We start from the raw sequence: 72,089 nt of genomic DNA, 5'->3' as shown, positions 1-72,089 counted from the left end.
TTTTTGTTTATTTTATTAGTTTAGTTTAATTTATGTTTAAAAGTTTATTTTTAATTAATGATGCTAGTTTTACGTTATTTATAATTATTTTATGTTTTTATAGGAGTGGGATCAAAAATAATTTCAATTGGTGAAGAAAGGTGCATAATTAACTGTTGCTTTATTTGCATATGTTTTGCGTTTTCAAGTATATCTCCCACTACAGAAGTTTAAATGACATAATTTTTGAATCATTAGAAAGCTAAGAGGCAGGGATACAACTTTTATGTTTACCACTTTGCCTAATTCTGACCGAAAAGTGGTCAAAATCTTTGTCAAAGTGAAGGCACTGCACCAGAAGAACAAAAAGGGGGCATTTTTGTAAATTTCGTGAAACTTTGATTGACTTTAGCATAAATATCTCATTTCTTCAAGCACCCTCTCCTCACTTCCAATAGCTTCTTCTTCTTCTTCCTATCCTTTTCCCTCACTAAACATTTTCCCCCTTCCATGGAAAGGAAACCTTAAAGCCTCCATAACTTTCTCGAATGAACTCCGATTCTCATGCTTTTGTTCCCTTTTTCATAGGGTTTTTCATACTCTTTCACTTTTACACCTCAAGAACCCTCAAAAGATCTTCCTCTGTACTTTCTCTCACTAGTTGAACATTTTGAGAGAGCGAGAGATAGACTTTCCTTGATAGCTTGAAGAACTTTTGAAAAGAATTCCCCTACAAAGCCACTAAGGTGAGTAATGAATTAGATTTGATTTTTGAGTTGTTGATGATGGCCAATAACTAGGTTTGTGGGCTGATTTATTGTTGAAGGTTATTTAATCATGTCTAGTGTGAACAATGACTACTTAAATGATAATTGGAAGCTAGTTAGGAATAACTAGTAAAACTTGATTTAGGAAACAACTTTTGGAATAGTATTTATGTAAATTGAGTTGGTTTGATGCTATTGTGTGTGATAGGTTCCAACGAGACTCCACATCTCCATTCGAAGCATTAGACGCAGTTAGAGTCGATCAAAGCATCAACATAGACACTATGAGTGAACTTGCATTAAAATGTTTTGGGATAAATGCATACGTGTTTAATTGAATCACCTGAAATGTTTTATTGAACTTTTCTTTAAAACGTGCATGGGAACAAGCCCTTAATGAAATGTTTTTATGTGGTAAACTATGTGATATAATGAAACCATGTGTTCCTATATTATGTGGATATGTGTGTTATGCTTTGAGTGATAATGTTGTATAATAGCTATAACCATGCACGTGCGGTGTGGGAGTGGACATGCCGATAATGATGTGGGCGGGAGTGCACATGATGATATTGAAATGTGCGTGTCGGGAGTGCACATGATGATATTGAAATGTGCGTGTAGGGAGTGCACATAATGATATTGCCTTGTGCGTGTAAGGAGTGCACATGAGCTGAGTAAGGTGGCGGTGGTGTACATGTATATATATGCTATAAACAAGTTATAAAAATAAAAAATGTGATTGTACTATATGCTATAGAATGCTTTTCCGCTGCAGCGAGAAACCCTCTACTTTGCTTGTCTTGATTGGATATTTGCTATAGTTTTCACTATTTTCAACTCCATTGTGGATTATAAATCCTTCATCTTAAGGGATTAAATAATCAAATATTGAATTAAGGGTTTTACAAGAAATTAAACTAAATTGCATTGTTTTTAAAATAAATGCATCGTGTTTTCAAAATCTTTCCGTATCGTTTGCTTGTTCCCTTCCTATGTTTACTCACTGAGTTTATACTCATTATTTTCAACTTCATGTTTTAGTTTTCAGGTTCGAAGGTAGTTGGATTCCTAGGCCGAGGTGCTTCCTCTTATCTATTTTTCGATAGGTCGCGTTGACACTAAATGTTAGCACCCACGCCTAGAGTCACTTCGCTGTCGGTCAAGGTCCTTGTATATGCACATAAATGTTTAATGTGAATTGTTAAGATACATTTGACAAACTATCTATGTATATTTTAATTTATGATGCCAGTGCGAGTATTTACTTGGGTTCTACAAATTGTTTCCAAAAAAATTAGCATATAAACACTATGAAGTATAGATCTTAAAGAAATATGAATTATATAGATGGACTAATGTACAGATTCATATAGGAAAACTTGCTTGGGCCTAATGGGCTGTGCCTATTGGGTCTTTCCGCCGGTCATGGCTCAGGATTGGGCTATGACAAACTTAGTATCAGAGCTCTAGGTTTAGTTGAATCTTAAGGATTTCTGTTGTGACACCTAGTACCCTCGTATTGTTAAACCTCAACCTCCATAGACCCGTAACTAGAAGTTGATGCGATAACATGAACCAAGGGTAATTTCGTCACTTCTCATGGTGAGCTCTTGAAAGTAATTTTCTAATGTTATTAAGGTCGAAGTAAGCTTGAGGAATAAATGAATGATGGTAAAATAAATGAAGAAGATAGAAACACTGATAATTTTTATAGTAGAGGCAAATTGGTCATTTTGCATCTCGGGTTTAAATTTTAACGTTTTCATGAAACTGAGTATTTTTAGACTCTTATGGACTTCATCTCAGTGTCAAAAGAGTAAAAATGTTTCACAAAGGATGGGAGGAAGACAAAGTGACCTTGTTAAGGGCATTTTGGTAATTTACATGAGGAATTGGATAAACTTTAGATATAAATATATAATTTCTAGCAACTTCCAGCAGCTTCTTCTTCCTTCCATCTCTTCCCTCCATTTCATGTTTTCTTCATCCACCATGGGAAGAAAACCTTGATTCCTCCATAGCCTTCTCATAGAAAGCCCAAATTTCAAGTTTTTGCCCACTCCTTCATAGGGTTTTTTCATGCTCTTCCACTTTTACATGTCAACAGCCTTCAAAAGTCTTTCTTTTGTACATTCACTCACTAGCTGGATGTGTAGAGAGAGAGAGTGTGTGATTTTCTTTATTTTCTTGAAGAATTTTGAAAGAGGATTCAACTACAAAGACCATCAAGGTGAGTATGAGTTAGGGTTAATCTCTTTAGTTGTTGATAATGTCTAGTAATTAGGTTTGTGAGTGTTTTATTGTTGAGGGTGTTTATTCAATTTTAGTGTACTAGAGTAGTGCAAATAATAGCCATTTAATAGTAGTTGGAAGCTAGTTAGGGATGACTAGTAGAACTTGATTTAGGAAATAGCTTTTGGAATGGTATTAATGCCAAGTTGGGTTGATGGCGATGTTGTTCTGTGTGATAGGTTCCAACGTAACCCCACACCTCCATTCGAAACATTAGTCGAAGTTAGAGCCGACCAAAACATCAACAAAGATTGGTGAGTGAACTTGCATTTCAAAATGTTTTGGGAAATGCCTACATGTTTAAATAAATCTTTTGAAAGTTTCATTTGTTTTTACTTTAAAAATAATTTTGGGGAACAAGCCCTTGATGAAATGTTTCTATCTTATGAAATGTGCAATATGAATAGTTCATGCGTTATCACACTATATTGATATGTATATTATGCTTTAGATGCCATTTTTGTGTGATAATGATGACTCAGCTATGTGCGGTGTGGGAGTGCACATGAGCTAATGATGACCCAGCTATGTGCGGTGTGGGAGTGAACATGAGCTGATGATGACTCGGCTATGTGCGGAGTGGGAGTGCACATGAGCTGACGATTACCCAGCTATGTGTGAGTAGGGAGTGCACATGATGATGATATTGCATTGTGCGTGTAGGGAGTGCACATGATCTGAGTGTGGCGGGATGGTATGCATGATGATGTATGTATATATATATATATATATATATATGTTATAGAAAGTTTATGAAAATATTTGTGATTGTGTTATATGTTGGCATTGTTAATTGCTCCCAAATTGCTTTTCATTTCAGCAAGAAAATGGCTTTTTAATGTAACAAGACCCCTTCAACTAAATTGCCCTATTTCTCGCTGCAGCGAGATTCATTTTCGCTACAACGAAAAACTCTCGCATAGGCAGCCTTAATCCATGCTCTAAATTTTGCTACAGCGAGAATGGATTCTCGCTGCAGCAAAAATGAATCTCGCTGTAGCGAGGAACTTTCGGGTGGTTCCAAAATTCTAGTGCAGTGCTTTCACTTTGACAAAGATTTGGACCACTTTTCGAATAGAACTAGGTAAAGTGGTAAACATAAAAGTTGTAGCCCAGCCTCTTAGATTTCTAATGACCTAAAAATAATGTCAATTGGACTTCTGTAGTGGGAGATATTCTTGAAAAACCAAAATATATGCAAACTAAAAATGCCTTATCGCTGCAGCAAAAAAACCCTCTGTTTGCTTGTCTTGCTTTGGTCATTGCTGAAATTTTTCATTCTATTCAACTTCATGATTTATCATGGATCTTGTAACATTAAGGGATTAAACATTCAAAGTTTGAAATGAGGGGTTTTAACCAAAAATTAGACTAAATTGCATGGTTTTATCGTAAGTGCATCACGTTTTCTAAAACATTCCTTATCGTTGCTTGTTCCCTTCTTATGTTCACTCACTGAGTTTATACTTACTCTTTAAAATTGCATGTTTTCAGATCCGTAGCTAGTTGGGATCGGGATTAAGGAGACCACTCGTATTCCCCCTTTGGTGGGTATATGGCATTCGGTAGCCGTGCCCTCACCCAAGTCACTCCGGTGGTCGTTAAGAATTTTGCATGTGGATTTACACTCGATGTAAATCGCTAAGATTTAGGCTACAAACAATAGATGTATATATGATATGATGATGCCATTATGAGATGGCAATGAATGATAGTATTTTGGATTAGTACAAATATAAATATTTGTTTGCCTTGTTTATTATTGAAATACGTATAGTTGAGAATAAAGATTTGTGGTTAGAAACGATGGTGGGAATGATGAAATAGAATTTCATAAATAGGCTTGCTTGGGCTTAGTGGGCTGTGCCCATTAGGCCCTTGAGCCGATCATGGCCTGGAAATTGGGCTGTGACAAAGGTGGTATCAGAGCAAAGGGTTGTAACCCGATCCCTGAAAACTCTTGTTTGTGAACAGTGGGCAAAGCATGACTCTCAGCCCAAGGGCTATAGAGGAAAAGGCTACCTCTATCAGAGAGTGTGGATCTGCCTTATGAGTGCTTTGATAGGTACCCTTTGTTTCCACCGTCGAATGAGGAAAGGGCTGCCCAGAGAGGTGGAGCCGCCCCTAGTGACAAAGGTGGTTTTAGAGCCCTAGGTTTAGCTGAGTCCTAGGATTTTCTATGTCTGTCAGTGGAGTTGTTAGAGCTAGTGTAGAGTCTTGTTCTTGGTTTGTGGGTGCGCAACACGAATCAAGGTGAGGAGGCCACATGAACTCTTTTTCATCTAGAAGCCTACCTTTGTCTTAGTGCTAAAAGGTTAAGAATTAATGCATGTTTGTGTACAGGTTTGAAGTGGCCCTGTGACAACATGATCAGCAGCGGGAAAAAACGAGAAAGGTCCCCTAATGCTGAAGCGGCATCTGTGAGACCCTGTCAAGCTCGATTAAAAGACGGTATTGTACCGAGTGGTACAACTAAGTTAAATCGAGCCTTGAACTAGTTCAAATAAAAATTCTAAGAGGAATTTGAAAATTTTAAAACCAACAGAATGGCTTAGAATAGTGATTTGGAGTTCAAGGTCCAGTTTGGAGTCCATCAGAAAATTGACCAATTAGGGACAAAACGGTCATTTTACCATTTGATGATTAAATGGAGATTTTTAGCCAAGATTTGATCACATTTGACCAAGAATAATTATATGAAATATAATTATGATTATTGGAGTATAAAATGATGTTTAGTAGTGAAAAATTGTGATTCTCGGTATTTATGGAGCAGAAGGGCAAAATGGTAATTTTGCCACTAATGGACTAAACGAAATTTTTTTAAACAATTTTTGCCCCATTTGGTTAATATTGATCAATATTAGTGTTATTTTAGGTTGAAAAGTAGAAATAATGAGATTCCGATACATTTCAGAGTATAAGGGCAAAATCGTAATTTTTTTGTCTCGGGGGCAAATCAGTAAAATTTTCAGCCCAGCACTTGTCAAGACCAAGGGATTTTAATTGTGGTAGGATTGGATAAATACCAGAATATTTGTGGTGGAAAATTAAGAAGAAAAAGTCAAAAAGTTAAAAATTTAGCCAATAAGCATGTGACACATGGCATGCTTGATTATTTTATTATTTTCTATAGAAATCAGCCCATTAAATCCCCAATTCCCTCACCATATTCGGCCTAGACATCCAGAAACCAGAAAAAAGGAAGAACAAAAGGAAAAACAAGAAAACCTAGGTGGAAATTCAAAGAAAAAGTGAAGAAATCAAGGAAACAAGCTAGGTAAGTTAAAATTTCTTTAATTCTCCTTGATACCTAGCTTACCCATGCTTTTGTTCTTGATTTCCATGGTTAAATATTGAGTTATCATGATGAATTCAATTCTGAAAAATGGGTATGGAAGAGGAATTGTTGTTGGAATAATTTGATTTTAGACTATGTTAGTGTTTAGAGATAGTTAAGCATGGTTATGAACAAAAACACAAAAGAAATATTCAATTTCTCTAGGGTTCCTTGTTGGCTGAACCATGAGGGCTGAATATCAATGGGGGATTGTTTTTATTTCAAGGAAAATGGCATGGAAAATGATGAAGTAAGGTGAAACGGTTTTGTAGAAAAAGATTCGATGCTAGTACACCAAATGACCAAATTTTTTCTATAAGGAATTGTGAGGGTTCTAATGCTGAATTTGGCTTTATTTAAATGTATGTGGTAAATTAAGGTATTAGAGGAGAAATGAATTAATTTGGAGGTGATTTGGACACAATCGTCGATTAATCGGGTGATCGGTCGAATTTAATCGATACCGTGATTAAGCGGTAATAGGACATATTTTTGCATTTACATATCAAGCATTAGTAGTTTAAATTAATTTATATCAATTTAGGGACAATATAGTAAATTCCTCGACTTTGTTATTTGTCAAGGTGGTGAGACGTCCGGAAAAGGCAAAGGAATTACGCTTGAGGACTATTAGTCAGAGTTCACCCAGAATCCGAATTTTCGACACCTGTGAGTGGACTGCCTATCAAAATTGTTTTGGGAATATGACTGTTTTGAACAAAGTGTTTGAATGATTTTATGAAATTTTTCATGAAAATGAATGCCTTGGGAACAAGCTTTTGAGAAAAGGTTTATGTTATGAAATGTGGTTATTATGGATTTCTATGTGGCTGCATTATGTTGATATACATATATGCTTGAATATAATGTTGTGTAATTATGTTGACTCGGCTATGTGCGAGTAGGGAGTGTGCATAAGCCGAGGATGACCCGGTTATGTGCGAGTAGGGAGTGCGCATAATCCGGTGATGACCCAGCCATGTGCGAGTAGGGAGTGCGCATGAGCTGGTGATGATGATGATGATGAGCTGGTGATGATGATGATGGGTATATACGTATATATATATATATACATATGTAAATATGTGTGATATAGCAAATTGATGGACAATGATTTATGGTTGTAATGTACGTAAAATTTGACACATTATACTTTGAGAATTTTCATGAATGTTAGGTTGATTTTATTAGTTTAGCAGGATGGCTTTTGTTGAGTGAGGAAAAATGTTTCTCTTGTTGCTTTGTTTTCACTGCATCGAAATTCATGCTCGCTGTAGCGAAAAAACTCTGGGGTTTGGAGGGGTTTTAAATAGGAATGAACTAAATTTCATTGTTTGAAACAAGTGCATCATGATTTTAAATTTTTCCTAATTGTTGCTTGTTCCCTTCCTTGTTCACTCACTGGGTTTATACTCACCATTTTCAAATTCATGTTTTCAGATCACGAGGTAGCCGATAATTAGGACGAGGTGTCCTTGTAGATCTGTGTACATCTTCTGGTAGGTGTCTCGGCATTCGGTAGCTGTATATCCATCCAAGTCACTCCGTTGGAGGTCGAGTATTATTTTGTTATGTATAGATGAACTTAAATGTAAATTTTAAAAGAGTAATGCCAATACGAGTTGGCAATGTATATAACTATTTTGACTCAAAGTCATGAAATAGTACTTAGTGATAATAAATAGAATCATAAGTAAAATAAATAATAGGCTTGCTTGGGTTTAGTGGATTACGTCCATTGGACCCATGCGCCGGTCATGACCCAGAATTTGGGTCGTGACAGCATCGATGGACTCCACTGCTCAGAGTCGTTATGCACTAAAGGTTGAAAGCGTGGCTAGTAATTCACTCTGACTTTCTGATGAACGGATTCCACCGGGAGTGGAAATAATGTTTCGTAAAGGGAAAGGTCTCGAAAGTAATGAAAGCCTTGCAAATAAGGATAGCCCTAGTATTCAGGGATGCATGAACAAATTACTAGAGGAATGGTATAAGAAAAAGACGGAAGAAGCAATTGCAAAAGGAGATATTCGTCCTAGGAAGGTATCTGTTGTCCAACACTTTCCTCCTGGATGTGGAATAGGTGCTGTACCTATGAGTAGGGAGGAATTTGAAAGGCAACAACAAGCTTGGAAGAATAGGAAACAAGAGGATCTTGAAGATGACCCGGAAGAGGATCCGTCAATGTGCTCGGATCAAGGCGACGATGATCCTAATGATGCTTAATATTTTTGTTGAATTTTATATTACTTTAAGTCTAGGCAGACGTGATGTAAATGAAGTAGTAATAGTTATCTATACAAAGGACTTAAGAGCTTGGCTTTTATTTTCGTATGACTCGAACGGATTATGAAGTAGCTGTTTAAATGACCTGGTGCATATGGGAATCTTTTGGTATGACAGAGGTGGACTAGCAATATAATTATTGAGGAAGGATATTCACCTTAGGGGTGTGGCTAGTCACCTCAAATGATTATTACAGGTCGATGTAGAAAGTCATTAGTGGTACAAGCAACTACAAGACCTGACCAACGATTACCGATTAATCGTGGAATTGTGAAAATTTGAAATCTCAATTGCAGTTACAATTTGGAAGAATATGAGCAAAATTAATGAGACTATAGATGACACTTTGAATGATTAATGTGATTAAGTCAAGACTTGTAAACTTAAGTGTTGAGGGAATTGTGACCCGATATTCCTGTGGATGAGAATGTTAAGGGGTGTATGCTGGATAAACAAGAAAAAATGGTCAAAAAGGATGATTCATTGGTCAAGTGGCTGCAGTGTGTAGGTAGGTCCTAAAGAGTTGTCCAATGCACAAAAGAAGAAAAAGGTATGAAAGTCTTTTAATTGTTTCTTATGAGGTACGATTGGCGGTAAAAATGGAGGCACATGGTGCCCTGACATTATAAAATGATAATTTGACACAAATATAGCCCATTAGAGGTAAATTATGGAACTTGGGAAAGATGAATTCCTGATTTAATGAAAAATTGTGAATGTAGAATATGGAGAAAGATGAACTATTTTTATGGTCGTTTGTACTAAAATGTCAATAAACTATTTGAGTTACGAGACAAGAAAGACAATTAATTATGGATTATAAGAATTATGGGATGCTGTAAATAATGAATAATTATGTGTGTGATGTTATATATATATCCTATGAAGTCATTACACAATATGGAGAGGATGTCCTAAGGTGGGACTTAATGATTGATGATGAGTGTTAAAGGATAATATGAGTTGAAAGTATTGACTTGGCCTAATGCATATGATAAGCAAAATGAAGATACACATGCTGATGGAAACTGTGGTATAGGCTTAAAGGAAAGCCATGTGGTTGAGAATGATTGGTGTAGTAGCCTTAAAGGTAAAAGAATTGCTTCGATAAAGTAAATTTCAGCAACTGCAACGTCACAGCGCTGATTGCCCAACGCTGCCACTTTAAGAACCCTTCAAGGCTAGAAAGCACAAGCAAATTGTGAGTGGCATAAAGATGAAACTCACAAGTTGAATTATGGTCATTGGTATTGATGTTGAGCTTTATTATTTGGAGTTTTAAGTACGTTGGAAGAATGTTATATGAATAAATTGAAAGGTTTATGTAATACCTTATATATGGGCATGTAAGTAAATGAAAAAGAAGTTAAAGAGTTCTCGAGACAGCTACATTGAGATAAACTACCATGTGAAGTATTAAAATGAATAACATGTTGACTAAAGTCAAATCATAAGAAATAAAGAAGACAAGAGGTTAAGCCTTGTTAAAGGCTAAAAAAAGAGTGAAAGGTTAGATGAAGGTATGGGACATTGACAAGGGATGTCAATACCAGGTGATGAAATTATGAATCAAGAATTACAAGGGTAGCATAGCAAATGAGTTAATATAAAGTATTGCTATGAAGATTTACAAATCTCGTCTTGACTTAGCTGAATGAAGAGGGTTAGTAACAACTCAAGGCCAATTATGTGGCATGCTAGAAACCCATGAAGATAAATTGAAGTATGAATAGATGAGCAGGCATTTAAATATCTTGGTGAATAAGTGCATGCCTTTTTAGAATGATATGCTCAGAAGGTTAAGGAGCCAATAAGTGATTAAGTGTTTCAGGAATGCATAAACATCCTTGAGAATGAATTACCAATCATACGTAGCAAGCATAACATCTGGAAATTGAGAACTTGCTAAAGAGCCTAACGGCTAGACCACGGGTTAAATAATTATATGCAGTGAGATATAAGTTTAAGGTGCGTATCTGCAAGGAAATACTCAAGAGGAATCATGCTATGAATCTTGTGAAATCAAGCATTAAGTTGGGTTGTTACAAAAAGGGAAGCTATAAGTTGAGAGTGATACTCACATTGACATGAAGGGGTACTTGAGCAAAACCTTGTTCCCAGTCTTGTAATTTCAAGTACAAAGTGTAAATTGGCTAAGGGAGACTGATGTTATGTTGGTATAAAAGAATAGTGTAAATGATGATTGAAGGTAACCTTGATAATGAAGTTGGATAATGGAAACCTTCTAACGTATTATGGAAATTGGAATTCAAAAATGCATGAGCCACGCATGATTTGAATGAGTTTAAGTCTTAAGTGACTAGTTAATATCGAATTGCAAAAGGGATATATATAAGGATGACTTTTAGGGTATTGCATAAGGTGCAATGATCAAGTAAAGATGAACTTTTGAAGGATCAATGAGGTTATAAAGCATATACGCATACTGGATTGCAAGATAATGAAAATGATGTTTAGTAAGTGAGATGTGACTAATGACATTGTGGTGCAAGGATATATAGTATAATGAAATTTAAGTATATAATTGCAAAAGATAAGAAGGGAGTATAAGCACACAAATGATGTGAAGTTATGCATAGGCATGATGAGAATTTGTATGGATTACGTAAGAGATGACTTATGGTAAGACGTAAGTTGAATGATAATTTAAACATCTAAAAAGGGCAATCAAAAATTGATTATACCCCAATGTTCATAGATTAAATATGAGAATGTTGACATGTACTATAAGACTTATTATATTGAATCTTGGTTATGGATAGGAATAAATAGAAGTGAAATTTAGCTCGAAGGTACTTGAACACAAGGATCCCCACACATAATGAGGAATGTTGACATTTAGAAGTGCATGTACATACGTATGTGTGGAATTGATTATGTAACCAACTAAGGTAAAGAATTATTCTTAGTGATTCGAAATTTGAACATGATATATTTGATGGTTGTGTGGATAGTACAACAAAAAGAGATCTCATCGAAAGTTAAGCTAAGTTGATATACGAAATTTGGAGAAACAGTCAAAGAAAGGATGTCAAGGGAATGTAATCTATAACGTGATTAAGACATGCAAGATGGGCTAATATGATTAAAAAGATTTAAGTTGCATAAATACAAAATAAACATGAAGAGTGAGGGAATGGTTGAAAGATTCAATTCCCCCTTATGTGAAAATAGGTATAGGAATGAGTTGGAGATATTTATAATGCCATAAGTTATGCAATAGTGTATGGGGATAAAATGAAGGAATGAATGTCGGGGAGTTGACAGGGAATGAGGTAATAAGATGATGATTAGGTATACTTAAGCAAGTATAATATATGATCGAAATCGCTATGATTGAGCTGGAGTTATGATACCTGGTTAATGATGAAGGATAAAGGCGAGCTCGTCGGCTTAATGATAAAAGATAGAACATTAGTGAAAAATACTGTGGTTTTGACTCGAAGATGATAATAGATATAAGTTACGTACCCTGATCTTGTAAAATGTTCTAGTCGAACGAAAGGTAACGAAGTGCATAAATCAAAATTTCCTATAAAGGAAGGAATCGAATAAGATCATGGAGTGAGATTAATAACTCGACACTGACGCAAATTCAAGAACGAATTCTATTTAAGCGGGGGAGACTGTGACACCTAGTACCCTCGTATTGTGAAACCTCGACCTCCATAGACCCGTAACTAGAAGTAGACCCGATAACATGAACCAAAGGTAATTTCATCATTTCTCATGGTGAGCTCCTAGAAGTAATTTTTTAATGTTATTAAGGTCTAAGTAAGCCTAAAGAATAAATGAATGATGGTAAAATAAATGAAGAAGATAGAAACACTGATAATTTTCATAATAGGGGTAAATTGTTCATTTTGCATCTCAGGTCTAAATTTTTACATTTTCATGAACCCGAGTATTTTTAGACTCTTATGGACTTTATCTCAATGTCAAAAGAGTAAAAAGGTTGCACAAAGGAAGGGAGGAAGACAAAGTGACCTTGTTAAGGTCATTTTGGTAATTTACATGAGGAATTGGATAAACTTTAGATATAAATATATAAGTTCCAACAACTTCCAGCAGCTTCTTCTTCCTTCCATCTCTTCTCTCCATTTCACGTTTTCTTCATCCTCCATGGGAAGAAAACCTTGATTCCTCCATAGCCATCTCATAGAAAGCCCAAATTTCAAGTTTTTGCCCACTCCTTCATAGGGTTTTTTCATGTTCTTCCACTTTTACACGTCAACAGCCTTCAAAAGTCTTTCTTTAGTACATTCACTCACTAGTTGGATGTGTAGAGAGAGAGAGAGTGTGATTTCCCTTATTAGTTTGAAGAATTTTGAAAGAGGATTCAACTACAAAGACCATCAAGGTGAGTATGAGTTAGGGTTAATCTCTTTAGTTGTTGATAATGTCTAGTAAATAGGTTTGTGAGTGTTTTATTGTTGAGAGTGTTTATTCAATTTTAGTGTGACTAGAGTAGTGCAAATAATAGCCATTCAATAGTAGTTGGAAGCTAGTTAGGGATGACTAGTAGAACTTGATTTAGGAAATAGCTTTTGGAATGGTATTAATGCCAAGTTAGGTTGATGGTGATGTTGTTATGTGTGATAGGTCCCAACCGAACCCCACACCTCCATTCGAAACATTAGTTGAAGTTAAAGCCTACCAAAACATCAACAAAGACTGACGAGTGAACTTGCATTTCAAAATATTTTGGGAAGTGCCTACATGTTTAAATAAATAATTTGTTTTTGCTTTAAAAATATAATTGGGGAACAAGCCCTTGATGAAATGTTTTTATCTTGTGAAATGTGCAATATGAATAGTTCATGCGTTATCACATTATACTGATATGTATATTATACTTTATATGCTCTTTTTGTGTGATAATGATGACACAGCTATGTACGATGTGGGAGTGTACATGAGCTGATGATGATCCAGCTATGTACGGTGTGGGAGTGCACATGAGCTGATGATGACCTAGCTATCTACGAGTAGGGAGTGCACATGAGCTGAGTGTGGCGGGATGGTATGCCTGATGATGTATATCTATATATATGTTATAGAAAGTTTATGAAAATATTTGTGATTGTGTTGTATGTTGGCATTGTTAATTGCTCCCAAATTGCTTTTCATTTCAGCAAGAAAATGGCTTTTTGATGTAACTAGACCCCTTCAACTAAATTGCCTTGTTTCTCGCTACAGTGAGATTCATTTTCACTATAGTGAGAAACTCGGAGGTAGGCAGCCTTAATCCATGCTCTGAATTTCGCTGCAGCAAAAATGAATCTCGCTGCAGCGAGAAACTTTCGGGTGGTTCCAAAATTCTAGTGCAATGCTTTCACTTTGACAAAGATTTTGACCATCTTTCGATCAGAACTGGGAAAAGTGGTAAACATCAAAGTTGTATCCCAGCCTCTTATCTTTCTAATGACCAAAAATAATGTCAATTGGACTACTGTAGTGGGAGATATTCTTGAAAAGCCAAAACATATGCAAACTATGAATGCCTTATCGCTGCAACGAGAAAACCCTCTATTTGCTTGTTTTGCTTGGTCATTGCTGAAATTTTTCATTCTATTCAACTTCATGATTTATCATGGATCTTGGAACATTAAGGGATTAAACATTCAAAGTTTGAAATGAGGGGTTTTAACGAAAAATTAGACTAAATTGCATGGTTTTATCGTAAGTGCATCACGTTTTCCAAAACATTCCTTATCGTTGCTTGTTCTCTTCTTATGTTCACTCACTGAGTTTATACTCACTCTTTAAAATTGCATGTTTTCAGATCTGTAGCTACTTGGGACCGGGATTAAGGAGACCACTCGTATTCACCCCTTGGTAGGTATATGGCATTCGATAGTCGTGCCCTCACCCAAGTCACTCCGCTGGTCATCAAGAATTTTGCATGTGGATTTACACTTGATGTAAATCGCTAAGATTTAGGCTACAAACAATAGATGCATATATGATATGATGATGCCATTATGAGATGGCAATGAATGACAGTATTTTGGTTTAGTACAAATATAAATATTTGTTTGCCTTGTTTATTATCAAAATACGTATAGTTGAGAATAAAGATTTATGGTTAGAAATGATGGTGGGAATGATGAAATAGAATTTCATAAATAGGCTTGCTTGGGCTTAGTGGGCTATGCCCATCGGGCCCTTGCGCCGGTCATGGCCTGGAAATTGGGTTGTGACACTTGTGTTGTCAACGGAGTTGTGGGAGTCTGTGTAGAGTCTCATCCTTGGATTGTGGGTGCGCAACGCAAGCTAATGATGGGAGGCTACATAGGCCCCTAATCCATTAGAAACCTACCTATTAATATGATGTATAAATGGCTAAGTAATCAATACTCGGTTCTATATAGGTTTAGAGGTGCGCCTGTTGCACACGCCATGTCTAGAAGCAACGGTAGTCCGAATACCCCTCACTGTACTAGCGAGGGATCGCTAGATTCCACTGCTAGGAGCTAATGGTGCCTTGATCCAGGGAGTTAGGGAGGTGGCCAATCCTGGATTCTTATTACATGGATTCCACCAGAATTAGAAATAACGTTTCACAGTAAAGAAAGCCTTAAGAGTAGTGAAAGCCTTAAAAGTAAGGATAGCTCTGACATTCAGGAAGCCATAAGGAATTTTCTTTTGCAAAGGTCTGAGGAAAGGTGTAAGGAAAAGGAAAAAGAGGCAATTGCAAAGGGAGATATTCGTCCAAGAAAAATATCAGTTGTCCGACACTTTCCTCTTGGTTGTGGAATAGGTACTGCACCTGTGAGTAAGGAGGAATACATAAGAATACAGCAAGCTTAGATTAAGGGTAAAATGGAGAAATCTTAAGAAGTAGAAGAGGACCCGGAAGAAGATCACTCGATGTGCTCGGATCAAGGCAACGATAATCCTAAAGACACTTAATACTTTCGTTGAACTCCGTATTACTTTAAGTATGGGTAAATGTAGTGTAAATTAAGTAGTAGTAGTCGTCTATACAAAGGACTTAAGAGTTTGGTTTTTATTTTCGTGTGACTCAAATGGATTATGAAGCAGCTGTTTAAATGACTTGGTGCATATGGGAATCTTTTCGTATGACATATGTGGACTAGTAATATAATCATTGAGGAAGGATATACACCCTAGTGGCATGATTAGTCACTTTAGGCAATTATTGAAGGTTGATGTAGAAAGTCATTAACGATTCAAGCAATTACCAGACCTGACGATAAACATGTTTTGCAGTACTATGAAATGGTTACCAATAAACATGATGGACTTTTGAGTGGTAACCCTAGATTTTTTTTGACAAGGTATAAATGCCATTTGAATTGATAGCGTTTATTAGAAATTATCATTTATCATGGCATGTGGGTTTTTGGCATGATTTCGAATGCAAGGATAAATTAATAAAGTCCTAGTTTATGGTGCAAGTTGAATCAAAGAAGTCGATTTTTGAGTAAACACATTGAACTAGGGGACTATGTTATAATAAGCAGGTTCAATGTGTTGTAACTGCATAGGATATTGTGAGAAAGCGTGGTAAGGTAAGTAATCCATCGCCGAAATATGAAAATTAAAATCTCAATTGCAGTTACAATTCAAAAGAATATGAGAGAAATCGATGAGGCTATAGGTGGCACTTTGCATGGTTAACGTGATTAAGTCAAAGATTGTAAAATTTAAGTATGGAGGGAACTACAAAATGATGCCATGACATTATAAGATGATAATTTGGTACAAATATAGACCAATGGAGGCAAAATATGGAACTTGGAAAAGGTGAATTCTTGATTTAATAAGGATTATGAGTATAAAATGTGGAAAAAGATGAACTATTTTCCTGATCATTTGTACTAGAAGTCAATGAACTATCTACGATACGAGACAAGAAAGACAATTAATTATGAATAGTATGAATTGTGGGATGCCATAAATAATGAATAATTATGTGTGTAGTGATGTATATACATATATTGTGAATTCATTACACCATATGGAAAGGATGTCCTAAGGTGGGACTTAGTGATTGATGATAAGTGTTAAAGATAATATGAGTTGAAAGTATTAACTTGGCTTAGTGCATATGACAAGTAAAGAGATAATACACATGCTTATGGAAATTGTGGTAAGAGCTTAAAGGAAAGCCATATGGTTGAGAAGGATGGAAGTAGTAACTTTGAAGGTTTGAGAACTTCCTTATGGAAGAAGTTTTTGGTAGTTGCACTGCCGCAACACTAACTATCCAGTGCCACTACGCTAGAAACATCTTGTGTATTGAACGTTTGAGCAAGAGGCTGTAACTAGATCCTTGGGAACTCTCGCATGTGAACAGTGGCGAAGCATGACTCTCCGCCAAGGGGCTTATAGAGGAAAGGGCTATACAAAGAGGTGGAGCCACCCTATGAGTGCTTTAATATGTACCATTTGTTGTCACTAGCGAAGGAAGGAAGGGCTACCCAAAGAGGTGGAACTGCCCCTAGTGACAAAGTTGGTATCAAAGACCCTGATATTGAGCATTGTTATGCGGAGATTTAAATGATTGAAGACTGATACATGAATTGAAAAGTTACTTTATTGCCCTATATATAGTGGCATGTAAGTAAAAGGGAGGATGGAAAGTCCTTGAGATAAGCTATGATGTAAAGAATTGAGAGGAATATTAAGTTGATTAAAGATGGTTAACAGTACTTTCAAATATTTTACCTGCATGATGAGTTAACGTGGTATTCGGAATTGTCAAGGAGCCTAAGGTCTAAACCATGGGTTACGTGGTCACGTTATGTGAGTTTGAAAAATGGATATTGGTAGTGATATTGAGAGGTACTTAAATAAAATCCTATTTCAAGTTATGTAATTGCTAGCATTGACTGTGTAGATGCAAAAAGGAAAATAATGGCACGTTGGTGTAAAGGAATAGTACAAGATGATTGAAGGTAATCTCGATAATGAGGCTGGTTAATGGGAATTCCCTAATGTGGATATTGAAATTCAAAAAAAAAATGCAAGATGTGCACACGACTCCCATAAATCTAAATCTTAAATGACTAACTAATATCGGGATGAATAAGGATATATATGATGGAATTATATAAGGTAAATGAGAAACGAAGATGACTCTTAGGAATTGTGATATTGCATAAAAGGCAAGGATGAATTAAAGGAAACCTTTAAAGGATCAATAAGATCGTAAAGCATATGCGGATATCGGATTGTGATTGGATGGAATGATACTTAACGATTGAAATGTGGTTAATGACATTATGATACAAGGGTGCGTGGTATGATATGTATATGGTTGGAAATGATAAGAGAAAAGCTTAAGTTTGTAAGTATGTGAAGTTGTGCATCGGCCAAATGTGAGTTATGTGGACTATATGAAGGATAAAGTATGGTAGAATGTAAGCTGAATGATAACTTAAATGTCCAAAGAGTAATTTGGGAATTGATTATATTTGGATGTTCGTGGACTAACTATAATCTATGGATATGAAATGGAAGGATAAATTAGAAATGTCGAGATTGAGGAAAGTAAAAAGGAGTTCTTACATGTGGTAATGGATGTTGACATTTAACAGACATATAAATAAGTATATGTAGAGTTACTTGTGTCATCGGTGGGAATAAAGAATCATTTTTAGTGATTTGAGAATTGAACACAGTATGCTTGATGAGTTGCATAGGTGGTACAATAATAAGATATACCATTAGAAATTGAGCTATGTGGATAGAAGGAGAATCCTAAGAGTAATATCCAAAAAAAATGGAATAATATGATCGAGATGGAGGAGTAATGGAAGTGTTATCTCATAGTTATGTTAAGCTTTCTATGTGGCAATAGAGCCGTGAATGGAGAATAAACGGTGATAGTATTATAATGTGAGTATTTGGAGGAATTGAGTAAGACAGATAAAAAAATCTAATTTTGTTAAGGATGGTCAAAAAGTTTTAAGTTATAATGATGATGATATATTTTAAGACATGAAAAACTAGAATTAGTGAAAAGAATTTGATGATGAATGGATGAAGTACAACTAAAGATAAAGATTTACGAGTGAGTTGCCTTCCGTACGATTTGGATTGCATTGAATTAAGGATAATGTAGAAGCATGAATCTTGGAACGCACAATGTAACGAAAAAACTAAGAAGATTTAAAGCGCCTAGAACCAAAGTGAACATAAAGTATTTGAGAATAATTGAAGGCATTAACCTTCCCCAACATTCAGAGTACATACATGAATGAATATGGCGTGTTTATAATGCTGTAAGCTATATAATAGTATATGGGGATAAGATGAATGAATGTCGAGAAATTCGACAAAGAGTGAAGTAATAAGATGGTGATTGGGTATAAATAAGTAAGTACAATATGTAATCGAAATAGGTATGATTGAGATGAAGTTATGGTTCAAATTTAATAATAGTGATAAAGGCATACTTGGTGTCTTAATATAAGAGATAATGATGGTGAAGGGTGCTACTGATTTGACTCTAGAAGATGATAATAGACATAAGTGAAATATTCTAGTCGAACTAGAAGTGAACGAGATGAAAAAATCAAAATTCCCTATAAAGGGAGGAAAGGAATAAAATCATAGAGTGAGATTGATAACCTGACACCAACGCGAATTCAAGGACGAATTCTATTTAAGTGAGGGAGACTATAATACCCCGTACTTTAATATGGTGGCTAATTGTTAAACCCCGACCTCCATAGATGCGTGACTAAAGGTAGACTATTGAGTGCATCAAATTCACATATTTAATGGGAGATTAAATACCTAATTAGTCTAAGTTGGACTAGATATAGGATTGAATTTAGGTATTTTCATTTATTTTATTAGTTTAGTTTAATTTATGTTTTAATGTTTATTTTAATTAATGATGCTAGTTTTACATTCTTTATAATTATTTTATATTTTTATCGGAGTAGGATCAAAAATAATTTCAATTGGTGAAGAAAAGTGCATAATTAACTGTTGCTTTATTTGCATTTGTTTCGGTTTTTCCTTTCCTTTCCTGAGGATCCTCTAAGGCCTTAGCTACGAAATCATCTTTACTTTGTGCTTCTTTGATCCGATCTATTAAGATAGGCCTCACTCTAAAATGTGCTAGCAATGCATTTGTCTCTGAAACATCCAAATGCACTCCCATGTCTCCCAAACTATGGATCTCCCTAACCAAGGATCTCCTATCTGTAAAAATATGTGCCAAGCTTCCCATTGATTTTTGACTCAAGGCATCCGCCACTACATTTGCCTTATCGAGATGATAAAGAATAGTACAATCATAATCCTTTAGCAACTCCATCCATCTACGTTGTCGTAAGTTAAGATCCCTCTGCTGAAATATATACTTCAAGCTTTTATGGTCCGTATACATATCACAAGTCTCACCATAAAAGTAATGTCTCCAAATTTTCAAGGCAAACACGATTGCTGTCATTTCCAAATCGTGTGCGGGGTAATTCTGCTCATGCCTTTTAAGTTGCCTTGATGCATACGCAATCACCTTCCCATGCTGCATCAATACACACCCTAAACTAACCCGCGATGCATCACAAAATACCGCATAACCCCCCGTGCCTTGAGGTAGGCTTAACACTGAAGCTGTGGTGAGACATGCCTTAAGCTTCTCAAAGCTATCCTCACAAGCATCAAACCACTCAATTTTTGTATCCTTACATGTCAACTTAGTCAGAGGGGCGACTATTTTAGAGAAGTCCTTTACAAAGTGACGATAATAGCCAGCCAAACTCACAAAGCTTCTAATCTCCGTAACTGATGTTGGCCTTGGCCATTTTTCCACTGCCTCAACTTTCTTTGAATCAACTTGTACCCCATCCTTAGATACCACATGCCCCAAAAATGCAACACTTTCAAGCCAAAACTCACACTTAGAGAACTTGGCATACAATCGATGTTCTCTCAAAATTTGGAGCACTATCTTAAGATGCTGCTCATGCTCTTCCCTACTCCTTGAGTAGATCAAGATATCATCAATAAACACTACCACGAACTTGTCCAAATAAGGCTTGAACACTCGGTTCATCAAATCCATAAAGGCTGCAGGACCATTCGTGAGCCCAAATGACATCACCAAAAATTCATAGTGCCCATACCTTGTTCGAAATGCGATCTTGGGTATATCTTCATTCCGGATCCTCAATTGATGGTACCCAGATCGCAAATCTATCTTAGAGAAACATTGTGCTCCTTGCAGTTGATCAAATAAATCATCTATCCTTGAAAGTGGATACTTATTCTTCATCGTCACTTTATTAAGCTGTCGGTAGTCAATGCATAGCCTAAGTGACCCATCTTTCTTCTTTACGAACAACACTGGTGCTCCCCATGGGGATACACTAGGTCAGATGAAACCTTTATCCAACAAATCTTCTAATTGATCCTTAAGCTCTTTAAGCTCTGTAGGTGCCATTCTATATGGGGGTATGGATATAGGTCTAGTGTCGGGAATCAGATCTATGCAAAATTCAATCTCCCACTCGGGAGGTAAACCTGGTAGCTCCTCGGGAAATACATCCACGAACTCCTTCACCACCGACACTTGACTTACATCTCCAACCTTCGCTTGAGTATCCCTTACCACGGCCAAGTAACCTATACAACCCTATCGTAATAATCTTCTGGCAGATATGACCGATATCAAATTGGTTGGAGCATTACTCCGATCCCCCTGAATACTAAATGATGGCTCACCGGGGAAATCAAATTTAATCAATTTATGATAGCAGTCCACACTAGCATGGCAAGGTGATAACTAATCCATCCCTAAGATCACATCAAAGTCTAAGGTGTCTAACACCACTAGATTCACCGAAGTGTCTTTGTCCTTAGCTCGCACTACACAGGACTCATATTCCCACTCGACCATAAATACCTCTTTTAAAGGAGTAGACACCACTAATTGTTCCCCTCTCATAACACGATCTCTACCCAAACGAGATGCAAAACATGGAGAGATAAATAAGTGGGTAGCACCAGGATCAAATAAGACTCGAGCATTCATATCACAAACTGAAAGAATACTTGAGACCACGGCATTGGATGTCTGGGCCTCCTGCTGTGTTAAAGCAAACACCCTCGCCTAGCCTCTACCAACAGAACTCTAATATCCGGACCCAAATGGCCTGCCTTAAGAGGAAGTACCAGCACCTCTACCTCTCGATCCACTAGCCTCTCTACCCGATGAGGCAGCAACTGAAGGAGCAGACAAAGCTAGCTGGGTGGAACCACGAGCAGAATCTTGAGATTGATAAGCCCTGGGACAATTCCTCCTAATGTGTCCAGGTTGACCACACCCATAACAAACTGGCGTCGTATGTAAGCATCGTCCACTATGTCTTCTCCCACAAGTATGGCAAGGACAAATAAGTTGACTTCCCTGCCTCGAATCTTGCTGTCTTCCAGCACTGAAGGTTCTTTGTCTCGCCCCAACATTAGCATCAAGCGAGTCACTCCCCCTCTGGGGCAATCATGAGTCCTTCTGTGGACCCTGAAGGCTAGAAGATGAACCACCGCTGCTGAAATCTCTACGGCCCTGATAACCCTCTGTCCTGGCCCTCTTTGCTCTATCTCTCGCAGCCCTACTCTCACTGGTCCTCATCTCGATGCGTTGAGCACGATCCACTGCTGCAGAATTGGTACTGAAATCTCAGGATGCCACAGCCTTAAATAATGGCTCCACTAACCCATCCACAAACCTCTGAATCTTTCTCTCCTCAGTAGAAACGAGATAGGGTGCATAAGGAGCCAACTGCGTGAACTTGATGTCATACTCGGACACCGTCATGCTCGAAGTCTGTACCAAAGTCTCAAACTCTCTGGCTCTGGCATTATGCACACTGAGTGGTAAGAATCGATCCAAGAAGGCTGCACTGAACTCACTCCAGGCCAACGGTGCTGCATCAGTCGGTCTACCTCTACATAAAGAGTTATACCACTCCTGCGCCACATCCTCTAATTAGAAGGCGGCTAGCTCAACTGACCGAACACTAGAACATCCCAAGGCTTTACAAATTTTCTCCATCTTATCCAAGAAAACTTGGGGTTTCTCTGATGCATCAGACCTAAAAATGTTGGAGGCTTAAGCTTGAGAAAGTCAGGAAGAGAAATATCTAGATGTCCCCTCTCGACCTCATGATGTTGGCGATAGGCCTGTCCTTGGGAGCTAGGAGATTCTTGTACTGTAGGTCTCCCCTTTACTACCCTCTGTATATCCTCCATACGGGTCGCCATCATCTCTACAACCCGATTGACTCCCTGTAGGCCTGCCGCCAAATCCTCGATGGTAATACCCCCAGTTGGGTGTCTATTTACATCATCTGAGGACTGTCCTTCCTCTTGCCTACTCACAGGCGTTTCGCCCTCACCGGCCTAGTAACCCTACCAAGTCTACCTCGGCCCCTCCCGGTGGATGCCAGTGGCCTACCTACCATCCCAATAGGAGCATCTTGCTCCCCCATCCATCTTGAGGCGGCTCGTGTTTTAAGCGGCATTTTTACCTAGACAAGAGCAAACACCTGTTATTAAACACATTTTATAACCATACTTAAAGAAAAAGGTAGTTTCTAAGATAGGGAATTTATGCTGTCACTTGGTTGTAAAATGTTTCGCGATTCACACTTCACAATTGGAGTTCCCACATAAAGACCCGACTCTCCGCTGGACCAACAAAAGGAAGTTCTAGGACCTAGACAAACCTAGGGCTCTGATACCAACATTGTAACGATCCAAATTTTGGGCCATGACCGACACAAAGGCCCAATAGACGTAGTCCATTAAGCCCAAGCAAGCCTATCTATTCCACTCATCATTCCATCAAATATTGCTAAGACACAATTTATAACTTTAAATCAAAATATTGATAGACATTGCCAACTCGTATTGGCATTACTCATTTAAAATATACATACATCATCTACAGCATGTATCTCAATAATTTACATCAAGTTTATCTATACATCAAGAAAAAGAAGACTCGATTTCCAGCGGAGGGACTCGAACGAATGTACTGTTACTGAATGCCGAGACACCTACCCAAAATATGGATACAGGTCTACAAGGACACCTCGTCCTAGTTCCGACTGCCTCGTGATCTAAAAACATGAAGTTGAAAGTGGTGAGAATAAACCTAGTGAGTGAACAAGGAAGGGAACAAGCATACCATAAGGAATCTTTAATGAAATCATGATGCATTCTTTTTCAAAACAATGCAATTTGTTTCTATTCTTATTAAAAACCCCTTATCTAGCCCTTAAATAATTAATCAATTGTAATAATGAATCCATACATATAAAATAATTTAAAAAATGAAAGCTTCAATATTACGCAAGCAAGTCAAATACGACAACGAATCTTCGCAACAGCAGAAAGGCATTCTCGTTGCATCTACGCTGCAGCGAGAATGAATTTTCGTTGCAGCGACGTTGGGATTAAGTTATTAGCCGAACGAGGGTTTCTTAAATGACCGAAGGTTTCTCACTAAACCTCCCCATTTTAAACTTAACTCATTTAATCTTTAATGTTGGAAGTCCATGCTCCGATATGGTAGCAAATAAGTGAAAGATAGGGCAGCAATTGGGCAAGATAGGAGACCAAAACATAAGGTTTTTCACTGCAGCGAGATTCTTTCTCGCTGCAGTGAAATACTAACCCAAAAACAGAAGGTTTCTCGCTGCAGCGAGATTCTTTCTCGTTGCAGTGAAATTTTGCTGATGAAATAGAGAGTTTTTCGTAGCAGCAAGATTCCTTTTTCATTGCAGCGAAAAGCTACGGTGACTATCTCGCTGCAGCGAAATACATTCTCGCTGTAGCGAGAACCAATTCTGGTGAAGGTTCTCAAGCCCGAGAGTTTCTTGCTATAGCGAAAATAGAGCAACAAGAGAAAAGTTTCCCCTCACTCAACAAAAAGGCCATCCTGCTAAACCAACAAAATCAACATACAGCACATGAAAATTCCCAAAGTGCAATGCATCAAATTCTCATATATGCCAATCATTTATCACATTCATAAGTTTTCATTTCATAAGTCTAGATATGCATAATTACATAGATAAACATCAACATCATCATAAACACACCCGACTCATGTACATCCCCCCACATCGTGCACATAGCCGGCACCATCGTGTGCATCCCCCTACATCGTGCATAATCAGTGCCATCGTGTACATCCCCCCACATCGTGCACACAGGCACTATCATCATCCACCTCTCACGCCACCACCATCACCGGCATGTGCACCCCCCACATCATGCACACACACGGTTACAGTCATTATACACAATATCATTCATCATGCACAACACACACATTTATATATCATCATACTACAATAGTGCATGAATCCATAGCATTCACATATCATAATTTAAAACCATTTTGCAAAAGCTTGTTCCCAAGGCACTTGTCTTTATGAAAAACTTGATCATTAATTTAAATGAGTGCAAATACATTATATTTCCCAAAACAAGTTTTGAAGGCAGTCCAGTCACCAATTGATTGTAAAGCCTTTAGATGACTTCAATTTCCCTAATTGTCCAAATGAGATGATAGGGCTTCCTTAGAACCTAGGATCACATTAGCATAATCAATAGGTCAATTTACACACTATGAACCCTAAAAGCTATCTCTTAACTAGCTTTCAATTGCCACATTAAATAGCTATCTATGTTCACTGTCTTAATCACTAAAAAGTAATGAACATAGTCAACAACAAAACAGCTCATAAATCCCAATTACTAGCCACTTTCTGTAGCTAAAAACCAAGCTTAATTCATCACTTACCCTAGGGCTCCTTTGTAGTTAAATTCTCTTCCAATTACTTCCAAATCAATGGGGTAATTCTCTCTCTCTCTCTCTCTCTCTCTCTCTCTAGAATGCCCAACTAGTGAGAGAAAGTATGAAAACCAGATTTTTGAAGGGTTTTAAAGTGAGAGGATGAAATAGCACAAGGGTTTATGGAAGAGTACACCAAAAGCATGAAAATTAAAGCTAGAGAGAGAAAGTTATGGAAGCTTGAAGAAAACTCCCATGGAGAAATTGAAGAAATGTGAGAGAGGAGAAGGGAAGAAGAAGACCAGCTGCTGGAAATTTCAAGAAGCTGCTAGAAATTCAAGATATTTATAGGCCAATTTTATCCATTCCCTTAAAATTACCAATTTATCCCTCCACCAATTTACTTATTCTCCTCCAATCTTTTATACAATCCTTTTGCTCTTTTAACACTGGGACAAGGTCCATAATGGTCTAAACATACTCGGGTTCATAAAAACTTAAAATTTTAACCCGAGGTAAAAAATGACCATTTTGCCCTTGTTATGGAAATTGTTGAAACTTCTAGTTTTCTTCGTGTTTTCATTAGTACACATCATTTATGCAGTCTTATACTTATTTAGACCTTAAAATATCATTAAACTTTCTTTTGGGAGCTTATTAGAGAAAATGACGAAACTACCCCTAGCTCGTATTATTACATCTATGCTTAGTTACAAGCCTATAGAGGTTGGGGTCTCACATTGATGATGGCCAATAATTAGGTTTGTGGGCTGATTTATTCTTGAAGGTTATTTAATCATGTCTAGTGTGAACAATGACTACTTAAATGATAATTGGAAGTTAGTTAGGAATAACTAGTAAAACTTGATTTAGGAAATAACTTTTGGAATAGTATTTATGTAAATTGAGTTGGCGTGATGCTATTGTGTGTGATAGGTTCCAACGAGACTTCACATCTCCATTCGGAGCATTAGACGCAGTTAGAGTCGATCAAATCATCAACAAAGACACTGTGAGTGAACTTGAATTAAAATGTTTTGGGATAAATGCCTACATGTTTAATTGAATCACCTGAAATGTTTTATCAGACTTTTCTTTAAAACGTGCATGGGAACAAGCCCTTGATGAAATGTTTTTATGTGGTAAAATATGTGATATAATGAAACCATGTGTTCCTATATTATGTGGATATGTGTTATGCTTTGAGTGACAATGTTGTATAATAGCTGTAACCGTGCACGTGCGGTGTGGGAGTGCACGTGAAGGTGCAGGTGGTGTGCGGTGTGGGAGTGCACATGCCGGTAATGATGTGGGTGGGAGTGCACTTGATGATATTGAAATGTACGTGTAGGGAGTGTACATGATGATATTGAAATGTGCGTGTAAGGAGAGCACATGATGATATTGCCTTGTGCATGTAAGGAGTGCACATGAGCTGAGTAAGGCGGCGGTGGTGTACATGTGTGTGTGTGTGTGTATATATATATATATATGCTATAGACAAGTTATAAAAATAAAAAATGTGATTGTACTATACGCTATAGAATGCCTTTCTGCTGTAGCGAAAAACCCTCTGTTTTACTTGTCTTGATTAGATATTTGTTGTAGTTTTCACTCTTTTCAACTCCATTGTGGATTATAAATCCTTCATCTTAAGGGATTAAAAAATCAAAGGTTGAATTAAGGGTTTTACAAGAAATTAAACTAAATTGCACTGTTTTAAAATAAGTGCATCGTGTTTTCAAAATCTTTCCGTATCGTTTGCTTGTTCCTTTCCTATGTTCACTCACTGAGTTTATACTCATTATTTTCAACTTCATGTTTTAGTTTTCGGGTTCGAAGGTAGTTGGATTCCTAGGCCAAGGTGCTTCCTCTTATCTATTTTTTAGTAGGTCGCCCTACCACTAAATGTTAGCACCCACACCCAGAGTCACTCCGCTGACAGTCAAGGTCCTTGTATATGCACATATATGTTTAATGTGAATTGTTAAGATACATTTGACAAACTATCTATGTATATTTTAATTTATGATGCCAGTGCGAGTATTTACGTGGGTTCTACGAATTGTCTTCGAAGAAATTAGCATTCGAACACTATTAAGTATAGATCTTAAAGAAATATGAATGATAGATGGACTAATGTACAGATTCATATAGGAAGGCTTGTTTAGGCCTAATGGGCTATGCCTATTGGGTCCTTGTGCCGGTCATGGCCCGGGATTGGGCTGTGACAATATCAAACCAATTTCAATCAAAGAGAACAAAATGTTTTGAAAGAAAATCATTTGATAAAGATTTAATCTCTCTTTTCAAAATATTGCAATGAAACATAAAACGTTTGAGTTAGACATGCTTTGTGTAAAATTTTGAGCTCAATGTCACTTAATTTTGTTCAATTATACTTTAAATGATTTAGGAAATGTGTAATGAGTATAATGAATCATATTTATATATGCCAAGGGTCATTTCTAAATATCCAACAATTATGTACCAAAAATACCCTTATGACCATTCAAACTTACAAGCATGCACATCCAAAAAGAATAAGTTAATAAGTATTTTCATCATGAAACAACCTTATTCAATTCATAAATCATGATAACCTCAATGATGGGAAGCATTTATGATTTAAGTTTGTTTTTGCCAAAAAAAAATACCAATTCAAGTAGTCACAACTTTTAAGTTTATTATCAACCATCTTAAACTATTCAAGCAAGTTCTAGAATGCAAACTAAGATTGTTCAAATGGTCAACTTATCTTAGTCACAAGAAAAGCAAAAAATTAACTTTGCGAACTCAATTTTCCTTGTTTAGACTACTAGAATAGGCAATTGTACAAATCAATCTATTAATCACATTAGCCACTTCGCATGCCATCAACATCAAACCTTTTATGCTTAAAGATATGCTCAAAAATCATTTTTTCAAAAAAAAATATGAAATCAATTTCACAAAACATGAGGAAATTATATCAAAACAATTTTCCATAATCAAGCAAAATCAATAAAACTCAAATATATATAAAAAATAAGCTATTTCCTCAAAAAAAAATCACTTTTGGCATAAGCATGAAGATATATTCAAGATCAACCATAAGCACATAATCAATATTTAGGCTCATACTTTGTTCAAGATTGTGCAATTTATAGCATGTATCATATCAAATCAAATTGCATAACCAAAATCTATCAATAAAGCTCAAAGAGAGAAGACAAATAATTATACATTTAATATTCAAGCAAGAAAAGGCAATCAAATTTTCAACAAAGAAAAGCAAATAACTTGAGAATTAAGCTAAGTCAATTCAATCAAAAACAAAATAAAAGCAACCAATCAAAGTTCACAATTTGACAAATAAGAGACTTTGGTAAGGAAATCACCCATTTTATGTGTCTAGAGAGCTTTCAATATTCAATAGTTTGTTTCTTTTTGCTCAAGCACACCTACAAGAGACATTCTCATTTGATTTTTGGTATCCAAATTTCTTTGGATCCTTGAAAGTTAGTGTCATTGCACATAGTTCATTTTGGAACCCACACTTGTCTAATCCTATAAGATAAATGTTTTCTAATTGAACAAGTGCATGAATAATGACCATAAAATTTACAACAATTGCATTTGGTCATCTTTAAAAATGGAGAATTCATGAGAAATTTTTGCTTTTCATTTGTAAATTCTTCATGCTTCATTTTGCATCTAATTCTCCTTTTCTAAAACATCAATTTTCTTTTGGCAAGCTTCAAAATTAATTTTCAATTTTTCATTTTCTTTTTCCAAATCATCTTTTGCCTTCAATAAAAATTCATTTTCAACACTAACTTTTGAAATCATTTTCTTGTGTTTCAAATTCATTTTCTCAAATTCACAAGCTAATTCTTCAAAGGTATTTTGCAATTCACCAAAAGAATATGAAAAAGGTTCTCAAAGTGATGAGTTTACCTTAAACTCTTTAAGAGGCATGAGGCATGATTCGAATTAGATTGATGATTGAATTTCACTTGATTCCTCATCTCTAATTGCCTTGCCACATGTTGAGCATTGACCTTTGTAAGGCTTTTCTTCGAATTCCTCTTCCTTCTTTGCTTCCCCATACAATTCTTCTAATTTCACCCAAATCCCTTTGGCACTATCACACTTGGAAACTCTATTATATTCTCTATCCCTAAGTGCACAAAGGAGAATGTGCATGGCTTTAACATTGAGTTGTACCATGTTTATGTCATTTCTATCCCACTCTTTTTCTTTCTTGGTTGGCTTGTATGGACCATCAATAATTGTGCTCCAAACATCATAATCCTTGGTTTGCACAAAGAACTTCATTCTAATCTTCCAACAAGTATAGTTCTCACCATTAAATAGAGGAGGGTCTACAATTAATTGCCCTTCACAAAGAATTGTTGCAATAGAGTTCAAGGCCACGTCTTGAAGCTAACAAAGATCACTCAAAAGTTGTGAAACCCACAAAATTGAGTCCAAGCTTTGATAACAAATTTAAACTTTTTATGAAGGCAATTTTGAAAACAAGTTTCTCAAATTTGTTTTTACTTTAAAACATACCAAAAGTAATTTAAGCAAAGTAATGATCAAACAAGTTGAAAATAATTTTTTAAACTCTTTACGGCAAATTGCAATAGTGTAAAATTTTCATAAGCTTCCAATCAAACTCTTTTTCGTTTGTGGTTAAAATAGATCATAATTAGATGTTTGGATCAAGAAACGTGAAGCGGAAGCCATGCATTGATAAAAAAAGTCCATATATAGTCACCCATGTCTTCGAAAACTTTGTTACTTACTGTAAATGGTTTTATACTCTTATAAATTATTTTAAATCAAAATATTTTTAATTTTTGGTTAAAACATAACATAATTGAATGTTTTCATCAGGAAACATAATGCGAAAGCCATCAATTGATAAAAAAAGTCTACTTATAGTCACTCATGCCTTCAAATGCCTTGTTATTCGCTTTAAATTATTTTCTAATCTTGTAAATGCCTTTAAACCGAAATGTTTTTTCATTTTTGGTTAAAACATATCATAATTGGATGTTTGCATAAAAAAATATGAAGCAGAAGCTATTCATTGATAAGAAAAGTTTATTTATAGTCACTCATAACTTTAAAAGCCTTGTTACTCGCTTTAAAAAGTTTTTTAATCTTATAAATGATTTTAAACCAAACTTTTTTTTGTTTGTAGTTAAAATAGATCATAATTAGATATTTGTATCGAAAAACGTGAAGCAAAAACCATCAATTGATAAGAAAAGCCTATTTATTGTAACTCATGTCTTCAAAAACCTTGGTGCTCACTTTCAATGGTTTTTTAATCTTGTAAATAATTTTAAATAGAAATATTTTTAATTTTTGATTAAAACAAATCATAATTGAATGTTTTTATTATTCAATTTATGAATTAAATCATGAAATTATTTTAATGATAATGAGTTTGTTCGCTAGAATTATAAAAATTATTTTTTAAAAATAAAATAACTGACCCAACTCAATCCATGAACTAGCAAGGACTAGATTGAATGGAGATTTTGATAACCCAAGGAAAAAAATACACTTATCCAACCCAACTCTTATTTTCTCAACCTATAGTGTTTTAGGCCAAACTGAACCAATCCATATTAACACCTCTAATTAATATTTATCAATTAGGTTATGAGGTACTCAAAACAAATCTAGGTATGGCCAAAACAGACCTAATCATAACCATGAGAGTCTCGAGCTAACTTCCCGGTAAAGATAAATATAAGAGAAAATCGATTATAGAACGAAACAAACTAATTGTTTACTTAGTTTCTTCTTTGGCTCAGACAAACAAATAATCCACTTGGATTTTACTCCATGTCACAAAATGTGAATGTCTATAGTAAACGGGGAAAAATCAAAAACATACAACAGTCTTCATGTAGATTACAACCAACAGACGTATCACTACTCCAATGCAAATACACTTAGTCTTCATCATCAGAACTTGCATATGCCAAGCCTAATAAGGATTTGGCAGGGTTTTCAACCTTATTCTGCTTTTCTGCTTTATTTGATTCCAAAATTGTATGTTTGTTCTTGTTCTCTTGGTTGGACTCCCTGGAATTGGCCAAGACAGAACCACTTGGATGTAAATTTGATTGACTTCTGTCAGATGGGCTTGAAAATTTTGGCCGTTTGGGTTTAACCTCGACAACCTTTTTCAACAAATCTTGCTGTCTACAGAACCAAGGTAAACATGGATTAGACCTGATAACACAACAGAGAGTGATCAATAAAATTGAGGGAGCCAGTGTCTGTGAATGTAAAAGCTTTTATGTGTGCCTGCCTGTGTAGCATGCGTGTGGTCTTGCATGCTTGTTGAGAGAGAGAGAGAGAGAGAGAGAGAGACCTGATCCCGCTCTTTGGCTTGGGTTCAACACGAAGAGGCAAGGGAGACAATGCAGGTGAGGAATCTGCTAAACTTGCAGCTTTGTGTCAATTGGTTAAGAAAATGCAAGAACCATGTACCATCACGGGGAAAGGCTTCTGGGTACTAACTTGGATAATAGAGCTTAACAGCATGAGAGCAAAGCATTCAAAAAAATGGAAAGCAATGCTTAGAATACTAATAGTCACTAGAGGTATCAACATTTTTATTCCCCTTGTCTTCCAATGTTATACTTGGAATTGGAAAGATAAGAAAGTTAAATGGACATAAAATCAAGAAAAAGACAATTCCTTTAAGCCCAGGGATACGCTGTATGGTTGCAACAAAATGAAAGAAGCAAATCAGAGTGGCAAATCTAATAGATATGAGAAACACCATAACCAACAAAATAACTTTTTCTTTTTACAATCATAAGCTCTTGATAAATAAAAGTGTCAGTGATGAACCTAAAAATTTACTTCAGTATCTAATGCTTTAAAACAAAATCATGCTTGTCCAATGTATATTACCATCTACCAAGTTGCACAAAATGTTATAAACAAAACAAAAAGCAAGCGGCAGCAGCAGGCAGCAAAGTGAAAGCAATGCAATATCAGACAAGAAATGAATGCTCTAAAAGCACATGGCAGTGGATTCAATGAACTGTTTCAACATAAAAAAAAAAAGCTCAAAATGTACATGCCAGGCCCAAAGAAGAATCACAAATCATATTGACACTAGCATATTTCTGAAATTGTTTATTTAGCTGAACATAAAGGATATCTTGAAAGCAGCAAATGCTCGTTTCTCAGTGCGGCGCAGGAGGCGTTCAGCATCCTCCTCAGCTTCCATCTGCTCCTTGAGATATAGCAAATCATCACTGTCCAAGGCTGCATAAATACTACATAACAATATATAGGTTTACCAAAAACAAAAAAGAATAAAATAAAATAAAAAGAGCATTGAGGCCCCAAGGTGTAAGGGAAGAGAGATAAGGGGTACCGCCTCGCCCATGAAGGTAGCCTCCACGCTCTCCAGCAACCTCTTGCATCTGCTTGTATCAAAAACCCAATGGGAGAAGCCAAGTTCCCTGCCAGGGCATGTTATCAGAAAACTACATTCAAATTTTGTATTTGCAGCACTGAATTGATGCTAGCCAGATTCATTAGGCACAACTAACTACTAAAATTAGCGCAAAAAGCATCAACCCTTGCACTTCTTGTTCCACCATAGTCATCGATATGATTATAGACCATGGCACAGCTCTGGAAGTGAAAACAATAAGCGTGAAGGAGTGTATGGTTTAGGCCTTGAGGAAGGTGGTTTCTTCCTTTTGGAACAAAAGGGAGGGATGTTGTGCAGGCTGTTGCTGTTATATTGGTCAATTTGTGTTACTGTTATGTACAACTTTCTCTTTTACTTTATTTTTATGATAATTGAACTATAGGGTGGAATTAGCAGTAAATAGAGACACAAAACAAAGAACTAAGCAAAGTGGTGAACATTCAGGCTCCATTCTTTTGCAAAAATAGACTTCAAGAAAATGAAAATTTTATTTAAGGCATCTTAAAAAAATTGTCAAATTACAAAGTTTTATTATTTAGGAAAATAATTAATGATAGAAATTAATAAAAAAATTTAGAAATCATTTGTAAAACTTATCATAAAAGAATTCCAACCCATAAAATAATAACCATGTACAAAATTTTGAATCATCAACATTTAATATGAAATTTATTAATGAGCCATCTTCAAAACTCTTTATCCTAAATCTCAATCCTAATAATAATAATAATAATGATAATACCTCTATAATTTTGCTTAACACCAAAAGAATTATCATCAAATCATCAAGCCCATAATCTCGCATGAAAATCTGCTAATGCCACACAAATCATGCCTTTTCTATTATCATCAACAAAGCCAACTCAAGCAAAATTTTCAAACAAATTAATCAAGGCCTACACAAAAATCAGAAAATTAGAGGTTAAGAAATAAAAGCCAAAAAAAAAACCACATAAAGATTAAAATTGGAGCACCAAATCTTGAAAAAGAAAATAGAAAGTAGTTGACAGTGATAAGTTGCAACTTGTCAAGCATAGCAGCTGGGAAACACTACAACAAGTGGTCTGTTCTTTGTGGAAGATTAAGGAAAGAGAGTAATGGAAGAGGGTGAAGGGGAAGAATTAAAAGTAAAAGGAACGCAAGGTTGCAGGCAGAGTAAACAAATGATGACGAAGGGAAGGGAGGCCTGTTGCTGACAGCGGAAAAGGGAGGAGATGGTGGGTTGCTGGTAATGGGAGGGTTTGTGTTATGAGGGTCTGGGTGTTGTGGGCCTTTAATGATATGAAGAGATTGGGTGATTTTTTCTCCTTTCTGAATTATTTTCCCAAAAGGAAAATGAAGAGAGCTTCCCCAAATCTCTTAAGATTTTCAGTTGACCAGAAATCTTATTTAGACTGAGCATTTAATTTTCTTCCAGAAATGAAGAAAATGGTTTCGAGAAGTCATTTTCAGCAAAACAAAGAGAGCCTGCAAATCTTATAATTAGCTTCAATGATCTCTATGTTGAAGGATGAGAACTGGGAGATGAATCATGCACATCTCTCTATCTCTGTGTGCATTTTCAAAGGTTCCAACTTTTTGTTTGAAATATTTATAACAGACCACAAGTGAAGTCATAACCATCACGTAGACATATGCAGCTTTGTTAGACAAACGCTGTTACATATTAATTCAGAAGTAAGTGATCCAACGGTTATTGCCCACAACCCAATGTGTCCTCACAGGTATTCTGCCGGTCAACAATTTCCCCATGGACAAGAAGGGCTGTTTTAGTGAGGTAAGGGAGGCTAGAAGTGTGGATTGCACGAAAACAAACTCTATAACAAATATATATATATAATATTATATCATATCATATCAATAAGTTAAATAACTACAAGAGAGTAGAGAACTCGGGAAAAAGAAAAAAAAAATGAACAGGAAAGAATCGCAACTGCCGGCACTGGTTCAAAGCGCTAGTGCAAGATTCAGTTTAAAGCAAAAGATAAGATTTTACATCATAACATTCCCATAAAACCAAAAAAGGAAAGAAACAAATACTTGCCATCCATAAGAAAGAATCGCGGAATTCCATTACAAATTCAAGAGAAACAAAACAGGAGAGGCGACGCTCTAACCTTGGCAACCATACGCTGGAAAGCAACGTCTTCATCGTCCAGTTTGTCCTTCCCTTTTCCCCACTTCTTATCTGCAATTCACTTTCATTTAAAAACATGAAGAACAAATCGCCAAGCCCTCCAATTCAAGTTTGATTTACAATTACCTTTGGGGTCGCTCAGATTGGTGTACTCACGAACTTCTCTCCCTGCCATATTTCAAAAATCAACAACGAAAATGGGAGCTGGGGTTGGACTTTGGAGGGTTTTCTACCAAAACCTAGCTGGAAATTTTTCATTCGGAGTTTCCCGACCCTTCCTTTACTCTCTGTCGGGTGTTTGACCCAAAGTGCACACCGTCATTCGTGTGGGCTTAGGCCCCAATGCAAGGTCTAACACTAAATTTTGAAATTACCCTTTTCTCTCTTCATTTATCCTTTAACAAAATGATTTCTTTTATAATATGTACAAGCATAAATTATAATCATAACATTATAAATCAAAAAATGACCCAACATATAGTTGAATAAAATTTAATATGAAATTAGATTAAATCCACACGTAATGTAACTTAAATTTGAAACTTAATTAAAAGTATTGTTACATCATTGAAATATCATCTCGTTAGCTTCATAAATAGTAACTTTTTTTTTGCAAAATTCAAGAGCAAATAATAACTTAAAATATCTTCATACTATTGTCGAAGATGATGATGATGATAATAATAATAATAATAATAACTAAAAATAATGCAATTTAAATTTGCAACTTAATTAAAAGATGCTCATATTATTGAAATAATATCCCATTGGCTTCGAAAATAGTAACTTTTTTCTAAAAAATCAAAAGCAAATAGCAACTTAAAATATCTTTTTTATAGTATTGTCAATAATAATAATAATAATAATAATTGTCGAATGTCCATAATGGATTGATTTGACCTAACTCATTAACAAAAAAAGAAAAAAGTGACAAAACGAATAGAAATTTTAGTTGCTCACAAATTCAAAAATGACTTCTTTTCCCAACTCTCGAAACATTAAAGAAAAAAGGGAAACCAAAAAGATAGCCATCCTCTAAGGGTGTGCTTGGTTGGGAGGAATGGAATAATCATTCCTCTCCTATTCTTATTCTTAAGATAAAACTGCATTTGTTTCAATGGAATGGTTATTCTTTTAAATAGCCACTCCAAGAGAAACTTAAATAGCCATTACCAAGGCCCCCCTTGGTAATGGCTATTCCAAATTATTGGAAATAAGAAAAAAAGTTGATTAGACAAATATACCTTTTACAATTTAAAAAATTACCTTATAAAAAAATACTAAACCTACTTTTTTTCTCTCTCTTCCTCACTCTTTCTCTCTCTAAAGCACAAAAGACAGTTTTTACTTCATTTTCAAAAAAAAAGAAATAAAAATATTTAAATATGATTTAATATATTAATTTTATTTAACTATAATAAATATTATAAAGATTATTATTTAATATTATTATTTGAATATAATAAATATAATAAAGAATATTAGTACTATTTAAATCTAATAAAGAATATTTTTTTAATATTAAAAATTATTTAATTATAATAAAAGGTTTAATTATCTTCTAATACAAAATATTATTAAATTATAATAAAAATATGTTTGTATTTTGTTGAAAATATTATTTAATTATAGTAAAAGTTATTTTGATTTTATTACTTAGAATATTTTTATCTTTTAACAAAATAAATTCTCTAATTTTAATAGAGAATATTTTTTCTCATCATAGTATTTTTGTTTTTTAATTAAAAAATCTTTGAACTTTAATAAAGGGTATTTTTATCATTTACCCATTATTCTTTAACTATTTTTAAAATTATTCCTGCTAACCAAACAATGGAATAAGCAATAATAGCAATTTCTATCTTATTCCATTCTCATGAACCAATGTACAAAATAGTTATTCTTTCCCTATTCTATTTTCTTAAAATGACTATTTTATTCTCATTTTATTCCTTTCAGTGAACCAAACATGCTGTAAGAGATTAAATATCTATTAAGAGAATAAAGAAGAGATAGGGCTAGCTTTGGGGTAAAACCACCAAAGCAAGAGCTTTAAACCCCAAATTTTCATAAACTCCATAATTCTATAATAATATAATTAATTATATTAAAAAGATACAAAAATTAAGATAGTTAATAAATATCTACTTATTCTCTCATGTCAAATAAATATCTATTTTCTCTCATTTCCATTTCTCTATTAATTCTCAACTATTTATCTCATTTTCCATTAAAAATATGTAAAAGTCAAAATAATTAACAAAATGAGGTATTCTCTTACTTTCCTAGTTATGTGCTTGATAAATCTTAAATTTTATCACTTTTCAATTCCCACAATACTATTAATTCTCAACTCCTACTCCCAATCAACTAAGGATAATATATATTTAATGATCTCCACTCGTTATTTTTTTCTATATATAAAACTAATTGTTTTCAATTTATAATATCTACTTATGAATTTTCTTTGCTCATTTGCTCTTTCTTTCTTTTAACTTCAATAATAATAAAAAAAACCTTCTTTTCTTAACTTCAATAAAAAAAGCTTCATTTGAATATTTAGTTTTAAACTTTTAAGGTTATTTAGCTAGCCCTAAGAAAACAGAAGGCATGATAGGTGATTACATTCTAGACAGTAAACAACATTGAAGGCTTGTACTTCATCTAAAGTCTTGGAGAATATGACAAATAAGTTTAACAAGGTAAATTTTTTGTTTTAATTTATCTTAATATTTTTTATTTTATAATTTATCAAGTTGGTTAATGTAGTTTTAATCATTTGTAAATAATAGTTTTATACATGTTAGTAAGGAAGCAATTTTGTCACTTTGTAATTAAGTATACAAGGTAAGGTAAATACACATAGCTCTCTCTCTCTCTCTCTCTATATATATATATATATACTTTGCGGTTGTAACAAACCAATGGAATGGAATATTAGAAACACAAAATTTCAAAATTTATTCCTTGATTCTCTCTCACTTGTTTGATTCTTTCTCTCACCCAAGCTTTCATGGCTTTTCATAGTAAGAGCATGGTGCGGTATCTATTTTTTAGGCCTTTCCATATTAGCTCTTAACTAAGTACAACTCTGAGTGAAATTTGGAAAACTCTTTTTTTCAAAACTTCATTCCACTTTGGCTAGAGATTTATATAAGTTATTGCTTATCAAAGACGTAAATAGGATATGTCCTTTTCACTTAGGGTGATGAATCCTCCTTTACTGCTCATTTTCCTTCATATGTCTCATGCTATACCAAAGGACCATCACTTTGGGCATCTACAATTAGCACCTTGTATAATAGTATCAAAGTATGGAAATCCTCATGCAAGACAACCTAGTGTCACAAGTTGAAGGATCACTTACACGATCGTCACGTGACGATATATTCCATAAACACTAGAGTGAAATACCAAATGGAATCTTCACAGTGGGTTATGTTCATAGAACTTGTTATAAGAAAAAGCACCTTCATTCTAGTTCTAGTATCCTTATACTTCAACCTATGAGATCGATTACTTACTTCTTAAGTAAAGAATATAGAATGTACCAGTCTCTAAGAATCATTGATATCTAGTCTCAATGATACATCGACTAGGAACAATTTAGACATTATACTTTGATGTATAAATATCTCATAATTGTAACACTTTACAATTTCCTTGCAAGTGTCACAGCCCAATTTTCGGGCCATAACCGGTGCATGGGCCCAATGTGTTGGTCCCAATAATATGTGCTAGAGGGGGGTGAATAGCACAATTTGGCTCTTTCAAATATTGTCTCAAAGTCTAGACAAGTGTGAGACAAATGAAGAAAAGAAAATGAAACAAAAACAAAGTAAAAAGATAGCAGAATTTAGAGTGGTTCAGTCTAAGACCTACATCCACTACCTTGATTATCCAACCAAGGATTTTCCCAACAAATCCACTAAGAATTGGTGAAATACACAAGCTTTCACCAAGCTTTACAATGGCTTTCCAAGGCTCAGTCAAAACCTTTTACACTAGTTTTTCACAAGCTAAACTAAAACCCAAAGTGGTTTTCCAAGGCTCAACCACAACCTACAACAATCAAGCTATCCCAAGCTTGAATAACCCCTTAGAGTGACTTCCTTCCTCTAAGAATACAAGAAGAGTAGTAAAAGAAAATACCTATGATCACTGGTTGATCTAATTGGTACAAGATTGAGTGCAAAATACAAATGCAAAGAGTAGACGTTCAAGTGCAAACAAGTGCAGTGAAGATTCTCTGGTTTTTTTTTAACTTTCTATAGCTCAAATCTCATTCAAGGCTTCTAAAAAACTTGTTTCTAATTGTTGGAAGACCCTTTTATACTTGGAGATGCAACTCTGATGGCAGTTTTATGCTCGTTGAAAATAGTTGAGGATGAGTTCTAGCAGTTAATTTGTCTTGTAGTGCTCTTGTTCAATTTGTAGACAGAGAGCTCTTAGTCGACTAACTTGGTTGACTAAGTTGGTTCTGTTTCAAGTTACAGATTCTGGCAAAGAGCACTTAGTCGACTGACTTGGTCAACTAAATTGGTTTTATTTCTCAAACTCTTCATCCCGCCATTCCTCCAATTTGAAACTTGGTCAACCAACATTCTTTCTTGTTTCACCAATAGGCTTCCTCCTTATTAGACAGTTACATCTTGTTATTTTTATCCATTTTTTTCTTTTGATATACTCTTTGAAGAGTTAAATAATTAATTTCATATATTAATTTTCCTACACACTCAAGTAAAGATATTAGACACAAATAAATAGAAATATTTTATTATCATCAAAAACTAATGGAGCCAACAATCTCCCCCTTTTTTATGATGACAAAACATTCCTTGATTAACAGCATAATGTCTTTTTACTCTTTTTAGTTTTCTACAGAAAATGAGAATTGCTCCCCCTAAGTATATGCTCCCCCTTAGTGTGTGCATATTTTGCTTACTTTATTCCAGCAAATTTTATTCTTGTCATATTGAGAGAATGACATTGTACACTTAGATTATATATGTGTATATACATGTGCAAAAATTTAGAATGATTTACAGCAATGAATGTTGACAGATTTTTCATAAAGAATTCAGTAGAGTTCTATCAACAGCATACAGTCATCAGATTTTATTTATTCCCTTCATAATTCAATTGACATTCTATACACAACATCTATATCATTTATAAACAGAATTTATTTTTAATGCCATATTGAAAATCACTTATTAGCGTGTAAATCAATATCAGCATAACATCAGCAGATTTTGTTCATGATAGTAAAAATACTAGGATATCAAAATATCAGCAGACTTCAATTTGTAGTAGTTAGACAACATAGGCATATTAGCATTCACGTTTCACACACAACCATATAAACAACAAAATTAAACTAAAGTGTTCAAGTGCCATCATGGCACAAATAGCAGTTAATCAAAAAATATTTTGAAATTGCCCCCATACTATTTTGCTTCTTATCTCCTATTTTTCTAAGTTCCTACTCCTGGTTCTGCTTTCTTTTCTTTCCTAGGTTCTTGGTTCCTCCACCTTAACATTTTTTTTAAAAATTTATTCATTGGTTCCTGCACCTTTGGTTCTGGCATTCTACTCTCTTTTTTTGTCAACATCAAAGGAAAGGGCTTCTATTCATCTAATGTGTCAAAGGGTGAGGATTCAGTTCCATAAAAACGGTTTAGAGGAAAAGGAGAGGGCTCTTGGAGAGGTGATGACTTTCTAGGGGAAGGTTTTGGTGAAGACTTGTTTGAGACAAGGATTGGACTATGAGGAGAAGAGGCTTAAACTAGTCTGGATCTCTTTGCCAACTTGGAAGACCTTCTTCTCTTGAGAAAAACTGTCTTAATGGCCATAGTCTTCTTTCCTTTGGTTGGTAGTTTTGCCTTAGTTGATGGTGTTGGAGTGGCTTTTTCTTTCTCGAATTTTGCCTTTACTTTGGGAGCTGATGTAGGTTTCTTTCCTTTTCCTACATATCCACCATATTTTTGAGTTTCTGTCCTGGCAGTGTCTTTTTCAGCTTGTCCCTCCTTAACCATTTGGTGGAAGACATCGATAATGGAAACTTCCTCTGAATTTGGAAGAGAGGCCTAGTATTTCTCTATTTCTAAACCAACCACTTCAGTCCCTTATTTTGATTCATTTTTGCTTTGAAGTTTAGGAAAGAGTGTCTTGGCTAGCTAATCATCCCCTTAGTGAAAGTCTTTAGTCTACAGAACAGAACTGGCAAATTTGTAAGTGGAACCTTCAGCTTGAATTCCATAACTTCCAACATAAGGAGCAGATTTTTCTGCTGGCTTAGCTAAACCTTCAGCACCTTACTATGCTGGTGCAGTGCTAGATGTTACAGAGTTGTCTGAAGCCACAAGTTCAGATGGCATGTTTTCCTTCTCTTTCAGCTTGTTTTCCAACTCAATGATTTTTTCTTCAATTTTCTATAGCTTTTTTCCTTGGTCAGTCAACTTTCCATCGATCCTCATGAGCAAATTAAAAATTACTTCATTTGAGAATCTAGAAGAGGCTCCTTTAGGTTGAGCAGGTAGGTTATGTTCTTTTCTTGGACCAATCTTGGGGGTCTTAATGAACCTTTCCCCATCGAGCATATACCCCATTTTAACCAAGCTCCCATAATAAATAACTTGATCTCTGGTTTTTACCAAGTCCATATCATACCTCTTTGCCCATATTCCCTTCTTCTATACAAGGGATGTAATGACATTCCCATACGACAGATTAACCTTATCAAGTTTGTAGGCACTTCTCATTTTTTCAATCATGTATCTTCCCAGATTTAGAGATACCCCGTTGAAGGCATGTTCCATCAGCTAAAGGTCTTGGAGGCTGATGTAGCTAAGGCTTCCACTTTTACCCTGAATGTTTGTTGCTATAAAATAGTGTAAAATCCTAATCTGAGGGCTGAATATCAGACTTGAATTGCTCTTTGAAGAATATTTTTCCTTCCTCCCGGTGATGATCTCCCACAATGAGGATGTATCATATTTTTCAAGGAACTCATGCTCACCTTCTTTACATTCTATTCTCAACAGGTTTCCTAAATCTTCAGCAGTCACAACAAATTCTTTTCCATTCAAATATACATTCAAACCATCTTCGACATAATCATTAGAATCTACTAATTCCTTTCCTTTCAAAGCAATGCCAGAATAGAACTCTTTGACCAAACTTGCACTATTAGACCTATTCTTAAAGGTGTTGTAACTTTTTAGTTTCAGTTCATCAAAGTACTTAGATAAACTAGTCTGGAATTCTACATTTTCATCAAAACTCTTTTAATCAATAAATTTGCCACAAGAGATTAGTGCATTCTCAATATTTTTGAACCTATATTCATGCAACTTATTCCTGAACTTTGAAGAAGAAGAACTAGTATCTTTGTGGAGTGAGGATTTTGTATCTTTCTTTTTGTCAGTTTTTTGCTTCTCTTCTCTTAGCTTCTCTGATATTTCTTTCACTGAAGCAAACATGATTTTTTGTTTCTTTTTCAGACTTTCCGTTCCTGTTCCTTCCTCCATTGGGCTTTTCCCTTTCTTCTTTTTTGATATCTCTTTACTTTGAGATGTTCTAGCCATTTTGATTCTAGAAATTTTTGACCAAAGTTTTTTTTTTTTAATGGTGAGGGTTTGAGTCAATTTCAAAGGCAACGAGTTTCAGGGGAGAGAAAAGGAGAGGTTGTCAACAGTTATTTCTTAGAAAAACTGCTCACCTTCCGTTAAGTACTGCCCTACTTTTATTTCTTCATAATTTTAAAATTCCCTCTAAAATTTTGGTTATTTACCTTTGACAGTTTTTCTTCATTCTTTTTGCACCCGGTAAACCCAATTTTTACCTCATTTTACTCCTCTTTGTCTAAACTGACTGAGTCTTACTATTTAATGCCGTCAGACCACTCTTAGTTGACTAAGATTTTCTTAGTCGACTGAATGCACTCTGTTTTCTATGTGAGAGCCAAAGGTTTTCCTATAATTCCTTCATACTAATCATCCCTAAATTTCTTCTAATCTCACAGAATCTATCTTCATGTAGAGGTTTGGTAAAAATGTCTGCTAATTGATGTAAAGTGTTCACAAATTCTATCTTAATATCATTTTTCACTACATGGTTTTTAATAAAATGGTGTCTAATTTCAATGTGCTTTTTCCTAGAGTGCTGCACAGGGTTTTTTGATATATTGATTACACTTTTGTTATCACAGTATATTGGTACGTTATGCATAGTTATTTCATAGTCTTTTAATTGTTGCTTGATCCAAATAAGTTGTGCACAGCAGCTACCTAGTGATATATACTCTGCTTCGGCTGTTGACAAAGCCACTAAATTTTGCTTCTTGCTCGACCAAGACACAAGCATGCTTCCTAAAAATTGGCATGATCCACTAGTGCTTTTCCTATCAGTTCTGCTGCCAGCAAAGTCAGCATCTGAATATCCAACTAAGCTAAGAGTTGAGTCTCTAGAGTACCATATTCCTAGTCCTTGAGTGTCTATGAGGTATCTAAAAATTCTCTTAATAGCTGTTAGGTGTGATTCTTTAGGCTGTGACTGAAATCTAGCACACAAGCACACACTAAACTGAATATTTGGTCTACTTGCTGTTAAGTAGAGAAGAGAGCCGATCATACCTCTATAGAGCTTTTGATCTACATCTTTACCTATTTCATCAAAGTCGAGTTTGGTGGATGGATTCATTGGTGTGGAAATTGATTTCAGCTTCAGCATATCGAATTTCTTGAGCATATCTTGAGTGTATCTTTCTTGGTTGATGAAGATTCCTTCCTCACTTTGTTTAATTTGAAGACCAAGGATGTACTTCAACTCTCCCATCATGCTCATCTCAAATTCACCCTGCATTTCCTTAGCAAAGTTCTTGCATAAAGCCTCATTAGTTGCACCAAATACAGTGTCATCCACATATATTTGCACAACAATTAAAGCATTTAGATATCTCTTAATGAACAATGTAGTATCGATGGTGCCTCTATCATACCCTTTTTCAACTAGAAATTTTGAAAGCCTCTCATACCAAGCTCTAGGAGCTTGTTTCAATCCATACAAGGCTTTATGAAGTTTGAAAACATGATCAGATTTTTCAAAGTCTTCAAAACCAGGTGGTTGTTCTACATATACTTCCTTTTGAATTAATCCATTTAAAAATGCTTTTTTTACATCCATTTGGAATAGTTTAAAATTCATGGAACATGCAAAAGCTAGCAACAACCTTATGGCTTCAATCCTAGCAACGGGAGCAAAGGTTTCATCATAATCTATTCCTTCCTCTTGGTTGTATCCTTTTGCTACAAGCTTATCTTTATTTCTAAGTACATTTCCTTGCTCATCTACCTTATTTCTAAATACCCATTTTGTACCAACAATAAGGTGATTTGAAGGTCTAGGTACCAATGACCATACACGATTCCTTGTGAATTGATCAAGTTCTTCTTCCATGGCCATTATCCAACTTTCCTCTTTTTCAGCTTCTTCAAAGTTTTTAGGTTCAATTTGAGATATAAAAGTTGAAAACTCACAAGTTTCTCTAGTAGCTTTCCTAGTTCTAACTCCTTGTGAAATGTCACCTATTATTTGGTCTTGTGGGTGATCTCTTACAAATCTCCAACTCCTTGGTAGATCATCATGTTGATTTTTTGCTTTTTGTAGATTTTCTAGAGGTGGAGTTTCATTTTCTCTTTTAGGTGAGCTTTCTTCATTATTTTTGTTGTTCTCTAAGCTCATTTCCTGCATTTGTTTTTCTAGGATTTCTACATCATTATCATCATCATGAACTTCTTTTTGTACAGCATTTGACTCATCAAAAACTACATGGATTGATTCTTCAATAGTTAAGGTCCTTTTGTTAAAAAATCCTATAGGTCTATGAGTTTAATGCATATCCTAAAAATATTGCTTCATTACTCTTTGCATCAAACTTCCCTAAGGGTTGTTTTCCGTTGTTCAATACAAAGCACTTACAACCAAAACTTCTAAGGTGAGAAATATTTGGTTTCCTACCCTTATAAAGTTCATATGGTGTCTTATATATCATGGGTCTTATTGAGACTCTATTAAGTATATAAGTTGCTATGTTCACTGTCTCAGCCCAAAAATATTTTGGTAGGTTATTCTCATATAGCATAGTCCTAGCCATTTCTTTTAGGGTTCAGTTTTTCCTCTCTACAACGCCATTTTGCTGGGGTGTTCTAGGTGCAGAAATATTGTGATCCAACCCCTTTTTATTGTAAAATTTTTCAAACTCATCATTTTCAAATTCTTCTCCATGACCACTCCTTATGCTAACTATGGCTAGTCCTTTTTCATTTTCTACTTTCTTACAATGACTTAAGAAAGCTAATAAAGCATCATTCTTATGAGCAAGAAAATAAACCCAAGTATATCTAGAATAGTCATCAACTGTTACAAAGCCATAAGATATTCCTCCTAAACTAGTTATGCCTATTGGACCAAATAGATCAATGTGTAATAATTTAAGAGGTCTAGATGTTGACACAATCTTTTTAGTCTTGAAGGATGTTCTAACTTGTTTTCCTAGTTGGCAAGCATCACATATTTTCTCATTTTCAAATTTTAAATCCGGCAGCCCAACAACTAAGTTCTTTCTAATCAATTTTGGCATAGTATGCAAGCTTACATGTTCTATTCTCCTATGCCATAACTAGCTGTCATTTTCAGCATTTGCAACTAGACATATTTCATTACTTATATCAAGATCCTTAAGAAAAACAACATACATATTCTTCAATCTCTTTCCTATAAATGAGACTTTGTTTGTACCTATGTCTATTACTTCACACTTATTTGAATCAAACCATACTTTAAATCCTTTGTCACATAATTGACTAATACTTAATAAATTATGCTTTAAACCCTTCACCAATAACACATGACTAATTTGAGTTTGGGAGTTCTTACCAACCGCACCTATCCCATGAATTCTACTTTTTGAATCATCACCAAAGGATACAGTACCTCCCTTTCTTTTGTCTAGCTGAGCAAATAACATTTCATCTCCAATCATATGTCGTAAGCAGCCACTGTCCATGTACCAAGGCTGTTTCTTCTTAAGTTGAGCTCTTGAACATGTCTCCTTTAAGTGCAGCTCAACCTACAAAACAAATTTTCAATTTTTCTTAATAGGTACCCATACTTTGATGGGTTCTTGGAGGTTAGTTTCAACATAGGATCCTTTTGGAACCCAAATTCTTCTTATTTTCTGCATGCTTCTTTTTCTATAGTAGTCATAGGATAAATGTCCAATTCTATCACAAATATAACATGTAAATGATGCATTAACAGAATTTTCTTTGAAGTATGTGTCTCTTTTTGAAGTTTCATTTTTCAAACTTTTAAGTGCAACATTTTCTTCACTTACCTTTTGTAAGGCTTTAGTTTTGTTTTCCAACTCCAATTTTAGAGTTTCAAAATCTGTTTTTGAATGTTCCAATTCAATTTGCAGAAAAATTTTTTGTTCAAAAACAAAGTTGAAATCATGTTTTATCTTTTGCAAATCAGTCTCAAGAGATGCAGTTTTTCTTTTCAGGTTTTTATATTTTGAAACAAGTTTTTCAAACTCATTATAGAGAGATTCATATTCTTCTTGCAGTTCATCAATAGAAATATCACAAGGGGTTGAAGATACCTTGGATTCATCATCATCCCTTGCCATCAAACACAGGTTTGCTCTTTCTTTAGCTTTTTCTTTTTCAATATTTGATCTTGAAGTATCACCGTCTGACCATGTTGCAGCCACCTTTGCCTTCTTTGATTTTCTCTTTTTCTTTGGCCTTTCTTCCTTTTGCATCTTTGTTTCTACATATAACTCTTCTAATTTTTGTCAAATTTCCTTGGCACTTTTGCACATGGACACTTTATCATATTCTCTATAATCAAGTGTACAAATGAGAGTGTGCTTGGCCTTAGAGTTGATTTGTGCTCTCCTCATTTCAGCTTTTGTCCATTTATTTCTATCTTTAGGAGTTTTCTTACCATTGACTGAATTTTTAATCATTGGAATGAAAGTACCATTGGTAATGACATCCCACATCTCATAATCATAAGCCCTAACATAAGTTGACATTATAATACTCCAATATGAATAGTTAGAGTCATCAAATAGAGGTGGTCTGTTTGTTGATTGTCCCTCAACAACTATGGATTTTTGTTGAGCCATTTGGATCCTCCCAAAGGATGTTAAGCCTTAATAACAAGGAAGTAGCTCTGATACCACTTGTTGGTCCCAATAATATGTGCTAGAGGGGGGTGAATATCACAATTTGGCTCTTTTAAATATTGTCTCAAAGTCTAGACAAGTACGAGACAAATGAAGAAAAGAAAATGAAACAAAAACAGAGTAAAAAGACAGCAGAATTTATAGTGGTTCGGTCAAGACCTACATCCACTACCTTGATTATCCAACCAAGGATTTTCCCAACAAATCCACTAAGATATGGTGAAATTCACAAGTTTTCACTAAGCTTTACAATGGCTTTTCAAGGCTCAGCCAAAACCTTTTACACTAGTTTTTCACGGGCTAAACTAAAACCCAAAGTGGTTTTTCCAAGGCTCAACCACAACCTACAACAATCAAGCTATCCCAAGCTTAAATCCCCTTAGAGTGACTTCCTCACTCTAAGAATACAAGAAGAGTAGTAAAAGAAAGTAACTATAAAAATATTCAGTGATATACTATGGTAATCAAATACTTACATTTAGATCATCCAAAATAATATCACCCATTGTCAACTCATAGTGACATCATCAATCAAAATATGCATATATTGTTTATACTATGAATCTTAGTGATTTACATCACGCATACACATACACAGGCAAAAGACTCTTGACTACCAGTGAGTGACTCTGGGTGAAGGTACAACTACTAAATTCCATGGTACCTACTAAAAAGACAAATATACGTCGACACCTCAATCTAGGTCCCAACTACCTCCGACTTTGAAAACATGAAGTTTAAAAGAGTGAGTATAAACCTACTGAGTGAACATAGGAAGGGAACAAGCAAACGATACGGAAAGTTGTAGAAAACATGATGCACTTATGTTAAAACAATGCAATTTAGCTTAATTTCTTGTAAAGCCCCGTAATTCAACCTTTGGTTATTTAATCCCTTAGAGTGAAGGATCTATGATCAACAACAAAGTTGAAAAGAGTGAAAACTATAGCAAACATCCAAGCAAGACAGAGAGTTTCTCGTTGCATTAAAAATCAATTTGGAAGCAATTAACAATTTCAACATACAACATTCAATGCAATCACATAATATTTTCTCTAACATTTCTATGGTATGCGTAAACATGTATACAACCACCGGCTCATTAGCTCATGTGCACTCCCACACCGCACATAGCTGGAATCACCCGTCATCACCAGCATGTGCACTCCCACACCACACACGCGGGGTTACAATTATCACACAATATTATCATTCAAAGCATAACATATATATATATATATCATCAAAATGTAGGAACACATGGGTTCATCACATTACACATTTTACAACATAAAACGTTTCATCAAGGGCTTGTTCCCAGGCATGATTTAGAGAAAAAAAAAGTCAAATATAATCATTTAAGTGCTTCATATCAACACATATGTATTTCCCAAAAATAATTTAATGCAAGTTCACTCACTTGTCCTTGTTGATTCTTTTGATTGACTCTAACTTCAACTAATACTCTAAATGGACATGTGGAGCCTCTTTGGAACCTATCACACACAATATAACCATAAAAAATATAATAGCCCAAAAAACTAATTACTAGTCATCTTTAACAACTTAAAATCAACTTTAACTCATTTCTCACCTTGGTGGACTTGTAGTTGAATTTTCTTAGTGAGGATTAAAAATGAAAACTCCTTCAAGAGTTTTCAAGCTAATTTGAAGAGTTTCCCTCTCTAAAAATGTTCAACTAGTGAGAGAAAGTGTAGATAAAAAATTTTTTTGAGGGTTGCTGTTGAATTTTTTTCTCACGCAAGTGCACATATTGCAAAGATAATATAGAGATGAGTAGAGTGTCGATCCCACAAAGAATTGAATTAATCCTTACAGTTAACTACTAAAATTAACACATTTTAATTTTATCTAAACAAATAAAATTAAAAAAAAATTTAAATTAATAAACTAATAACTAAAACCAATATATCAGTAAATTTTACTTTACTAAATGTAAATGACTACCAGACCTAAGATTATGATATCCCTCAATGCTTTATTTGATTATTCTCTTTCTCTCTCTCTCTCTCTCTCTCTCTCTCTTAACTTAGTTTAATGGATTAAGTTGCTAACCTAGAGTCCTAAATTATTTACAAGTCTCTGTCGAGTTTCTTATAAAAATATATCTCCCAATTAATTTACTATATGTTTATGCAAATTAAATTGAAGAAAGATTCATTAAGTTTGTGCTCTAATCCTGGCTACGTACTACTTAAAAGTGTATGTCTACCTTATATGCAAATCAAACCACCTAATCAACTAAGTGTATTCAATCATACATTATTTTATTCAAGGTCTACCTAAATCTCCTTCGTCAAAGTTTAACTTAGGTTTCCAATTCAATCTAATTGGTGATCAGGCAATTAGAAGCATTAAGAACAGAATAAAATAAACAACTTAAATCCATCAAACAAAAGTAAAAAAGAAATAAATAATTCAGACTATATATTGAGTTCAATCATAATCTTAGATTAACAATTCAATTCCCCATCAAGTCACACATCATCATTGAATAAAATATAAGCATTAAAACAAAACCAAGAAAATAGGAGAATAAAAGAAAATATAGAAAAACTCCAGAATTGTATTCTTGATCTTCAAATCTCCTTAAATTCTGCAAATTCTTCTTAGCTTCAATGACTTTGTAGCTTGACTCTCAAATGTTAATATGGTGTTTCTTCCTTCTCTTCAAGTCCTTCGAAAGGTTATTTTTATAAGCTTTGAAGTTAGGCCAAGTTGGGTGAAAAAAGAAGTCAATTTCAGCTGGGATTTTCTCTCATACTATGTAAGTCGTAGCTTTGCCAAATTAATTAACAGAAATCATAATTGCTCTAGGACTACTACAATATCTCAATTTCGAAAAGATTTTTGACCATTTTACAAGTTGAACTTGGTGAACTAATAAACATAAAAGTTCTATATCTTTTTCTTAGCTTTCCAATGGTCTAAGAATCGCTTCATTTGGAGCTTTGTAGAGAAATATATGGCCAAAATACTGAAACATATGCATTAGAAGTCTACCCCTCGAAATTGCTCTCTTTTTTTTACTAAAATTTTTCTTTCAAACACCTACAAAAGTATAAATAAATCATTAACAACCTATCTTAACCACATTAGCACCAAATTAAATATAAAATTAACCAAGATTAGAGTAACTCACCTAAAATAACTAATTTAAAATAATTAAATAAAACTTACTAATTTCTATGCATTATTACAAAAAACCTAACCAAATTATTATCAAAATTAAGCCTAAATAACTCTATATCATAGAGTTATCACACCCTTAAACTTAAGATTTTGCTAGTCCTTGAGCAAAACATAAAAAAGAACCTAACTTACGAAAATCAAATTTAGTTAATGAAAAATAAATATAGTTATTACTACTACTACTATTACTACTAATACTACTAGAGATAAAGTGGACCAACCCAATGATTCTTTATAATTTCATCAAAAGTATGTCTATCAATCATTAACCTCAAGAAAAATAGAAGTCTCATTGAAATTCATGTTTCAATTCTAATGCAAGCACATTCTCGAATGGATTTCCGTGTGTGTGTGAAATCTTTTACCAAGAATATCATGACATTCGGATGAGTTTATGCCAACACAAATTTCAAATTAGTACTAGATTTTCATAGGTTTACTTTTCATCTCTCTCCACTAATGTAGACCAATACAAAGCTAGGGATCAATAGGACTTTATAAATCTTGTAATGTATGGCTAGGGTCAAGGTATGATAAAGGATATTAATGTGGCTCAAATCACCCTAACCACATAATTATTCTAGGATCTATATATAGAGCTCTATTTTCCTTCTCCTAGTACACCTTTTCTTCCACATTTGAACTTTTTCTTTCATCCAACAGTTTTTTTTTTCACAATTTCACACCCCTAAACTTATTTTCTTTGTATTGTAGGTAGTGGGGTTACTTTTCATATTTTGAACTTTTTTTCTTTTTTTTTTTTCTTTCACATCAACATCACCTTTCCACCTTTTTCAACATTTAACTCAATTTATATTTCCTAAAACAATATACATGCTTAGGAGTGAAGGTTGTAAAATTGAAAAATTTATTTTAAGGCTAAGCTCGATATTATGTAGTTAAACAAAGAAAAGGAAATTAGGCTCAAAAGGGGTATACTAGGGATAAAAATTTAACAAGGTTGGCTTTTTAGGTTCAAACGGTCCAAAGATGACCTAGATCATCTCCCTAACTAAGTATTGCCTAGGATTTCACCTCGAGAGAAAATCAAGTAAATTCTAGAATTCATTACATAATCTAAAATTTACATCAATATAAACCTTCTCTAAATATTCATAATAATTCAAAGTAAAAGATATAGTGCTCAAAATTGTGGAAATCACATCCTAACAATAATACTTAACAAAAAAAAAAAATAGCATGAATCCAAACAAACACCTTATTCACCAAAAGTTAAGAATTTAAGACAACTAGTTATCATCATTGGATAAAAAAAATTCATTGAAAAAAAATTAGCACAAGTTTACTCTAGATTCCTAAAATTCAACAAAATTTAAATTCTTTTACCAACTAATCCTAAATTATTTATAAATCTAGATAAACATGCACATAAAATTAAATTTAAAACTTCACAAAATATTCACCATTAGAAAAATAAATTCATCCCCCCAAACTTAAACTAAACATTGTCCTCAATGTTAGAAAAAATAAAGGAAAGGTAAAGACTACTCCCCTGATGATCGGATGGAATTTTTAGAAGCTCTAATCCTCCTCTTTATTGTTATCATCTTCATTGTAACTTGGAGGATTTTTTTTTACAGCAAAAATAAAAAATAAATAAATAATTAATTAATGTAGAGAAATAAAATAAATAATAAATAAAATTAACTAAAAAGAAAATAAATAAAAAAGAGTTTTTGTTAGGTAATGGGTAAATGGGTTAGTGGGTAAGTGGGTAATGGGTAGTTCAAAAAAAAAATTTTGGGTTTGGTTAGTGGGCTGCTGTCACGACCCGATACTCCCATCGAGCCAGTGACAACTACCGCGGTGTCCCGGTAGACACTCATTGCCCGGAATATCAACCTGAAACCTTGTAAGGCTTTACTATCAGTTTCTCATTTCCCTTGTGAGCAACCATTATCAAATATCGTGTTCTAAAAGATTTTAAACTATTTCCAACTAAAAACAAATAAAATATTAATTTTCGTCTCATAAGGGTATTTTGATCATTTTTTTCAAAAATTTCGAAACTGGCTAAAACGTGATATACAAGTACAAAACACATAATTCATATTCAAAATGAGTTTAAAAGTCTAAAATCTTCATTTAAAACGAAATTATGGTTATTTGAATATAATAAAAAAATAAAATAAATATTAAGTAAAATATTCTATTTTTGTAAAACCCGACCCTACAAATACATGTCATGACATACATGCATTGAGTAACATGTTATTACACTAGAAAAGCACCTAAGAATAGATTGTTAAGACGAAACCCGATATTGTACCTAACGGTACACTTAAATTGATTTAACCTCGAACTAGTTCAAATAGGAATTGTAGGATGAAATTTAATATTTTATAGTCCAGGAATGACTAAAAATGATTGTTCGGAGTTCGAGGGTTCATTTGGGGTAAAATTAGAAATTTTGATATTCAAGGGCAAAATCGTCATTTTGCCACCTAAGATAATAATTTGATCATGGAGTGAAATTTTTGACCAAGATTAACTATTTGGAGTATAATTTAATGATAGGAAGTGAAAAAGTTTAATTCTGGTGATTTTTGGAGTGTAGGGGCAAAATCGTAATGTTGCCACCCACGGACAAAATTTGAGATTTTGAGAGAATTTAGATCAAATTTGACAAATTGGAGAATGGTATGAGTATAAGGGATGAAAAATATGTCTATGGGCAATTTTACAGTTTTTTGGGCAAAAATGTAATTTTTCACTTTTACGGGGGCAAAAGTGTAAATTTCAAAAATTACTCCACCGAGACTTTGGATGAGTGTGAGAATTTTATCTAAGCTATGAATATATGAGACAAGTGTATGGTGAAAATTTGGAAACAAATGGATAAAATTTTAAAAATGGGCCAATGGGAAAGTGACATGTGGTATTTTTTAATGATATAATATTATTTTAATGAAAAATCAGCCCATTTAAACCCAAATTTTAAGTGCTGGCCGGCCATAAGGAAGAACAAGAGAGGAAATAGAGAGGAAAGGAAGAAAAAAAGAAAAACCAAAGAGAAACAAGAAAATTCAAAGGGAAATTCACTATTTTCGACCGTTTACGAGTCTAACGGTAAGATTTTTCGATTTTAGCTTGATTTCTACCTTTCCTATGCCTTTATTTCCGTTTAGCATGCTTGAGGAGAGAGATCAAAAAGTGATATCAAGGTCTGGACGAAATTCTAGGGGAGAGAAATTGAAATTTTTAGGTTTTGATTTTTAGTTAAATTGATAGTTTTAGTTAGTTAAATGTGTTTAGAAATTAAATTGGGCAAAAAATCATTAAATTTTCACAATACCCACTCTTGGCTGGATGCTCAATGCTGTACAATGATGATGAATTGATTTATCTAAGGGAAATGAAGAGAAAATGATGAAAAATGATTAAACGTGATAGAAAAACAAAGTAGAAAATTAACCGAGTTAATGTCCCATTTTTGGCCGAATTTTCCAAGGAAGGGAGTGAGCTGATTTTGTTATTTTTAGAAGGTTATTGGCTGATATTTAATGGTTAGAAATGTTGGAGAGAGAATGGGATGATTTAGAGCTAAAATGGAGCGCGTTAGCAATTTATCGGGCAAAGTGCCAAAAATAGGTTAATACCGCGTTTAAGCCATTTTAGGCTATTGCATTTCATACCATGCATTAGTATAGGATTTAAGTTAATTATATAGTGATTTAGCATCAATGTGATGAATTGTGTAAATTTTTGTAATGTGTCAAGGAGGAGAGCCTTTCGGAAAAGGCAAAGATGTCGTACCCGACGAGTAGTGATCGGGGCGCTTAGAAAGCTTTTAGTTTGTACAAACGGTGAGTAAACTTATTATTATTGTAAATTATCTAGAGTTTATTTTTAAGTGCCCTTTATGTATTTTATGAAATGAAAACGAGATTTTTGATGTTTTAGGAATAAATGTGATAAATAAAAATATATTGTATTGATTATGAAATTGAGTAATTGGAGGCTGCAAATTGACTTGAAAAATATATATTTTCCTAGGAATGGCTTATGAGAAATGAGTATATGTGGCTATATTTTGTGAGTGCATTTGGGAAATTTATGTAAGTTGATTTTACTATGCAGGCTGGATAAATAAATAAAAGCCACGTTATACTGTCGAAATTTTATTAAAATTGGTGGGTTAGTCACTGCAGTGACGGGTTTCCGTGGACTACCTATTAGAGGAGCACGGTAAACCCAGTTATATAGTTACTCCGGTTGTAGAGGCGAGGAGGGTAACTCCTGGGGTAGTATTAGATCTCACTTCACGTCGAACCCCCACGTGAATGTGTAACTCGGCCAACGCCAAGGAACGGCTGGTTTTAAAAAAAAAATGTGTTTCACGTGTGAATATTTTAACACCCTTGGCGGACTCGGTTAGATGCCTCGGCCAAGGTATCCCCGAGGATTAATTTTGGCTTGAGCCTTGTTTTAATAAAAGACATAAGCCTTAACAACTGTTTTGGTAAATTACAAATATTTTATGGTTTAAGAAACAAATTGAAAACATTATGAAATGGGTTGAAATTTGTTGTTTAAACTTGCCTCCATTTTACTTGCCTTTAGATATTTATGATAATGTCTGTTTACTCATTGGGATTGCAAAATCTCACCCAACTCCTTTCCACCCATTTCAGGTTCAGTATAGACTGTAGATAGCTGATCTCATCGAGGACTACCATTGGATCTGCATTTTCCAAACCGTAGGTTTACAGTCCTCTTTACTTTTGTTTATTCGGGGGCTCTCTTGTTATTGTAAATTAAATTAAATATTTTGGCTTATTGTATTTCAGTATGTATAAATTTATTTAGCTTTTACGTTATAAAAATTATTCAGTATAACTCTATAAATATTGTTTTATAAGAAAATAGAATATTTTCCTTAATATTTCTTTTATTTTCTTATTATAGTCAAATAACCGTAATTTCGTTTTAAATGAAGATTTTAGACTTTTAAACTCATTTTGAATATGAATTATGTGTTTTGTACTTGTATATTACGTTTTAGCCAGTTTCAAAATTTTTGAGAAAAAAATGACCAAAATACCCCTGTGTGGCGAAAATTTTATTTTGATTATTTTTGATCTAAAATAGTGTATATTCTCTAAAAACTAGATATTTAACAACGATTGCTCACAGGAAAGGAAAGAAACTGATATGTAAGCCTTGCGGGGTTCCGGTTGGCGTTCCGGATAATGAGTGTCAATCAGGAACGTTGCGGCGATTGTCATGGGCCTGAGGGAGGTTCCGGGTCGTGATAATTTTCTTATAAAACAATATTTATAGAGTTATATGTGAATAATTTTTATAGCGTAAAAGCTAAATAAATTTATACATACTGTAATACAGTAAGCCAAAATATTTAATTTAATTTACAATAACAAGAGGGCTCCCGAATAAACAAAAGTAAAGAGGATTGTGAACCTACGGTTTGGAAAATGTAGATCCAACGGTAGTCCTTGATGAGATCAGCTATCTACAGTCTATACTGAACCTGAAATGGGTGGAAAGGAGGGTGGTGAGATTATAAATCTCAATGAGTAAACAGACATCATCATAAATATCTAGAGTTGAGTACATGGAGACAATAAAGTAAATAATCATAAACTAGGTTATAGCATTAGAACACATTTCGTTCAAAATACGTAAAGAGGCTTATGAATTTCATAAAAACTAGGCTTGTGCCATAAATCCATTCTTAGGGACACCTTGGCCGAGGCATCCTATCGAGGCCATCAAGGCTATTAAAATTCACATTTCACATAAATCATGTTTTTGTTTTGAAAACATAGCCATTCCTTGGCGTTGGCTGAGTTTCACCTCACGTGGTGGTTTGGCGTGAAGTGAACCCTAAGCTTTACCCCAGGAGATACCCTACGCGCCTCTCCGTTTGAGGTAAAAATATAATGGGGTTTACAGTGCCCCTCTAAAAGGCTGGTCCACAAAAACCCCATACTGTAGTGATTAATTAATATATATAATCCACCATACAATAAAACTCAATAACATGATATGACAATTTTGTAATTCGCAGTCTTTCAAGGCAATCAAACAATTCGCATTTCAATACAATTGCCAACTAGCCAATCATGCCCGATTTATCATAAGCCAATCAATTTAAACAATCAAATTGCCACAATTAACAATCTCCGTGTACTTTATTTTTCAAAATCACTATTAATTTCAAATAATTTATAATTTAATTTCATTGAAACACATTTAATCATAAAACATGAAAATTTACCTTTTTAAATTCCTTTTTCCATAAAATTCATGAAATCATCTAAAAACCACCCTAGATAATTAAAATGACAGTAAGTTTACTCACAATGTCTAGAATGTAAACTTTCGAAGCACTCTATCTACTGGTCCTCGGATACAATTTTCTTGCCTTTATCGGAGGACTCACCACCTTTTTCACTTGTTTTCCTTGATTTTCCACACTTTTTCTCTTGAAATTCCTCACCTAGGGTTTGTTCTTCCTTTCTTTCCCTCTCTTCCTTGCTTGGCCGAATATTTGGAGAATAATGGTATGATTTATGCTGATTTTTAAGTTAAATATTAAATTGTCCTAAGCTTGACACATGGCATTTTCTTATTGGTCCATTTTTAAAAGTTTAAAAATTCAAACATTTTCTGTCCACCACATGATTAGTCAAAGGTCAAAAATGAAGATAAGGGAAGACCATGTGCTGGAAAATATCCTAGTGGTGGAAAATTATAATTTTGGCCCTAGAGTGGCAAAATTACCATTTTACCCCTATACTCCAAATTATACCAAAATTAAAATTTTTCACTTCTATACCTCAAATCATACTCCAATAAGTCAAATTATACTCCAATAAGTCAAATGGGGACAAATAAATCTTTTTTAAAATTACCATTTTGTCCTCAAGTGGCAAATAACCATTTTACCCCTAGATAGTGAAAATTCCGGTTTGACTCCAAATTGATCCTCAAACTCCGAATTACCATTTTGAGTCATCCTTGGACTGTGACGATCTTAATCTCACCTTAAAATTCCTATTTGATCTAGTTCGAGGATTAATTCAACTTTGTTGTACCTCTAGGTACAATACTGACTTTTGTAAATTTTTCAAGACTCTCCTAGCATGCAATCACGCTATCATCACATGTATGTCATGGATAGTATTTTATAAGCTTGGGCTTTACAGCTGCCCAATGTTTGGCAGCCCACAAAAAAAAGGAAAAAATAGGTTACGGGGAGTGGGTAGCAATTGGCAGCCCACTTAAAAGAGTGGGGGCCCCGTTTATGTTTTTTTTTTTTTTAGAACGTGCCGTGGCTTCTAGCTTAGTGGGTCGCAGCTCCAGTCCTTTTGTATCTGGGAAGCCGCAGCTTCCCATAATGGGAGTCGAGGCTTACCACCTTTTTTTTTTTTTTTAATTTTTTTTTATGGAGCGGTGGCTCACGTTCTTTACACCCTGCGAAGCCGCGACTTCCAATAATGGGAGCCGCAGCTTACCACTTTTTTTTTTGAATTTTTTTAGTTTTTTTTTAATTTTTTAAAATTTTTTTTATGAACTTGAATAAAATAAAAAAAGGTGTTAATAATTTAATAATTAAATAAATAAAAGAAAGTAAGTTAGAGTGCTTGGGTTGTTTCCTAAGAACCGCTTATTTATAGTCATTAGCTTGACTATGGTACCCCCTTCTGCATTACTTTATACGGCTCGAGGTTTTCTTTATTGACCTTGACTGCTCCAGTAAGTCCACCATAAATCTCGATAACATCATAAGGATGAATTTTTTTTACCTTAACCTTGTTCCCCCACTATGGTCTAAGATTCCATGGCAAAAGATGGACTTGGGTATCAGAAAATACTACTCGCTGTTCAACAACAAATCAAGATAGCTGGAAAGTGGTGGTGGTTTTGTCTCAAGAATTGGCGCCTTCTTTGTTGAAGGTGGTGGAATAAGCCTACCTTTAACCTCATTGAGTAAATCACTTTGTAGCAACTATTTGTATAGGGATACTGAGTTGCATTTAACAAATTAAATACCACTTCCTGCTCTCCAACTCTAAATGTTATTTTGCCATTCTTCACATCAATAAGTGCTCCAACTGTAGCTAAGAATGGTCTTCCCAAAATAAAAGGAATTTCAACATCATCTTCAATCTTGAGCACAATGAAGTCGACCTGAATGTATAAATGCCCAACTTCAAGCAAAACATCATCTATAATCCCAACTGGGTGCCTGATTGTTCTGTCTGCTAATTGCAAGGTAACTATAGTAGGTTGTATCTCTTGAAATCCAAGTTTCCTGGCAATAGATAAAGGCATTATTGAAACACTAGCACCTAAATCACATAAAGCTTTAGAAATTTTAAAACTACCAATAGTGCATGGAATAGAAAAACTCCTTGGATTTTTAAGCTTTGGTGGAAGCTTATTCTGAATTATAGCATTGCACTCTTCAGTAAGTGCAACTGTCTCAACTCTTCTAATTTTCTCTTTTTGGTTAGGATGTCTTTCAAGAATTTAAGATAACTTGGCATTTGTTCTAAAGCTTTAGCAAAAGGAATATTAATGTGCAGTTTTTTAAATACCTCAAGAAATCTTTGGAATTGTTTGTCAAGTTTTTGCTTTTGAAAACATTGAGGAAAAGGTGGTGGAGGTGTGGGGGCAGATTGTGATTTTTCTTTTGAATTTTCAGCAGATTTTTCAACCATAATTTCTTTTTCAACATCTTTTTCAATTTCTTTCTCATCAGATGGAATTGAAATATTGGGATTTAATGCTTGATTACTTACCTCTTTACGTACCTCTTTTCCATTGTGGAGAGTGATTGCCATGCAATGTTCCTTACCTTCTCTTTTTGGGTTGGGTTCAGTATCACTTGGTAAGGTACCTTGAGGTCTAGTATTTAAAGCACTGGCAAGTTAGCTTACTTGTATCTCAAGATTTCTAATTGAAGTTGCTTGATTTTGAATGGAGGCATCAGTCCTTATCATAAATGCATCAGTCTTTGTTATGAATGCATCAGTCTTTGTCATGAATTACATGAACATATCCTCCATTGAAGGCTTTTTTTCTGGCATAGGGTCTCTAGATGGAAATCCAGGGGGAAAGTTTGACTTAGCCATTGATGAGGACCCTTGGTTGTTATTCCATGAAAAATTAGGATGATTCCTCCAACCAGAATTATAAGTGTTGGAATAGGGATTATTCTGTTGCATATTTCCAACAAATTGACAAGACTCAGAATAAATGGGACAATTGTCATTGGAATGTCCTTCCCCACAAAATTTACATGTCATAAAGGAGTTCTGAACAACATTAACACTCAGTTTATCTATTTTCTTTGCGAGAGAGGCCAATTGTATAGAAACAGTGTTTATCACATCTAATTCATGAATTCTAGCAATTTTTCTTGTACCCAATCTTTCAGATGGCCATTGATAATTATTAGAAGCTGTCTCTTCTAGCAAATCATAAGCCTCATCAATGGATTTACTCATAAGTGCACCTCCAGCGGCAGCATCAATAGTAGTTCTAAAAGGTCTCAGCAAACCATTATAGAAAGTCTGAACTTGCAGCCATTTAGGTAATCCATGGTGAGGACATCTTCTCATCAAATCCTTATACCTATCCCAAGCCTCATATAGTGATTCAGAATCAAATTGCATGAAAGAAGTGATATCATTATGCATCTTTGCTGACTTTGCAGGTGGAAAGAATTTTGCTAAGAATTTTTGAGCCAAATCATCCCAAGTATTAATGGAACCAGCAGGAAGCGAATTTAACCAACTCTTTATGTAATCCTGATTGTCATTTCAACAATCATTCCTAAAGTCACATTTCGTAATTCTCAACTATAAAAATATTCAGTGATATACTATGGAAATCAAATACTTACATTTAGATCATCCAAAATAATATCACTCATTGTCAACTCAAAGTGACATCATTAATCAAAATATACATATATTGTTTATACTATGAATCTTAGTGATTTACATCACGCGTACGCATACACAGGCAAAAGACTCTTGACTACCAGTGGAGTGACTCTGGGTGAAGGTACAACTACTGAATGCCATGGTACCTACCAAAAAGACAAATATACGTGGACACCTCAATCTAGGTCCCAACTGCCTCCGACTCTAAAAACATGAAGTTTAAAAGAGTGAGTATAAACCTAGTGAGTGAACATAGGAACGGAACAAGCAAACGATATGGAAAGTTGTAGAAAACATGATGCACTTATGTTAAAAACAATGCAATTTAGCTTAATTTCTTGTAAAGCCCGTAATTCAACCTTTGGTTATTTAATCCCTTAGAATGAAGGATCTATGATCAACAACGAAGTTGAAAAGAGTGAAAACTATAGCAAATATCCAAGCAAGACAAGCAAGATAGAGAGTTTCTCATTGCATTGAAAATCAATTTGGAAGCAATTAACAATTTCAACATACAACATTCATTAAAATCACATAATATTTTCTCTCACATTTCTATGGTATGTGTAAACAACCACCGGCTCATCAGCTCATGTGCACTCCCACACCGCACATAGCTGGAATCATCATCCACCGGTCATCAGCTCATGTGCACTCCCACACCGCACATAGTTGGAATCACCCGTCATCACCGGCATGTGCACTCCCACACCGCACACGTGGGGTTACAATTATTCACACAATATTATCATTCAAAGCATAACATATATATATCATCAGAATGTAGGAATACATTGGTTCATCACATTACACATTTTACAACATAAAACGTTTCATCAAGGGCTTGTTCCCAAGCATGATTTAGAGAAAAAAAAAGTCAAATATAATCATTTAAGTGCTTCATCTCAACACATATGTATTTCTCAAAAATAATTTAATGCAAGTTCACTCACTTGTCCTTGTTGATTCTTTTGATTGACTTTAACTTCAACTAATGTCTAAATGGACATGTGGAGCCTCTTTGGAACCTATCACACACAATATAACCATAAAAAATATAATAGTCCACAAATCTAATTATTAGCCATCTTTAACAACTTAAAATCAACCTTAACTCATTTCTCACCTTGGTAGACTTGTAGTTGAATTTTCTTAGTGAGGATTAAAACGGGAAAACTCCTTCAAGAGTTTTCAAGCTAATTTGAAGAGTTTCCCTTTCTAAAAATGCAGACGAAAAATTTTTTTTGAGGGTTGTTGTTGTTGAATTTTCTACTCATGCAAGTGTATGTATTGCAAAGATAATATAGAGATGAGTAGAGTGTCAATCCCATAGAGAATTGAATTAATCCTTACAGTTAACTACTAAAATTAACACACTTTAATTTATCTAAACAAAAAAAATTAAAAGCAAATTTTAAATTAATAAACTAATAACTAAAACTAATATATCAGCAAATTTTACTTTACTAAATGTAAATGCCTACCAGATCTAAGATTATGATATCCTTCAATACTTTATCTGATTATTGTCTCTCTCTCTCTCTCTCTTAACTTAGTTTAATGGATTAAGTTGCTAAATTAGAGTCCTAAATTATTTACACGTGTCTGTCGAGTTTCTTATAAAAATATCTCTCCCAATTAATTTACTATATGTTTATGCAAATTAAATTGAAGAAAGATTCATTAAGTTTGTGCTCTAATCCTGGCTACATACGGCTTATAAATGTATGTCTACCCTATATGCAAATCAAACCACCTAATCAACTAAGTGTATTCGATCATACGCTATTTTATTCAAGGTTTACCTAAATCTCCTTCGTCAAGATTTAACTTAGGTTTCCAATTCAATCTAATTGGTGATCAGGCATTTAGAAGCATTAAGAACATAATAAAATAAACAACTTAAATCCATCAAATATAAATAAAAGAGAGATAAATAATTCAGACTATATATTGAGTTCAATCATAATCTTAGATTAACAATTTAGTTCCCCATCAAGTCACACATCATCATTGAATAAAATATAAGCATTAAAACAAAACCAAGAAAATAAGAGAATAAAAGAAAATATAGAAATGTAAAACCTGACCCTATAAACACATGTCATGACATACATGCACTGAGTAGTATGTTATTATGGTAGGAAAAGCATCTAAGAATAGACGAAACTCGGTGTTGTACCTAATGGTACACTTGAGTTGATTTAACCTCGAACTAGTTCAAATAGGAATTGTAGGATGAAATTTAATATTTTATAGTCAAGAAATGACTAAAAAAATGATTATTCAGAGTGCGAGGGTTAATTTGGGGTAAAATTGGAAATTTTGATATTCAAGGGCAAAATCGTCATTTTGCCACCTAAGATAATAATTTGATCATGGAGTGAAATTTTTGACCAAGATTAACTATTTGGAGTATAATTTAATGATAGGAGTGAAAAAGTTTAATTCTGATGGTTTCTAGAGTGTAGGGGCAAAATCGTAATTTCGCCACCCACGGACAAAATTTGAGATTTTGAGAGAATTTGGATCAAATTTGACAAATTGGAGAATGGTATGAGTATAAGGGATGAAAAATATGTCTATGGGCAATTTTTCAGTTTTTTGGGCAAAAATGTAATTTTTCACTTTTACGGGGGCAAAAGTGTAAATTTCAAAAATTACTCCACCGAGACTTTGGATAAGTCTGAGAATTTTATCTAAGCTATGGATATGTGGGACAAGTGTATGGTGAAAATTTGGAAACAAATGGATGAAATTTTAAAAATGGGCCAATGGGAAAGTGACACGTGTCATTTTTTTAATGAAATAATATTATTTTAATGAAAAGTCAGCCCATTTAAACCCCATTTTAAGTGCTGGCCGGCCATAAGGAAGAACAAGAGAGGAAATAGAGAGGAAAGGAAGAAAAAAAGAAAAACCAAAGAGAAACAAGAAAATTCAAAGGGAAATTCGCGTTTTTTGCCCGTTTACGCGTCTAACGGTAAGATTTTTTGATTTTAGCTTTATTTCTACCTTTCCTATACCTTTATTTCCATTTAGCATGCTTGAGGAGAGAGATCAAAAAGTGATATCAAGGCCTGGACGAAATTCTAGGGGAGAGAAATTGAAATTTTTAGGTTTTGATTTTTAGTTAAATTGATAGTTTTAGTTAGTTAAATATGTTTGGAAATTAAATTGGGCAAGAAATCATTAAATTTTCACAATACCCACTCTTGGCTGGATGCTCAATGCTGTACAATGATGATGAATTGATTTTATTCTAAGGAAAATGAAGAGAAAATGATGAAAAACGATTAAACGTGATAGAAAAACAAAATAGAAAATTAACCGAGTTAATGTCCCATTTTTGGCTGAATTTTCCAAGGAAGGGAGTGAGCTGATTTTGTTGTTTTTAGAAGGTTATTGGCTGATATTTAATGGTTAGAAATGTTGGAGAGAGAATGGGATGATTTAGAGCTAAAATGGAGCGCGTTAGCAATTTATCAGGCAAAGTGCCAAAAATAGGTTAATACCGTGTTTAAGCCGTTTTAGGCTATTGCATTTCATACCATGCATTAGTATAGGATTTAAGTTAATTATATAGTGATTTAGCATCAATGTGATGAATTGTGTAAATTTTTGTAATGTGTCAGGAGGAGAGCCTTCCGGAAAAGGCAAAGAAGTCGTACCCTACGAGTAGTGATCGGGGCGCTTAGAAAGCTTTTAGTTTGTACAAACGGTGAGTAAACTTATTATTATTGTAAATTATCTAGAGTTTATTTTTAAATACCCTTTATGTATTTTATGAAATGAGAATGAGATTAAAATGAGATTTTTGATGTTTTAGGAATAAATGTGACAAATAAAAATATATTGTATTGATTATGAAATTGAGTAATTGGAGGCTGCAAATTACTTGAAAAATATATATTTTCCTAGGAATGGCTTATGAGAAATGAGTATATGTGGCTATGTTTTGTGAATGCATTGGGAAATTTATGTAAGTTGTTTTTACTATGCAGGCTGGATAAATAAATAAAAGCCACGTTATACTGTCGAAATTTTATTAAAATTGGTGGGTTAGTCACTACAGTGATGGGTTTCCGTGGACTGCCTATTAGAGGGGCACGGTAAATCCAGTTATATAGTTACTCCGGTTGTAGAGGCAGGGAGGGTAACTCTCGGGGTAGTATTAGAGCTCACTTCATGTCGAACCCCCACGTGAATGTGTAACTCGGCCAACGCCAAGGAACGACTGGTTTTAAAAATAAAAATGTGTTTCACGTGTGAATATTTTAACACCCTTGGCGGACTCGGTTAGATGCCTCAGCCAAGGTATCTCCGAGGATTAGTTTTGGCTTGAGCCTTATTTTAATAAAAGACATAAGCCTTAACAACTGTTTTGGTAAATTACAAATATTTTATGGTTTAAGAAATAAATTGGAAACATTATGAAATGGGTTGAAATTTGTTGTTTAAACTTGCCTCCATTTTACTCGCCTTTAGATATTTATGATAATGTCTATTTACTCATTGGGATTTTATAATCTCACCACCCTCCTTTCCACCTATTTCAGGTTCAGTATAGACTGTAGATAGCTGATCTCATCGAGGACTACCATTAGATCTGCATTTTTCAAACCGTAGGTTCACAATCCTTTTTACTTTTGTTTATTCGGGGGCCCTCTTGTTATTGTAAATTAAATTAAATATTTTGGCTTACTGTATTTCAGTATGTATAAATTTATTTAGCTTTTACGCTATAAAAATTATTCACGTATAACTCTATAAATATTGTTTTATAAGAAAATAGAATATTTTCTTTAATATTTCTTTTATTTTCTTATTATATTCAAATAACCGTAATTTCATTTTAAATGAAAATTTTAGACTTTTAAACTCATTTTGAATATGAATTATGTGTTTTGTACTTGTATATTACGTTTTAGCCAGTTTCAAAATTTGTGAGAAAAAAAATGACCAAAATACCCTTGTGTGGCGAAAATTTTATTTTGATTGTTTTTGATCTAAAATAGTATATATTCTCTAAAAACTTGATATTTAACAATGATTGCTCACAGGAAAGGAAAGAAACTGATATGTAAGCCTTGCGGGGTTCCTATTGGCATTCCGGATAATGAGTGTTAATCAGGACGTCGCGGCGATTGTCATGGGCCTGAGGGAGGTTCCGGGTCGTGACAAGAAAACTCAAGAATTGTATTCTTGATCTTCAAATCTCCTTGAATGTCACGACTCGGTACTCTCCTCGAGCCCGTGACAACCGCCGCGATGTCCTGATAGACATTCATCACCCGAAATGCCGATCGGAACCTCGCAAGGCTTTAATATCAGTTTTCTCACCTCCCTTGTGATCAACAGTTGTAAAATTACATGTTTTGAGAGGTTATGAACTATTTCCAAATCAAAACAATAGAAAAATAATTTTTGTCTCACAGGGGTATTTTGGTCATTTTTCCACACAAATCTCGAAACTAGTTAAAAATGTAGTATATGAGTGGAAAACACATATTTCATAATCAAAAATAAATTTAGATGTCTAAAACATTCATTTTAAATGAAACTATATCTATTTGAATAAAACAAAAATATTCAATAAATATTCTATTTTCTTATAAAATAATATTTATAGAGTTACCTGTAAATAATTTTTTTTGTAGCGTAAAAACTAAATAAATTCATACATACAGTAATACAAATAACCAGAATATAAAATTTAATTTATAGTGACACGTGGGCCCTCGAATGACCAAAAGCATCAAAAGAAGTGAACCTACAGTATTTGGATGATGCAAGTCCAACTGTAGTCCTTGACAATGCCAGCTATCTACAGTCTATCCTGATCCTGAAATGGGTGGAAAGGAGGGTGATGAGTTATAAAATCCTAGTGAGTAAACAAACATCATTTAAATTAGCTAAAGCTGAGTAAAAGGAGATAATCAAAATATCCCATCACATCACGTATTTCACAATTTGAAAATTCATCCCAACCCATGCACACGGTTGTTTTTCATTTAATTTCTCATTAAGGCTTATGACTTTCATAAACATTTGGCTCATGCTATCAAATAGTACTCGATGACACCTTGATCAGAGGTGTACACTCGAGCTCGCCAAGACTGTTAAAAATTCACATTTTGCATAAAACACATTTTTATTTCGTTTTGAAAACACAGCCGTTCCTTGGTGTTAGCTGAGTTCATCATCACGAGGTGGTTCAGCGTGACGTGAACTCTACGGGTACCTCAAGAGATACCCTACGGGCCTCTCCGACCGAGGTACATATATATATCCAGATTCCGTGCCCCTCTAATAGGCTGGTCCACAGAACCATCCCACTGCAGCAAGCTAAACCCACCATACAATAAAATTCAACAATAGCATGACATGGCAATTATTTTATTCTACAGCCTCTCAAGGCAAATCAATAATTCATGCATTTTCAACACATTTAGCAATTAAACCATTCATGCTAATATTGCCATAAGCCAATCAGTTAAAACCTTAAATTTACAATACATCAAGTGGTTTCCAATTACTCTATTTTCAAAATTGTCATTTAATTTCAAGACAATTTATAAAATCATTTCGTTTAAACTCATTTTGTTTATAAACATAAAGATTTACCATTAAAGCTCATTTTCATAAAATTTCACCAAAACCGAATAAAACATACTTTAGATAATTAAAATGATGGTAAGGTTACTCACTTCACAATAGCGGGATTTCTACGTCGCTATTGATTCGTACTCGTATAATTATTCCTATTTGCTAGTCACCTACGTCGTTCGGCACGCTCTCACAACAAACTTTCCTAGCAACAATTTAAATTCAATATACTTAGTGCATTAATTCCACTTTTCTCTCTCATTCTATCATAAATCTACATTATTTCTCCTCATTTCTTCCAATATTTTACCATTCAACTTAACACTCTCAACCAAATTATGCATCTAAATTCCTCCAACATCATTAATTCTTCACAATGAATCATTTAAAATTTCTTAATTTCATTTGAGCACTATTCGTAAATTTCACATTTTCTTCTTTACCTTAGTCCTATGACACCTCCTAATAAAATATTTAAATGTTGTATTAAAGTAATTTAAATTTAATTCATATAACCAAATAACTAATGTATAATTAAATAAAATAGGCTAGCCTCCATATAGTCCAATTTCACAATAAGCCATGGAGTAGAATAAAGAAATTTTACCCAATTAGGCTAGGTTGGCCCAAGTCTCCACCTTCCTTTTCTTTTGGACTTTTCTTCCTTTGTTGTTTTTGGACCCTTTTTCATGAACTCTTCCTATCTCTTTCTAATTAGGCCATGCCCATTTTCTTTCTTATTGGGCCATACCCATTTTTCTTTATTGTTAGGTCATGCCCATATTTTTTCTTTTTTGTTACTTTCTTTTCTTTTCTTTTCTTTCTTTCTTTCTTCCACCGTCCAACAACCATTGCTTGTCTTTCTTTTTCTTTCTCACATGCACAAACTGTCTCAAATTTCTTCCTCTCTCTCCCTCTCACCACCGGCCACACTTTCTTGCTTTTTAACCTTCAATTTTCAGCAGCTAAAGCTGCTCATATTGGCTTCAAAATCAGTAGCTAAGTTGCTTTATTTTTCCTTAAAAAATTCAGCAGCTAAGCTGCACTTTTCCCTCCAAAATTAGCAACCAAAACAACAATAATTAACCACCAAAACCACACCTTACAACCTTCAAAATCAGCTGCAAAAATCTGCACTTTTCAGCCTCCAAAACTAGCAGCAAAGCTGCACTTTCCAGCCCTCAAATCAGCAAAAAAATAGCTCCTTTTCCTCTCTAAATGGTGGCAAAACCAACCCCTCAACTCAGCTCTCTCCCTCCTCTCACTTTCTCTCTCACGCTCGACTTTCTCTTTTTTTTGTTTTTATTTCTCTCGGCTACTTCTTTCTTCTTTCTTTCCTTTGTTCTTTTGTTTCTCTTTTACTCTCCCTCACAACTAACTTCTCTCTTCTTCTTTGTTTTCTTTACTTAGCTTATTCAATTATATATATATATATATATTATTCTTTCATGAATCTTCCAAATTGTTCCAACATGACTGGCCCCTCACAATTCTTTTTCTTCCTTCACCATTTTGCTCCACATGGCCGGCCCCCTCCATCTAACAAAGTAAAGAGTCTTTGACTCTTTTTATTGACCACATGGGCGGCTGCCCATGTTGGTCTTCTAATATATATATATATATATATATATATATATATATATATATTTCTTTATACTTATATTCTTATTTCGCTATTTATTTATTTTATTTCTTCCATTAATTTCACTACATAATCCTTCAATCTTTATGTTTTAAATTCGATCTCTTTGATGCGTCTAAAAATTTCAATTTTCATTTATCTTCCTTTCTTTGTGTGTGTACCACCGAAATATAAAAATTACACCTCAACACGGTATTACCACAATATTTAAATACTTACTTATCCGCGTTGGTTCGACTTAACAAAACACGCGTATTTCACTTTCGTCGTTCATTTCTCCAAAAATTCACTTGTATTTCTTCTCCCCCACTTGGATCACCCATATGATCCTTCTTCATGACTGATTTCGACATCCGACTAAATAATAATATTTTAATAATATTTTATTCTAAAAATTTTTATCTTGTCTTCTTGGTTGGCAAAGTTCCTTATTATACCTCAATTGACCTATGAATCATCCTTTTATCTCACAAATTCTCCTTCGATAAAATATTATTATTTTATTATTATTTCTTCGCATGCGAACTATTTTATCATAAACTATTCCTTTCATCTTTTATCACTTTTAAACATTTTAATTGACCTCAATTTGCATCTGATCAACTTTATTTATCACCATATCAAAGTATGGGGCATTTCAATCTCCCTCACTTAAATAGAATTCGTCCTCGAATTCCTATCGATGTTGACTTATCAATTTCATTCTATGATCTTATTCCATTTTTCTTCTATAGGGACATTCAATATATTCACCTCGTTCACCTTCAGTTCAATTTAATACTTTATTTATGACAATTTTCATCTTTTGGAGCCAGATCAACAATCCTTTCACAATCATGATTTCTTATATCGAGTCACTAAGCATGCCTTTATCACCCTTATTAAATTTGAACTATAACTTCATCTCAATCATACCGATTTTATCACATATTATACTTACTTATGTATACCTAATCATCATTTTATTAATTTGCTCCATGCCAAATTTCTCAACCTTGATTCATTCATTTTATGCTTTTCCATACACTTCTTTTAATATAGTTCCATTGAAAACTTAAACAATCCAAGGTTTACCTTCAAAGTCACTCACAACTTTAGTCGTTCATTGCATGCCGGATAACACTTTAACTCACTGATCTCCTCTGGACATTATTTCAAAATCTCCCAATTACTGAGAACAATTCTTCACCTTAGTTAGTCAATTTATCAATTTCATATATACATATGTACATGCATTTTCAAATGTCAACATTCCTTGTTATGTATAGGGATCCATGTGTTCACATGCCTTGGACTACATTCCCCTTTATTCATCCGCATCCAAATCTTAGATTCAATATAATAATCCTTATAGTGCATATCAACCTTCTTATTATGCTTGCATATAACTTCATATCCTTTATATCATTTCCAATCATATGCTTGAGTTTCATCATGTTATATCCTCACATCACAATGTCATTAATCACATCTCACTTACTAAATGTCACTTAAAAACTTAGACTGATTCGAATCAGGCATGCCTTAAGCATTTTCAAATTCCAATTTCCATTATACCTTAGGAAGTTTTCATTATTGGCTTCATTATCCAAATTATCTTCAATCATCCTTTGTTCTATTATTCTATACTAATGTGACAACATTCTCCTTGGACCAATCTGTAGTTTGTACTTGGAACTGCAAGGCTTGAAACAAAGTTTTTCTTAAGTACTTTTTAACGTCAACACAAATTTCACTTCCAACTTACTGCTTTCTCTTTATAGTCACATAACTTAATGCTAACTTTCACAAAATCCATAGCAAAACTCCTCTTGAACATCTCCTTTGGAATATTTATCTTAGACTTATGTCTCGCAGCACGTGATTACTTAACTTGTGACTTAGCCATTAGGCTCCTCAGCAAGTTTTAAAAATCTCACATTTTATACTTGCCGTGTACGATTATAAATTTCTTTTCAAAGATACTTGTGCATTTCTAAAACACTTAATCTTTTATTTGCTCCTTAAAATCTCGAGCATATCGTTCTGCAGACGTGCACTTATTCTTAAAGGTATATAAATACTTACTCATCCATTCAATCACCAACTCATTTTCATAGGTTCTTAGGGTGCCACACAATTGGCCTCATGTTCTTACTAACTCTTGTCGTTGAACTGAGTCGAGACGAAAATTGTAAATTCTCATAATGATATTCTATATGAACTTGTTTCCTATACCATCCTTATAATCCTTCATTCACACTTTCATCACTTGGTATCTTATCTCAATATAGCCATCTCAAAAATCTTTCAATTTTTCTTTTAATTGTATGCCCATACACAAGGTGATAAAGAAGCTTTTCAATCTGTTCAAGTAGACATTCTCTAGAATATTTAAAACTCTTAAATAACAAAGCTCAATAGCCAATAACCAAAATTCAATTTGTAAGCTCATTATCGTGTCACTCCCATCTTACTCATGTATCATAGGCGTGAGGTATTTGGAGCATTACAGCGCTGGACAGTCAGTGCTGCGACGCTGTGACTACTAGAAATTTCCTCATCAAAGCTATTTGTCTGCATTCAAAGTCACTACATCAATCATTCTCAACCATTGGGTTTCTTTTTAGGCATATATCATGAGTTCCATAAGTATAGATACCTTCTTTTTACTTGTCATACGCACTAAGCCAAGTTAATACTTTCAATATAATTAACTACAAAAACAGCTCAGCTTTTTCCTCACTTTATTCTCGCAATCCTTACTAACTCAAAATTTTATATTCCTCATATTCCATAATTTAACTTCGTTAGACTATATTTGTGCCCAATTATTACTTCATAGTGTCATGGCATCCCTAAGTAATCCCCTTCATGCTTAAATTACAATCATCAACTTAATCACGTTATCCATTTCGAATATCATTTATAACCTTATTGCTTCCTCCTATACCCTTTCTCAATAATTATATTACCAATTTATCCTCGTCATACTAAAAGATTCCCATACATATCCAGTTATTTAAACAATTATTTTATAATCCATTCTAGTCATACACTTTAAAAGCCGAACTATTAACTTTTTTGTACAGATAACTATTATCTCATTTACACTACATCTACCTAGAGTTAAAGTAGTACAAAAATCCTATGAAAATATTATACGTCATTAGGATCATCATCTTAATCTGATATTATCGGAAGATTATACTCTAAGTCCTTCTTAGGATCCTCTTCCGGGTTCTCCTCCTCTTGAGATTTTCTCCTTTGTTCCTCAATCCAGGCTTGTTGTATTCTCCTACGTTCCTCATCACTTATCAGTGCAACATTTCTTCCACAACCGAGAGGAAAATGTTGTACAACTGTC

General features: G+C 34.3%; 1 protein-coding gene and 1 non-coding gene across 2 annotated transcripts; one reads left to right on the top strand and one right to left on the bottom strand.

Annotated features, from left to right (window-relative positions):
* Positions 1 to 31,246: 31,246 nt before the first annotated feature.
* On the bottom strand, positions 31,247 to 35,419 carry LOC18604539 (ankyrin repeat protein). Its single transcript, XM_088804981.1, has 6 exons — positions 35,209 to 35,419; positions 35,063 to 35,133; positions 32,883 to 32,931; positions 32,664 to 32,770; positions 31,863 to 31,945; positions 31,247 to 31,690 (listed from the first exon to the last, which is right to left on the bottom strand). The coding sequence occupies exons 1-6, from the start codon at positions 35,255 to 35,257 to the stop codon at positions 31,438 to 31,440; spliced, it is 612 nt and encodes a 203-aa protein (XP_088661107.1). The 5' UTR covers positions 35,258 to 35,419; the 3' UTR covers positions 31,247 to 31,437.
* A 24,720-nt stretch (positions 35,420 to 60,139) lies between these two features.
* On the top strand, positions 60,140 to 60,245 carry LOC148763629 (small nucleolar RNA R71). Its single transcript, XR_016025581.1, has one exon. It is a non-coding gene; the product is annotated as a small nucleolar RNA R71 (small nucleolar RNA).
* The last annotated feature ends 11,844 nt before the right edge of the window (positions 60,246 to 72,089 follow it).

Source organism: Theobroma cacao, chromosome 3, assembly GCF_053813885.1.
Source record: "Theobroma cacao isolate CCN51 chromosome 3, ASM5381388v1, whole genome shotgun sequence".
NCBI classification, from domain to species: Eukaryota; Viridiplantae; Streptophyta; class Magnoliopsida; order Malvales; family Malvaceae; genus Theobroma; species Theobroma cacao.
Note: the sequence above shows the minus strand (reverse complement) of the source record. Positions and strands in the feature narration are given on the sequence as shown.

Coding starts and splice junctions, on each gene's coding strand:
- LOC18604539 (XM_088804981.1), bottom strand. CDS start 35,257: ATGGCAGGGAGAGAAGTTCGTGAGTACACCAATCTGAGCGACCCCAAA. Junction 31,946..32,663: donor GAGCATTTGCTGCTTTCAAG/ATATCCTTTATG, acceptor ACCAATTGACAC/AAAGCTGCAAGTTTAGCAGA. Junction 31,691..31,862: donor AAGCCAAAGAGCGGGATCAG/GTCTCTCTCTCT, acceptor TTGGTTCTGTAG/ACAGCAAGATTTGTTGAAAA.